Source organism: Prunus avium, chromosome 5 (assembly GCF_965620075.1).
Source record: "Prunus avium chromosome 5, drPruAviu1.hap1.1, whole genome shotgun sequence".
Classification (NCBI taxonomy): domain Eukaryota; kingdom Viridiplantae; phylum Streptophyta; class Magnoliopsida; order Rosales; family Rosaceae; genus Prunus; species Prunus avium.
This window is the reverse complement of record NC_142288.1, coordinates 13,346,053-13,418,141: the sequence shown is the minus strand read 5'-3', so window position 1 is coordinate 13,418,141 and position 72,089 is coordinate 13,346,053. Positions and strand designations below refer to the sequence as shown.

Sequence of the window (72,089 nt, the reverse complement as noted above, 5' to 3'; positions counted from 1 at the left end):
ACAGCCAGAGGGCCAAACTCAAAGCTCCTATGGTCGAGACACCGAAGGCCAAGAAGAAATGATTTCAGTTTTTATTTAATTTCAAAGTGTATGTGTGTTTTTTTTTTTCTTTAATTGGGAAATAAAAACGTTAGCTATCTCAAAGAAACGATCGACCCTAAATTTAAAGAACGACAATCAAACAAAAACACGAAGACCCAAACAAGATTTTTTTTATTTTTTATTTTTAGTTAAGTAAATACACAAATAACTGCTTCTTCTTTTAAGAGAAAAACTTAAGGATGACCAGTTAAGGGCCTCAGAAAACACAGCCAGGGGTTCCGGGAAGGTTGGAGGGGTCACAATGGTCCCGCTTAAAACCCTAACTTCTTAGACACCGAAGGTGTCGCCTTAAAGAACTCCTAGACACTGTATAGACTGCGGTTGCTCACTGGAGTTACCAAAAATTTAGCTCCTTCAAAGAATATCCTATGAGTTTTAAATTATACTACCTAATTAAATAAAAAACAAAATAAATAAATAAATAAATAAACTGAAATAAACACGCAATTCAAACAAGAATTTAAAAGAAGAGTTGGGATTCTTGCACCAGGTGTCCAAGACGCATCTTTAATTTTGTCTCTTCTTCCAACTACATTATTAAGAAACCTGTCAAACAAGAAGAAAATAATTGAAAATAAAATAAAATAAAATAAAATAAAAAAAAAACTGAAAAAGCAAAAACACAAACATCAGAAAACAGGGAGGCAAAAGTAAGTGAAAGTGTAGACATGCTCCCTTTTAAAAAAAAACGTGCTCGCAATTTGCGCCAGAAATGAAGGGATCCGAGAGAAAAGAGCACAGGATAGCACCCTCGAGATCCGAAGTGCTTTCGGCTCCCTCGTCTGTATAAGTCTATTTAAACTCATCTCGGTGAAGTAGAAGAGTACCCCGCATTTCTTCCTGCAAATTCAGAGAAAAACATCAAAAAATCCAAAAACAAAACAATGGCATCCTCATGCACTCACCTTGATGATCTCAACCTTGAATTGTCCCTTGCGCCACCGAATGCGCAGATAAGGGCTCCTCAAAACCATGTCTTCCCAAACTCCACATATCATCATGGTACGGCCTCAAACTTTGCTGAGGTAATACCGAACTTTTCTGAGGCAGTGCCGAACAGAGCAGCGCTGCTGGAAGGCATGATTGGCAGCAAGCTCACATCGACAGATCATCTGCATGTGGCAAAGAGGTCTGACAAGGCAGCAGTGGAGGAGTCCCACAATTTAACTGTGCTCCACGCGGTCTCGGCTACCAATTTGGGCATGCGTTTACTGGCGAGAACACGGGAGTGTGCCGCGATGAGCGAGGAAATAGTTTCCTTGAAGGCTATGGTGGCGGACTTGCAGAAACGGCTCTACTGTGCCAATCAGCACGTGGAAGCACTGCAAAGAAAAAATGAGGACCATGTGGAGCTGCTGCAGATTCTGCAAGTAAGAGATAATAGAGGCATGCCATGAAGATGAAGATGAAGACGAAGAAGAAGAAGAAGAAGTTGTTTTTATTTTTAATTTATTTGAATGTTCTTTTTTTTTTTTGTTTTTTTTTTTTTTTGTTTTTGTTTTTTTTTTAAAATTTTTTACTTTTTTTTTTTCTTTGTTTGTAATGCAGTGTTTGAGTGAAATAAAAATAATATGTTTTTAACACTCAGAAATAAACTAACTAACCACACCACGTAAATAAATACATAAACTAACTTAAGAAAACAAAAAAAAGAAAACAAAGAAGTTCCAAATTGATTTTTTTTTAAAATTTATTATTATTTACAACTAACTGACCACACAAAGAAAAATAAAAAAATAAAAAAAAAGAAGTTCCAAATTTCAATTTACAAGGATAAAAAAAATAAAAACTCAAATTTCAATTTTTTTAATTTTTTTTTTTTTTTTTTGGTTTGTTTTTTTTATTTTATAAAACACACAAATATACAAGCAACTCATGGATGACCAGTTAAGGGCCTCAGAAAACACAGCCAGGGGATCCGGGAAGGTTGGAGGGGTCACAAAGGTCCCACTTAAAACCCAAACTTCTTAGACACCGAAGGTGTCGCCTAAAGAACTCCTAGACACTGTATTGACGGAGACGCTCACTGGAGTTACCACGAGTCAGCTAATATAAAAAATCTTTTTAATTTTTTTTTAATAAAAGAAATAGAAAATTAAAATTACTAAAATAATAACAAAACAACTAAAGAGAAAAGATTGGAATACTCCCCCTTGAAGCGATTAGGTCGAGCATGGATGCATTTGGAGGTCGCGACTTCTCCCACTGCTCCACACTCCCCATTCTTATGATTGAGGTTGCCATCTCTCTCCATTTTTATTAAGCTATCATAAATTGCTAAAACGAACACAAAAAACTTGAAACAGAATTAAAGGATTACGAAATATAAAAAAAAACTAAAAATGAAAAGGAAAAATCAACACACGTCCAATTCCATGCTTCAAAGCAACAAGCACCAATGGGTTGTGTAAGCTGGGACTTAAACCCAGTTCTCTTGCTTGTTGGGCAATTGTCCTTTTCTGTTGGACTACAAACACAACTTGTCCATTAACGTCATTAACTTTAAAACTTGAAATTGTCCAGTTAAGAAAAAAAAATAAAGTAGGAAAGCCAAATAGAATCAAACAATGTTACCGATCCCCGGCAACGGCGCCAAAAACTTGTTGCGTAGATTTAGCTCCACCAAAATGGATTAAGCTGCATCCTCAACTTGTGATACTCGCAAGTGCACGAGCCGTTGGTAGTTTAGCGTATGTAAGTGCGAGGTCGATTCCACAGGGATTGGTGATTGAATGATCCAATTTAGTTTCCCTACACAAAACAGAAATGAAAAAGAGGAAATAAATAAAACAAGGAAGAAAGAAATAAGTAACTCAAGCAAATAAGTTCCCAAGTTCAATTAGATTAATGGATTGATTCTAGCTAAAGTATGATTAAGCCATGGTGTGTGGTCATAACCTTGTGTTCCTAATTCCCTAATTTGATCATTTGTTGTCTAACCTAAAATTAAGCATTAGGAACCCATTAAGCATAGAAGAACATTTTAAACAACCAAGCATGTATCTAATCCCTGTTGTCGAATGTCCATACATACTCTTCCTATTCATAGTTCAATTCGAATTAAAGCATGGTGTATACTCTTAATTCAAACCAAGATAGCTAACATGCAAGCCTAAATGGTGATCAATCATTCAAACTAGCATATTAACTTATAAGCATAATGAATAAGAACAAAAACCATAATTGAAACTTGGAAACTAATTCAACTTGAAAACTTAAGAAAAGAATTTACATAACAAAGAAAAATAAATTACAACTAAGAAAACATTAAGGAAACTAAGAGAACTTTGAGGAAGAAAGGAAGTGTTTGAGAACTTTGAGGAGGGAGAAGAAAGTGTTTGGGAACTTTAGAGAATTTTGGAAGAACATGTGTTTGAGAGCTTTGAGGATTTTGGAAGGGAATGTGTTTGTGAAGTGTTTGAGACATGAAGACTTTTGGAAGAGAAGGGAAGTAGAGAGATGTTTGATATTTAGTACAAAGAAAATTTAATAGAATGATCTTATTACAACAATTGAGAACTACAAAGGGAAACTAAGAGAATTTGAGGGAGAGAAGGGAAGGGAGCTCTAGAGAAGTGCTTGAGAGCTCCCCCCCTTGGGGTGTGTTTACAAGCTTAGAGAACTTCCCTATTTATAGGCCTAGGGGAAGTGAAAATCTGAATTCAAAATGGCTAATGCATACAACACTTGTTTTATAAAATCTGAAATGGTTGATGCACTTGTATTAGAAAATCTAAATTGGGTGATGCACTTGTATTAGAAAATCTTGAATTGGTTGATGCACTTCACCAATAGATCCCACCAGCAGCCCTAGCTCATCTTCATGTCACCATGACCAAGCTTCCAACCAGAAATGATAGCTCATACCTAGCTCACCATGACCAAGCATCCAACCAGCACATGCTGAGGTCAGCATGACCAGCAACTTCAAGGGCTTACAACTTGGGCTTCTCTTAATCAAATTAGGACTTTAAGCACTCTAAATTGAAGTTCAGAATGTCGTCTTTCCAGCCATATGTTATTTGGGCCAATCCAAGGTCGGAGGAAGAAGATAAGGCCGAAACAAATTGCTAACTCATTTTCCGCGCTGATAAGATCCATCCTGAGCATGGTTCTGTGTTTGCTAGGTAACGGACTCCAAATTTATCCAATGGGGCTGAAGTTTGGATATGTTATAGTACACACCAATTGGAACAACTTTCATGAAGAATGTGGCCTCATTCGAGCTATGTAGGTTGTTGAAACAATGCTTGCAATATGACCTACGGAACTGGACTGGCAGGGGGCTGTAGCCAAAATGAGTTTGTCTTTAAGCTCTTCTTCCCTTTATCCAAATCAGGCTTTAACATGCATGGATTGCATCATTTCCTATCCAAAGCCATCATTGTTCCCTAAAGCTGAAAGATAAACACAAAAAGGATTAAAAGTACAAGTTTAACTCAAAAACATAACCAAATCATAAGCTAGAAGGGTACAAAATGATATACAATTATGAACCGATCACTAACCGAGCAGCAATTCCATCTTTATTTTTTCCAGGGATCTCTAGCAATGTACCAATGATACTATCGCAAACATTCTTCTCAATGTGCATAACATCTAGGGCATGCCTCACAGGGAGGTATTTCCAATATTCGAGATCAAAGAATTTTGATTTCTTCTTCCAACAAACTCTGTCACCATCATTCTCACCAACACTTCCTCCATTTTTCGAGCCCCATATGTAATTAATATCTTCAACCATATGCAGCACTTCTTCTCCGGTTAATGGCTCGGGAGGCATGCCATATTCAGGTTTCCCATTAAAAGCTGCACATTGCCTCCTATATGCCCAATGTAACAAATTTTGTGGCCATTTTTCAATCTGTGACTAGGTGTATCATCGCCGCATATTGGACAAGCTTTATATCCTTTAACGGCACAACCAGATAAGTTTTCATAGGCAAAAAAATCATTAATTGTCCACAGTAATACACCTCTGAGTGTAAAGTATTCTCCTATGTGGGCATCATACACTCCTCTAATCCCATCCCACAGAGATTTCAAATCATCAATCAAAGGCTCTAAGTAGATGTCTATATCATTTCCGGGCTGTTTAGGACTGAAAATCAGTAAGGTCAACATCATGAACTTCCGCTTCATGCATAGCCATGGTGGGAGATTATATTTAACTAACATAACTGGCCAACAACTGTATCTGCTACTTAAAGAACTGTGGGGATTGAAATCCATCAGATGAGAGAGCCAATCTCAAGTTTCTTGGCTCATTACCAAAGTCGGGCCATTTTTCATCAACAAGTTTCCAAGATGGGGAATCCGCTGGATGAGACATATGACCGTCAACTGATTTTCTTGCAACATGCCAAGTCAAACTCTTAGCTATCTTATGTGATTGAAATATCCTTTTAAACCTTGAAATTGGAGGAAAATACCACACCACCTTCGCTGCCACACCCTCTTTCAAGAACCCATCTTTGGTTTCCTTCCACCTTGAGATACCACAAGTAGGACAATTAGTTGCATCCTCATACTCCTTCCGATACAAAATGCAGTCATTGGGACATGCGTGGATTTTCTCATAACTCATCCCTAAAGCAGACAAAGTCTTTTTTGCCTCGTACATAAAGGAAGGTAGTGTATTTCCTTCTGGAAGAAATTCTCCTTGAAGTATCAAAAATTCTGTAAAGCAAACATCACTCATCCCATGTTTTGCTTTCAAATTATATAACTTCACCAAAGCCGACAACTTCGTGTACTTACTGCAACCAGGGTACAAGGGTTCATCGCCATCCCCAATCACATTGGCAAACTCATAAGGATCAGATCCAATATTGGCAAAATCATTATCATCCATCCCTAATTCTTCAGAAACATAACTGAACCCACTTTGCTCATCTTCTTCCACATTGCTACTAGCATTGGTAGTCCATTCCCAAGGTTCTCCGTGCCATGTCCAAATCTGATAGCTTTGGTCAATTCCATTAAAGTATAAGTGTTCCCTCATAATTCCAACCCCAAACAATCGAATATTCCCACATTTAACACATGGACAACGAATCTCAATTGTATTTCTAAGATTTTCTGACGCAAAATTCAAAAATCCTTCCACTCCTAACTCATATGCCTTCGATCTTCTATCCGCATGCATCCATGAATTATCCATCTCACACTCTATAAAATTCATATATATATATATATAAAAGTGGAAAGACCAGCAATGAAACACTACCTCATTCAAATAGCAGAGAACAAAATGAAAATTAAATATAAAACATGGACAAGACGACGGTTCGAACAAAATAATCGTCGTTTAATATAAATTCAGACGACGGCATCTATAGTCACCGTCGTCATTAAGATACCCAAACCCAGAAATTTGTACGGGGTTCTGGTAGCCTAAAGACGACATTTAATGGAGAAACAGTCGTCTTTAGGCTACCAGTTGCGGCTTAAAACTCAGACGACGGGAGTAAATGAACAACCGACGTATAATAAACATTTGGACGACGGTTTGATCCGTCAACCGTCGTCGTAGTTAAAAAAAAAAAAAAAGCTTAAATCTCCCATCCCCATTCCTTTTCCAAGAACCCATGGCCAAACAAACATAAAAGAACCCAAACATAGAGTAATTATTACAAGAATGCAAACACCAAAACATAAAAGAACCCTAATATAGCTACCAACGAAAACATTTATGGATTTAAGAAGAGATTAGGGTTAAAGAGACTAGGGTTGTACTTACATGGATATTGAGAGAGAGCTGCGAGAATATAACAACTGCTTGAGAGAGAGCTTGGAGAATCTATGTACCCAATGCTTTGAGAGAGAGCTGAGAGAATATAACAAAAGCTTGAGAGAGAGCTGAGAGAATTAGGGTTAAAGGGACTAGAGTTGTACTTACATGGATATTGAGAGAGAGCTGGGAGAATATAAAAACTACTTGAGAGAGAGCGAAAACTTTCAGACAAATTTATGTTGAAGAGAGAGAATGAACTATTTGAGGGTTAAAGGGAAATTCTGAAAATTTTAGGTCGCGGTCAAAAATTTTAAAGTACCGCGTTTTTCAACAACGACGGTCAATACTTATATGGACGTCTAATTCTTACTTACAACGGCGGTTTCTACACAAGACCGACGTTGTAAACATAACGGACGTCGATATTTAATAACCGACGTTGTAGACCGAATTCAATTAGTCTTGGTTTATGTAGTTGACCAAAAACAGCGGGAGAAAACAGGCGTCGTTTCAAAAAACCCTAAACCCTAAATTTTACAATAATTTTAAAAAAATACACAAGTATGAGAAAAATGAACCAAAAATTGCTATGGACTCCTTACAACAATACCTTCTACAATAGTAGGCTAAAATATGGATTTCATAATTTTGAATTTATAGGCACCAATGGATCACCTAAACTTTAGGGTTATGTTATGTAAAGTATAAGGAGTGTTGCATTCCTAAGAGGACACAAATTAATGTGCAAACAACCAATTAAAAATACCCGCAAGTGCACGAATCTATTGAAGTATAGATTATGTAAGTACGGGGTCAATCCCACGAAGAACTTGTCGGCTTCCTATAAGTTCTAATTTGAGTACGTAAAGAACACTTAATTGACACACCACAAATGCACAAATGCAAAATGGAAACTAAAAATGAGTAAAGAAGTGTAAAAGAAATGAAACAACACAAGAAAACTAAACAAAAACACAAACAGCATTTTCTATCGCCATTTTATCACCACTTTATCACCTGTGAACAGTGCCGTGAACAGTGAACAGTGCGTGAACAGTGAACAGTGCTACCGGTCGTGAACAGTGACGACCGGTCTTTTTTGGACAGATTCATGTGCGACCGGTCGCCTAAACAGTAACGACCGGTCGTTTTTGGCAGATTCGTTTCTCTGTTTTTCAGTTTCGACCTCTGTCCAGTGTTTTGCCTATAACTTTCCAACCGTACGTCCAAAATTCACGTTCTTTATACGGTTGGATTCAGCACAGAAAATTCAAGAACACTATGCGGACCAAAGGTCCAAAACAATTACGGAAACAGATAAAATTTAGTAACAAAGACACATAACGTGTCAAACACGCAACTCACACACACATTGGGGGGGGGTTTTGATTTGTTTGAAGTGACCTATTTCTATTGCATGAAAGTAAATGGACTTTGAAATTAAATGAGAATGGCAGAGATGAATTATCAAAGAGTGGAATCAAGATGTAACAAACACTAGGGTTTTGGAATCCACCCTAAACAATTCTATCAATGTTCATGGATACTCAAGTGATGAACTCTAAACGTGTTGATGAAGATGTTCGAAATCAAGACCATGGGTCGTGGCTCAAGACGCATTGATTCTCTCTAATATACGTAAAGTGCATGGTTCGTGCTACAATACTTGTGCCCTCCCCATAACCGAACCTAGGTATGGTTCGTACTTCGATTCAATTACAAGGAGAACCCATTAAGTTCAAAGAGAATATGAACATCACAAGAATCCTAATAGCATGGTGTTTACATTAGGTATTCAAGAAACCAAATCACATGGATGATTCTTACTTCATCCATTTATTGCTTAGGATAACATGAAGATACACATAATCCCAACAATCTCAAGAAGCATGCTTTCAAAGATGGCCAACCAAGGAAAAACACACATCAAGGATAGATTAATTTGGTGAATTGGAATTCATCAACAATATCTAGAAATTCATACACTCAAGCATCAAAACAATAAGGCAATCATGTTTATGGCTTCAACCTAAGCCCTAGCTATGGAGTTTAGTTCCTCATAATCATTTCAAACACAAATTCGAAATATAACTAGAAAGAGTTTACAGATTTGGAAATGATGAAAGCTTGAAGTCTTCAATGGTGGAAGTCTTCCCCCTTCTTCCTGCGGCTGCACCTCCCTCTCCTTCCTTCCTTAGCTTTTTTTGCTCTCCCATCTGCCCCTCAATTGTGGAATGATGTAATGAATCCAATACCCCCGTTGAAAAGCCTCTCCAATATCAGATTACACTCCCTTTGCTTCCCTCTCTCCTCCTTTCCAGCTTTACTTTTAGTATTCTAATGCAAAGTCTTCACCCATTGTCTTCTTGTCCCCTTGCAAATAATGAAGCCTTGTCCTCACAAAGATGCCAAATGCTTCAGAAAATATCTCATCTACTAAGGTAAATTCTTGTTACCAAGTGTTATGGTAACAAGAATAATCAAGATGACACAATGGAGGTAAAAGCTGGCCAATTCCGGATTTCCAGAGCTGTGGTAACATGATGGATTGGTTGGATAGGCAATACTTGTCCAATGGATCTCAAATTTGGATATGTTGTAGTTAACATCCATTGGAACAAGTCTCATGAAGATCATGACCTCATCCGAGCACCAGAGCATGTTGATCCCAGGCCAAGAAGTTGACCTACGAAAATGAACAAAAACAAAATTTATAACTAATAAAGCACTTTTAGCTCATTTTCATTCCAACCAAGGTAAAATCTAAGGAAACACAAAAAGGAAGTAAAAAGCTATAAAATGTCAAGAACTAACTCAAAATAGTGGGTGAATAACATGAAAAATCATGTGTAAAAATGAACCGAACAAGGAGTACCGTGCTTTGTCTCTAAATTTGTTTGAATTTTGTTATCATTTGAACTTTGAAAACTAAAATTACATTTTTCAGGCCTTAACGGGCAAGATATTGTCTCAATCAGTGAATAGAATTTGCCGGTATATTTTTCGGATTTTGTTTTGAATATATTATTAATATTAGTAATTAAATACAATAAAAAAATATTTCAAAAATTATATTTTTTAAAGCTTTAGGATAGAGACAATATTTCAATGAGTGCTTGGTAGTTTTCAGTTTAATTTTTGGATTTAGTTTTGAATTTAATATGGAATTAAATAAAATATAAAAGTCATTAAAAATTAAATGAAAAATGACCTAGCCGACGTTGTATCCTTTTAGAATGACGTTAAACATCACAAACTGACGTCATATAATTTTTAGACGTCGAAACAAATAGAAAACGACGTCTTTTTTTGGATAACCGACGTGGATTATTGTATTACCACGTCATTTTATTGTAGATAACCGACGTTGTTTATCTATACAACGTCAAATGTTTGAGATAACCGCCTTTGTATATTATTAAGACGTCGATAAGGTTACACTAACCGACGTAGTATATCAGTACAAAATTCATCTATACAAGATGAATTAATTATAAACCGTCGTGTTTATGACTATTACATGTCGTTTTTAAGAATTGTCGTCGATGTTATATTTCCAATTACAGAAAGACGATCATTGTGTACACATATGAGACGTGTAAATTAGAATCAGACGTCGGTTTTTGGGAACTAAACAAGTTTTTTTTTTTAAATTTAATTTTTTTTATGGTTGTTCGCTTGATTACAAAAAAAATATTTATGTACATTTTAAATAAACTAAAATAAACCTAAACATTGTTCGTAAATATTTATGTACATCAATTATCCTTCGGTAATAATTTGTTCACGAATTCTGCCCATTCATGCCTAACTTCGTCAATATCCTCTTGTTTATACTGAACTTTATCTTTTTTCTTTTCAAACTGCAAAATAAACCAAAAAACCGACGTGTTATAAAGATACAAACGACGGTTTTAAACAAAAATCTGACGTAGTAAAATAAAGAAAGTATATCTAAAATTTTGCGTTTTACCTTCTTCTCGAAATTTAGGTCTGGATCATGAATTATATCTCTCATGAATCGTATCACGTAATAGCCACACTCCACACTTGTTGGTTGTTTAGGAGTGCCGTGTAGATTTTTCCAAATGGCCTGTTGTTTACGTGAATTTTTGTTTATATGAATGTTAAACATTTTAATTGACCTGTTATAAGAAAACAAAGGGTGTTAATGACAAAACAAAAAATTTAAATACAAATAGTAACCTCGTGGTAAATCAGTCAAAACGACGGAGTTTTTAAAAAAATGACGTGATATTTTGTTTCAAACGGCGGTAAAAAATTACCATCGTTGTGTAACATTATAACATCGGTAAGAGTAAAACGTCGAATAACAAAAAATTGAACAGAAAAAATTAAAACGTTCTTAAATAAAACCCAAACGACGTGGTAGTTAAATTAACACGACGTTTTTAAGACAATACTGACGTAATAAATTATTTAACAAGTCGGTAATAACTTACCGTCGTTATATTTTCATTATAACGTCAGTATTATTAAAAACCGTCGTATATTCAAATACTCTAAAGGAAAAAAAATCTTAAATAAGAAGAAATCAACTTAGGTATTCACTATACTTTTCATGTCGTCGTCAACTAAGCGTTTTGGCAGTGAATTCATGTAATAGGCAGTCTCCGTTGCTGGTCTCACAATTACCATCACCCAATGACCCCTACACATAATGATCCATATAGGTTAAATAGTACTACAAAGAAAAATATTACAAGCTTAGGAAAATACTTTAAATACTAACCCTGGATTATAAGGGACCAAGAAAAATTGATTCTCATCTGCTGTTTTCAAGCGGTTTGACAGGTTTTTTGTTCTGTCTGATAGAGATCCAGATTGAGAACTGACTAGCCCAGGGTCCACGAAGCCAACAAGGTTTACCATATTTGCCATTTTTAAATAGTCAAATAAGAACCTAAATATATGAAAGTCAAAATGAGATTTTAATTTAAAAGAAGGGGAAATGTAAAACAAAATGGGATTTCTAGAATTACCTCATGTATACTGATATCACTGTGGTTCCAATCTCAACCATGGAACCAAACTGCAAAATATCATCAGGTAAGAGGAAGGTATCATGCTCAAAGCCAAACACTTCCTTGGGCATGTGAACTGTCAGAGCCTCGTTAGTAGGCAACAACTTGGTCTGGAAATGTTGGCATAAGGCTAATAGAGGAGGTGGCATGTCTAGCTTTGAGAGATCCCGTTACAGGAAATAAATAAAGAAATATAAGTTAGTTTGTGTGTGAACTAAAATAAACGACTCTAACTAAACCCAAAAAACAGACGTGGTATATAATATAAACAATGGTTTCTAGTAAATACTGACAGAGGAAAGGTTTATACATGTCGGTAAATACATAACCGTCGTTGTGTGGAATTTATAACATCGCTATACTATAGAAAGGTCGTCTAATTAAAATGCAGTTAATGACATCATGAAATAGACGACGGTTTATAAAAGAGTTAGACGACGGCAAAAAAACACAGTCGTTATTTTTAATGTCTAATAATTTGCAAAACAAGTAAAAGCGTCGTGGTATTTAACTAAACACGACGCTTCTTGTAAGAAATAGACGTATATACCGTCGTTATTTTAAATTTTAACGTCGGATATTAAAAAGAACGACATCTATTTAAAATTTAAAAGGCAGAAATAGAAAATAGCAGAGATTTTACCGTGTCCTCTTTCTGTTTTCCAGCAGTATCAGCTTTAGGCTTTGGATCTTCTAATTCCAAAGCTAGGGGTCTGATACCAGTGGCCCCAGAGCAGCTTGCCTTATCATACATTGGATTTTTTGGGCTTTGATCTTGAGGGGGTAAAGTAATTGGAGTAATTGGAGAAATTGGGGTTTTGAGCATCTGGCTGGGATCAAAATTAGGAACTAGTTGACGGAAATATGCCAACATAGCCTCCCTCACTACTACAAAAAGGGCAAAAGACGACCAGAAAAAGACGACGGAAGAACAAAAAACCGTCGTTGTTTTTAAAAAGACGACGGTAACAAAAAACCGTCGTGGATAAGTGACTTAAACAACTAAAAAATGGAGATACTGTTGAGAATTTTTTTATAACGACGCACACAAATAAAAAAGCGTCGTCTTATTAAAAAGCTTTTCTTCATAGTTAAAATCTGACCAAAAAACAACGACAGCAGGTATGACAAGCGTCGTCTTTTAAAAATCAAGTGTCCTTTTTTTGGTAAAGACATGGTTGTTTTGAAAGAACTGCCGTCTATTATATGTAAAGACGACGGTTTTTTTATAAAAGGGTCGTCTATTATATGTAAAGACGACCCTTTTTATGAAAAGGGTCGTCTATTATATGTAAAGACGACGGTTTTTTTTATAAAAGGGTCGTCTATTATATGTAAAGACGACGGTTTTTTTTATAAAAAGGGTCGTCTATTATATGTAAAGACGACAGTTTTTTTATAATAGGGTCGTCTATTATATGTAAAGACGACAGTTTTTTTTATAAAAAGGGTCGTCTATTATTAAGTAAAGACGACGGTTTTTTTTATAAAAGGGTCGTCTATTATATGTAAAGACGACGTTTTTTTTATAAAAAGGGTCGTCTATTATATGTAAAGACGACGGTTTTTTTATAAAGGGGTCGTCTATTATATGTAAAGACGACGGTTTTTTTATAAAAAGGGTCGTCTATTATTAAGTAAAGACGACCCTTGTTATATGAAAATGATCGTCTATTATGAATTAAAGACGACCCTTTTCATATAAAAAGGGTTGTCTATTATGTAAAGACGACAGTTTTTTTATAAAAAGGGTCGTCTATTATTAAGTAAAGACGACACTTTTTATATGAAAAGGGTCGTCTATTATGAAGTAAATACGACACTTTTCATATAAAAGGGTCGTCTATTATATGTAAAGACGACGGTTTTTTATAAAAAGGGTCGTCTATTATTAAGTAAAGACGACCATTTTTATATGAAAAGGGTCGTCTATTATGAAGTAAAGATGACGGTTTTTAAAAAAAGGGTCGTCTATTATATGTAAAGATGACGGTTTGTTTTTAAAAAGGGTCATCTATTGTGAAGTAAAGATAACGGTTTTTTAAAAACAAGATTTAACGGTTATTTCAACTCTGATTTCAATCGTCAATTTAAAATATTTACACTAGTGGATACCACAAAATCTTATGTTATGTTTAATGAAAGTATAAATAAACTCTTAATTGTTAGTGAATATATTGTTTTGATGGCATACGCATTCTACGAAACTAGTTTCAACGATCCAACCGTCAAACTTGTTTGTTTACACATCGTGATCATATACGCCAAAAATCAGAAAAAAAAATAAATCAGAGATCAAGTAATGGGACAAAACATTTCGACGGTTATAAACGAAAAATCAAGATTTAACGGTTATTTTAACTCCGATTTTGATGATTTTTTACAGCTACACTCCTTGACCCTATATGAATACAATGACTCAATTTGATCTTCAATTTAAAATATTTACACTAGTGGATACCACAAAATCTTATGTTGTATTTAATGAAAGTATAAATAAAAAGGGTCGTCTATTATATGTAAAGACGACGGTTTTTTTATGAAAGGGTCGTCTATTATATGTAAAGACGACGGTTTTTTTATGAAAGGGTCGTCTATTATATGTAAAGACGACGGTTTTTTTATAAAAGAGTCGTCTATTATATGTAAAGACGACGGTTTTTTATAAAAAGGGTCGTCTATTATATGTAAAGACGACGGTTTTTTATAAAAGGGTCGTCTATTATATACAAAGACGACGGTTTTTTTATAAAAAGGGTCGTCTATTATTAAGTAAAGACGACGGTTTTTGATAAAAAGGGTCGTCTTTTAAAACACGCGACAAAATGGCCGCTTAAGTGAATTCGCGCTCGACAAATTTTCAAATTTTCACCCGTCTTTGAAAACCTTATCTCTCATTAACAAGCGTTGTCTTTTAAAACACGCTAAAAAAAGGCTACTTAAGTGAATTCGCGCTCGACAAATTTTCAGATTTTCCCCCGTCTCTGAAAACTTTATCTCTCCCTCCTTGAAACCCTCCTGCACTCTCTAAAACACCCTCATGAAACTCTCTACAAAATCATCAAAAAATCGATATCAATGAAGGAGTTGAGAGATTGAGGTCTTCGCAGATCCATAAGATGTAGAGGGAGGTTCTGTATTTGAGAATCAAAGCTGGTTGAAAGGTTTGATTTGAAAGATCTCGACCTTCACTTTCTTCAAAGAAGATCTCGCTCTCAGGCACTCAACTCGCTCATCAAACTCAGCGACTAGATCTAGAAAGACTTTGTTCATGTATTGTGCTAATTTCGTGGGATTTAAGTGAGTTTCTCATTTGGGTTTTTTATAAATATGCACAGCCGTCCCACAAGGCCTTCGTAATCAAGAAGAAGCTGACGAAGAAGATGAGGCAAAACATACCCATCCCTCACTAGATCCGTTTGTTTTTGGACCGACAACATCATCAGGTCCAAAATACTTTTTGTTTTTGTTGTTTACTTTAATTATTTTGGAATTTCATTGTTAATTTTCTGAATCTCTGATTTTTCATTTGTTATGGTGCCACCACAAGAACAGGTACTTTGCCAATTATGCCAATTGTGTTCTGTTGTCATTCTAGAGCTGCATAGATCTTTTTGCTAAGGTTAGGTTACTGCTAAACAAGTTTATGTTTAAGAGTATTGGGGTCTCTTTCGTGCAGGTCTTTCCTTTTCCGACACCAACAACTTGGAAAATGTGCAAGAAGGCAGAGCTAAGTCAACCCAAGAACAAATTGATGAAGTTAAAATCAAATTAGTAGAATTTGTGAGCTCCGTTATTTCTAATTATAGGTAGGAAGTATGTATGTAATAGAATAAAGATTGGTTGACTATGTAATAACTATTGACTCTTCAAAAAACTAAAGAAAATAAAACGATGGTTTTATTGGAAAAACCGTCATCTGTATATATTATCAATGACCTCTTTTAACACCATAACGTCTTTTTATATACAATCAACGACGGTTTTACTAAAAAATCGTTGTTTTAGAGTTAATAGACGACAATATTTCAAGAAATCGTCGTCTTCACATTTAATAGATGATGGCTTTTTAACAAAACCGACGTCTTTGGATATAATAACACATAGTTCTTTACTTAATAATAGACGACCCTTTTTATAAAAAACCGTCGTCTTTACATATAATAGACGACCCTTTTTATATGAAAAGGGTCGTCTTTAATTCATAATATACGACCATTTTCATATAAAAAGGGTCGTCTTTACATATAATAGACGACCCTTTTTATAAAAAAAACCGTCGTCTTTACATATAATAGACGACCCCTTTTATAAAAAAACCGTCGTCTTTACATATAATAGACGACCCCTTTTATAAAAAAACCGTCGTCTTTACATATAATAGACGACCCCTTTTATAAAAAAAACCGTCGTCTTTATATATTATAGACGACCCTTTTTATAAAAAAACCGTCGTCTTTATATATTATAGACGACCCTTTTTATAAAAAAAACCGTCGTCTTTACATATAATAGACGACCCTTTTTATAAAAAAACCGTCGTCTTTATATATTATAGACGACCCTTTTTATAAAAAAAAGCGTCGTCTTTACATATAATAGACGACCCTTTTTATAAAAAAAAACCGTCGTCTTTACATATAATAGACGACCCCTTTTATAAAAAAAACCGTCGTCTTTATATATTATAGACGACCATTTTTATAAAAAACCGTCATCTTTACTTAATAATAGATTACCCTTTTTATTAAAAAACCGTCGTCTTTAAAAATAATAGACGACGGGGATTTACCGTCGTGGTTTTATGCATGAAAAGACGTCGCTCGATTTTACGACGGTTGAAAAACCGAATACACGACGGTGGATTACCGTCGTCTATTTCGATTTTTGTAGTAGTGCCTCTCTGCTCTTACTGCTTCCATTATAGTTTCCCTTGACTTCGCCTCAATCCTCAAGGTCTCTTCTCTGACTACCTCCCTCACACTTTCCTTCAATTTGTCACCAAATTTCACTCTCTGCTGTTTCGGCAAATTGAAGAACTGAGTTGGGGAAACGCCATCACCAACTCCTCTAACTCTCCCACCATGCTCAGGGGTTCCCAAAGCAAGAGTCAAGACATCATTGGTCCCGGAGACAGTCAGAGTGCCTTCGGAGACTTGCTTTTGCAAATCATCCTAAAAGAGAGAAAGAGAGATTGTTAGAAACTGAGCAGGGTGTAAAACAGATAAATAAACCGACGTTGTAAATTATAAACAACGACAATTTTATTCAAACGTCGGTAGATAAAAACCCGTCGTATATTCTAAATAAAACAGATTAAAACATAAATCAAAGACCATCGTAGTATTTAAAGTAAGACGACGGACTATTGAACAAACAGACGTAGAACTTAATTTCATACGGCTGCACAAAATTACCGTCGTTGTATAAACATTCTAACGTCTAGATAAGATAAAACCGTCGTAAATTTTAATGAAGAAGTGAAAAAACTCGATTGAAATATGCATTCTTTTCCAGAAATTGTGCACCACAAATTTCAGTGAAATAGACAGAGAGAGGGAGAGTGTGTGCATGAGTAAACTTAAAACAAAAATGCAGCTCATAGAGGAATTTAAGCCGTCATATTAAGTCTATATAGACGTCTACTTTATTCAAAAACCGACGTCCTATTCATTTTTAAACGGTGGTAAATTAAACCCGTCGTGGTGTTTATTTTATAACGTCGGTTATTTAAACGTACGACGTCTATACCAAAATAAAACACTCTGTTTTTCAAATTTAGAACAGAGTTACGATTATTTTTGCCTTCTCCGTAACCTTTGGATCAGGGATGTTTCCTGTTTTATCTTCTCTTGCCTTCTTCCATAGAACAGCTCGATCGATTTCTTCAATATCGGGCATGGTTTCTACCAATTGGTCCTCCAAACCAACATACCCTTTTCTAGACAACCTATGGTTGTACTCCAATTTCTCCCTCCTCTGTTTCTGCTCAGTATGCACAGCCTCAAAATCTGGGGTTAACCTTGAAGCTACAAAGGCTTCCCATTGCGATTTCTCTATGAACTTATAACGCTCAGGAGGTTCTTTTAACTTCTCCTTGTCTTGTGCGAATGGAAGGATATACTGCATAGTTACGTTATACTTGAAATCCTTCCATTTTTGGCGGCATACGACAAGACCATGTTCTTGTACCTATCCCCAATAACATAGGACATTTGAACAGCTTCCCAAATCTGCTCCTTCACGTCCTTGGGCAATTGAGTCCATTTCTTGTCCACAAGAGGGACTCTGGTGCGTGCCAAAACACCAATGTAAGACTGCATCTCAATAGCAGCCTTGCCATATGGTCTGCCCTTTTTATTGAACTCAACCACAGGCTTAACCTTCTGAATTTTCCTCTTCACAACATGGTTCATTGTGCTGATACCGCGGCCGGATTTTGGCTCCTCAACAAATGTGGCTGTGCTCGAGTCTTTCTCGGAGGTTGAGGAAAATCTCATCCTCTTCGAGGGTTTGCTTTGAATTGATTTTTCTTCTTCCACTTGAGCCTTTGAAACTGATTTGGCTTCATCCCCTTGTGAATTTGAAACTGATTTGGCCTATGATGCTTGAGCTTCCTTGTTTTGAGATTCCGAAACCATTTTTAATTAATCTACAAGGAAAACAACGTCGGTTATTAAAAAGAAACGACGTAATAATAAAGAAACAACGTCCTAAAATACAGCCGTGATATCTCATTAGAACGAAGGTTGTAAAACAACACCGTCGTCGTAAATAGAACACCACGACGGTAACACTAAAACAGCGACGTCCTATTAAACAGTCTCTCAGACCATGTATGGAAATAAGACGACGGTTTTATATCTTTCATGACATAAATGTGTATACACTACGTCGGTTACTCATCCTAAGAACCGACGTGGTTTAAAATTTACAACATCAAACACAAAACGACTGTTCTTCTCCCACAAGACGACGGTTTTACCTTGTTTCCGACGTATTAATTCTCACACCATGACGGTTTTTAAACACCGTCGTGTTGTTTGCATTCGGTCGAATTTAACGGCCGTCGTGGTGTGTCCATTCTATCGTCGCAAACAAGATATAATTGTCATCTTTTGGCGTCGTGAAAGTATGGACTTATGAATTTAATCAAAACCAGTGAAAGATTTCCTCAATTTGACAGAATCTTGTTTCCAGACAACGACAGAATTCAAATGAAATGTAAAAAAAGGGAAGAGAGTGAGAAAAAACCTTTGGCGTGCAAAAAAAGTTTCCTTCCGACGAAGACGAAGACGAAGATGGTGATTTGGAGACGAAGACAAAGATTCAGACGATGATGCTGCTTTTGGGAAATGATAGGGAAACTGCGATATTTTATCGGTGAGAGAAAACCGTAGAACATTAGGTCAGGTGACGAAAAGTTTATATATTTTCCCAGAGCTCAATACAACGACGTTTTTATTACAAAACCGCTGTATTATTTAGTTATAACGACGGTAAATAATTCAGAACTGACGTGGTTATCACAACTGCCGAATGACTTTTGGAATTCCGATGTGGTTATGACGGCGCTTGTTTATCTAAACTGACATTGTACTTCGAAATTCAGCGACTATGTATTTTAATAAACCGACGTGGTTACTTTGGGGTTTTGAAAACGACGTCGTTCTCTTTTTAATACGCGCCAAATGACTTTTGGATTTCCGATATAGTTATGACGGCACTTGTTTATCTAAACTAACGTTGAATATTCAAATATGACGTCGCTATATATATTAGAACCGACGTGGATATTTACGATAATTTGTTTAAATATGATTTTTTCACGCGTTTTTTAACTCTCAGTTTTCAATTAGGGTTCCAACTTCTTCTTGCCCTTTGCTCTGTCTCATCAAATTCTAAAAAATTGTCTTTATGAAAGCAAATGGGTTTGCAGAATGATTCCTCACAAGACCAAGCATGGGTTTGCAGACGCACTTGCCCGTTTGAAGGCATACGAGGGTGTTCCTGATGCTCTAAAGTGAGGTTTTCACACCTTGTTGATTTTGATTGTCTGAAATTATTAGATATTGATCTGTGGCTGTGCAGGAGCTTGAGAACAAGAGGAAGGAGAGGGCCCAGCTTGCATATGAGAGGAAGAAACAGTTGAACAAGCTGAGGGTGAAGGCAGAAAAGAAACCACGATGTATTTGCCTAATTTGTGTACATATATTGTGTAAATATTGATCAATATTTAACACGAAGAGATTTGCCTTTTAATATGAAAATGTTGTTGAGGATTGAGAATTAAATTTTGTTTTGTGTTAAGAAAGATATTACCAAAATAAAAGAGAAATTAATTAATTTTAAAAAGCTATAAAAATAAGACGGCAGTTTATAGAGAAGGCAGACATATAAATAGAAAAAATACGACGGTAATTTGAACTTAGGACGTGGTAAATAAATACGACAGTAGTGTTGTAGGTACCGTCGTAGTACACTCCAAAATAATAAGTCGATAAATTAATCTCTCGCGCCATGGTATATTATTTAACACGTTGTTTTTTTTGTAATATACCGATGTGGATTACATTACATTATACGACGTGGATTCCATAAAATTATACGACGTGGATTCCATTAAAGAATAACCGACGTGTTTTTTACAATTAGACGGCGGTATGTGTATAAGGACCGCCGTGAGTTTAAAAGATTTATTGTATAAATTTGACTCTTTCTTTCAGTTTCAGTTTTCATTTAGGGTTCCAAGTTCTCTGATCTCTTTGGAGGCTCGTCTTCCTCTCTCACATACACACATACATCATCACTCTCTCTCACATCTCAAAGACAATAATTTGGATGTTAATGATGTATGCGTTTTGGTGTATCTCAAAGACACCAAGACGCACACATCATTAACTTTCAAAACATTGTCTTTCTCAAAGTTTGCAGTGGTCAGTTCAGTTCTGGTTTCTTTTTGGATTTTGTGTATTTAAAATATTGTCTTTCTCACTTTGGTGGTTCGATTATGATCAGGATCCAAAGATCTCAATGGTAAGATATCATACCTCTTGGGATCTCATTTTAATTTTCGTAGGCCACCAAAATTAAAAAATAATTAAATCTTAAAAAGAAATAAAAATTAAGACGGTGGTTTACAGAGAAGGCACCGTCGTAGTATACCACGTGGATTCCATTATATTATACGACGCGGAATAAGAACAGTTGGTCGTGTTTAGTTAGGAGTTAACACAGCAGGTTTTTTGGTGAACTGTCGTCTTTATGTTCTACGTCGGTGGATTCATACTTGCTGTCATTGTTTTTTGGTCATATTTTAACTCTGAAGAAAACCTTTTTAAAAAGACGACGCTTTTTTATTAGTGTGCGTTGTCTTTTAAAAATATTCAACAGTACCTCCATTTTTTAGTTGTTTAAGGCACTTATCCACGACCCTTTTTTTGTTACCGTCGTCTTTTTAAATACAACGACGGTTTTATGTTCTGCCGTCGTCTTTTTCTGGTCGTCTTTTTCACTTTTTGTAGTAGTGAGTGGTGAAATTGTGAAAAAATATGCAGAGCAAACAAAATCTCAAATCCATGAGCAAAAGGTATACTTTTCAGCAATTAGACAAGATAAAAGATTCAAATATCCAAGTACAACAACCTTAATTAGAACAATTCTTTCTTTCTTATTTCAGCAGGAAAAAATGAATGAACACAACATGGATGAAGACATTGCCACTGACCAGAATGAACAAGTGGTATAAAAACTCAAAAAACAAATTCAAACTACTTTCCCCCTATTTTATGAAAGAAAATAAAAGAACTATATATTTTTTTTCCTTTTAAAACGATATTGATGACCACAATTGACACCACTGTTAATGTCCAGCAAGAGAAGCATCAGCAACAACTTGAATCCCAACCCGACAGCCAAGAAAAGATGTATCAAAACATTTTTGTGGAGATGGTGGGGTCAGTACCAGAGTACTACAATGATGAAATGAAGCCTACACATGAACGCATCCATGAGCTCAAAGAAGCAATTGATTATTGGTTAGACAAAGCAGATGATCTCAAGTATAAGATGCAGGTTGCAATTCAATTGTGCATGGAAAAAAATGCATTTATTGAAAAAATCTCTAGTGAAAAGGAAGCTGCACAGAAAAAAACAAAGAAACTAAAGAAGAAGCTTGAACAACAAGAAGAACAAAACAAAAAGCTACAAGCACAACTAGAGGAAGAGAAATTGAAGAGGAGGCACCTGCAGAATAACTGTGAATTGCTTGAAGGAGAGAAAATGTCATGCATTGAGACCATGAAACAAAATGACTTTGATATTGCATCTTTAGCACTATGGGGTTTACAACATTCTTGATGCCATCTGCAAGCAAAGACTAGAAAGGATACCGAAGATTTTCACTTGATGGGTAAGAAATGTTTATGATGTTGAAACTGAAACAACAAGGCACACTAATAAACTGAAACAACATGGCACACTAATTCGCACATTGGTACATATAAAAGATAACTGTTATTACATTGATACTATGACAAAACTGTTATTACACTGACCATGTAATGTGACAACACTGCTACTGCAGGAGTGCATCATTTTGGAATGGAATTCCAAAAGAGTCATTGTACAAGGGTTGATAGGCGATACATCAATATCTAATAGCTGCCTATAAAGAGTTACTTCAAGTTGACCAACCCTGTAAAACATCAAAATGCATGTGGTGATTTTAATGGAACCCAACAATCCTATCTTTTGGAGTTTAAAGTTTTAGATCAAGAATAAGAATTTTGTCCCATTCCATTCATATATGATGTTTGTCTAGTTTTGGAATGAAACATAACTAAGGAATTTACCTAAGTTGACTGGAGTCAATTCCACTTAAGAGCCTGAATGGAAATAGAGAGGGTGGTATTTCTATGCCATAGAACTACTTGGAATGTAAAATCACTGCAAATGCCCTCTCATTAATTGGCTGTATTAAAATTAGAAAAGAAAATAACTCCAAGATAGTGAGGAAATGGAGTACATTCCTATTCCAACTATATTATTCCGGTCAAACAAACGGGGCCTAAGTTTCAAGTGGTTGATAGTGAATAGAACTAAAGTGACAGGTTTACTAAAGCAATGTCATTAAAAAAATATGTTGAAGTTTGATAATGTTCTTGATATACTTGATTTTGTTTTGGAATCAAAAGTATTACATTGTCTAATAACTAGTGTGTCCTTTACTGTCTCTCATTCCTACTCATCAACAAAGAGAAATTTGAAGGGGACTAATTACGAAGTAAATTACTTGGTTCACCTAGAACCACCTTTTTTTTTCTTTTTTTTTTTTTCAAACAGAACCTCCAGTTTTTGTCACTTTAGACACAACAAGCGGGATTAGATTAGAATAAAAGGTTCGAAAATGAGTTAAGATTATGTTAGACCCAAGTTCAACTATTTTCAGTTGTAAAGAGGAAAAAAAAAACTTGGAGAGTTTTGAAAATTTTAGTCTTGGAGATCTAGCAATATATATTCAATTCTGTCAAAACATTTGATACATATTTATCAGTTGACAGTATTAAAGTCAAAATTCAAGTGATCTCTTACTCTCTTTTCTGTATTGTTTGTGTGTGTGTATATATATAGATATATCTAAAGTCAAAGTATTTGCTAAATACAGGAAGTGTATGTCCTTTGTTGCTTAATCATGCTAGCATAAACTATACTTCCACCATTTTTATTAAAATCTGACATTGAATTTTTTTAACTTAATTTAGCATAGTATTATTTAGGGTCAAGACAACTTACTTGGATCCAATTTGAATCCATGTTGTTGGACCCTTCTTTTGGGTTATTTTTTGTCAGAAAGGCAAGGGGTATTTTCTCATACGTATTACTAAAGTGTCATTTTGGTTCGAACTTAAGATCACTGACCTGCAAAACCATTTTTTCATTGAATTAGACTCTCGTCGATGCCATTGATATATTTTTTTAATTTAATTATAACAACGATGTAAATCACAAGCAAACATCATGGGGAGCTCAATAAATTAACTAAAATGTTAGAATATTTAGCCCAAGCTTACATTTTACAAGTTGTGGTCTACCCCTGGCCAAGCCTGACCCACGTGTCCATATTATTAATAAGTCAACTGCAGCTACCAATTAATTAAATAAACTGGTTATTCCATGATTAATAATTGTTAAGTAAATTACTTATAAATGTATAGAATGTCAAGATGATAAATTATTGCAAGATATAATTTTTTAATAGGAGAATCGATCAAAACTCCAAAATTACAACTGGCTTTGTCAAAGCTTCCTTGAATTAATGCCACTTGTATTTTTGTATGATCCATCATGGATTTATGCAAAAAATTTGTTTAGTTTAATGTTTTATTCTACGCATGTACATATTACGTACGTGCATGTGTACTTCGAATAAAATGCAACCACGTGTCTACAGTGGCATGCATGGGTCCGCACGCCAATTGAAGTTCATAGGTCAAAACATGTTTATATAAAAATTAATTTGATTTAATTATATAAATATTTAAGAATAAATTATTAGAGTTGACAGTTGATGCTTTTACTCTGTTTACCATTCTGATTAATGAATTTTAATACTTAGTTTAATTGAATTGTGACAAAGAACACTTTGAAAACAGCTAGCCGCACCTTATCTGTAAAGCAGAGAATAACTTCTACAGAAAGCGATTATGTGAATTTATATTATTATAATATGAATATCTGTAAAAAAGTTTCCTGGACTGAAATCGGCTTTGCGGAGTCTCCAGCTGTTCGAACATCCATTTCCTTTTACTTTTTAGATTATGTACATGTACTCTGTTATCTAGGGTGCTTTTTTTGGTCTGGAAAATTACTCTAGGTCTAGGGTGTAGAATAGGATTTAGGGCAACAACTCAAACCCAAAAGCTAAAATCTTAAAATCGAAGTTGTAAACATTGCAAAAGACTGCATAAATGAGTTAAGCCAATTGAGTAGGGCAATGTGTCTGCCTCAAATTCAAATGCCTCTCACTTAATTTAGCATAATTTAAAATATCACTTTATAAATAAATAAATAAAATGATAAAGAATTGTTAGCGTTCAAACGACCTTGCGTGGTGCTCAAATATCAAGTGATCCAAAGAGTGATATGATATTTCATGCAAAGGGGACTATGCACAATTAGCTTCCAATAATGATCAAACTTGTCTATTTTTAAAGTTTTCCTCCAAGTATCATTCATGTGAAAAATCAGCCAAATTATACACATTTTTATTGTATTTAGTTGCACCCTTTAAATCACCTAACAATTTTATATATGCCTTATTATTATTATTTTTTTCAAGTGATGATCTTTGAGCAAAGTCATGAAATATAGGTGACCCTAAAATTTGAAATGTTGGGTAAAGATTCACCAACTCATACACAAACTCAAGAAAAACTTACATATGAGTTCAGATACATAAAACCCCCAAATTATCTCATATCCCACATAAGTAGATTTTCGATCGTGAGTTAAAGTATAGGAGTTTGTATAGGATCCTCAAATGATCGGGCACGAATTAAAAATGAACCCTAGAATATGAGTGATTTTGTGCAATTAGCCATAAAAAGGTAATTAGGAGTGGTTTCCACCCCTAAAGGTGCAAAATACCAAATGAAACATGCATGGTAGAAGAACAAGTTGTACTGTTTTTTTCTCTCATCCTATCCCATCCCATCCCATACCCTTTTGTCTCATTCAAGAATAAACAAATATGGAACAAACAGGAGAGATACATCGTAATCATTAATTAAGTTTGAATCCAGGAAATGCATAATAATATAGCAAAATTGACTTGTTTTGAGCAAGGGGGGATTATGATACTATATAGTGGATGACCGATGACCCATCCCACCCCTCAAAAAGTTGAACTTATCTCAATTCAAAACAAAAACAAATTATTTAAAGTCCATGCAAACTGGGGCTGCCCTTGTAGGTGGTTTTCTCACAAACTAGGAGTCCTCTGGTTTTGATTTGGGCCCATAGAGACTTACGACTTTTTACATACAAACATACATATACATACATACATACATATACAAACAAACGTACACCTTTGAGACACGTCATGCGTTGACATGCATTAATGATAGATCATGGGTTTGGCTCTTAAATCTCCAACATCTTCCCTGTCTTGATATATATAGAAATATTGTACATGTTCTCTGGGATACATGAAAGTTGCACATTCACGTCACATATATAGAAAGCACAAGATAAAAAATCAGTCATGATTTTTTAACTTGCGGTCTCCCTGCTCTTTCCTAGGTTCGATTAACAAGCAAGGTTCAAGATCAACTTGAAGTAGGGGTAATGACCCCACTCCAGGTTGGGGACACAATGAGTGGATGATTGTTGAAGGCCTCTTTCTTTTAAGTTGTAAACTTGTTGAGCTAAGTCTGTGTAAAATCTTGTACCACAACAGCAAAAAATTTTGAGACGTTGGTTTTGAGTGAGGTGACGCTCGGATCTTTAAAATTAATCATCAACAAAAGAAAATCTCAAGATATAATATAATTGTATACAATCGGTGATAAGAAAGTTTTTCTCAATCAACGGCATACACATCCAATAAGAGGGAGAATGTTAGCACAAAATGATTAATTCTAGTCAAATTGCTTACGAACACTTATAATTAGCTTGGCATATGGTCAATATGCACATTCCAGTCAATGATAATAGCGGTGGGAATTGATACTCAATATAACTTTTTCGGAAGCCGAAGATCGCAATCTGATCTGGTTATAGTCTTTTTGTTGATTTTTTTTTGGTGACACGAAAGTAAAAGGATATGATGATAATTGATGAGTCGTGCAATTTGGTTGAGGGGTTGTGGGGTTCACTTGCCCTTATATATATGGTTGCTAAGGCTGCTAGCTAGCAAGTAAGATTGATTAGGGAGTGATTTAGTTTGACAGAAAAAGGAAAGCTGATGTCAATCTCTTCAAAAAGATTTGAGACCTTTTTGGTATGGGGTGGATCGCAAAGTCTTGTTTCAAGGGAAGGAGAGAGAGAAAGAGAGAGAGAGAGAGAGAGGAGAATCTTGTCATTATACACAATCCCAATTTGTACAAAGTATATATATCGTGCATGTATATATAATAATATGGTAGTGTCTCGTCCTCAAGAGTAAAATCCAACAATTTTTTTTCTTTTTATTTTGGACTTGGATTGGAGCTAGACACATTATCAATTATCAAAGGTGAATGTCCACTTCAAGTGTCACATTAGTCGACCTAGTGGGCGCTCTCTATCTCTCTCATTCATATAGAAAATAATAAGAATGATAGCTGGAACCAAGCACTCTCAAGAAAAAGGAAAAGAGCCAAAAAAATCCAATTCAGATGATCCAAAATTGACTTCCCTCTTCCAACTTAAGTTTATTTTATAACTTTAAGACTCGAAAAGTGATGTGGCATACCACAACTACAGATTTTATCAAATAGGTTAAGTATAGTGCTAGTCCATGACTAGGTCAGAAAATTAACTTTATGCTGCCAAGAAATCATGGAATCTATGCTTTACCGGATCTATAAACAAGTTATATATCAGCCTTTAACCATTTGGAAAAAAAAAAAAAAAAAAAAAAAAGGTGAGAGTTAAATAAATAGAACGAACACAAGATATGATCTTTTTTTTTATTTTTATCTGATATAACCACAATATTTAGTTTACAGCTGCCTAGGTTCGATTCATCTTCCTTAGAAGGTCACTATCATGATCTCATTGTCTCTTAATTAATAAGTCTAGCTTACTTTTTCGCTTTCTATATATTGTTTTGCCTTGGATTAGGTAAAAACTTTCGTGTTACGTACCAGTGTGTTATTACGAAAGTGCTTCTAGTAAAGGGTGTTTATCAGTAGAAATGCTTCTTATAAAATTAGTCTTAAGTTTATTCATTATTTAATAACATAATTATCCAACTGATTATTTTGAATTATTTTCGAGTGACAGAAATGCAATTTCATAGTCATAAACTAATTTTTTATTTTTTTAAACTACAATAGTTAGACTACTTGACGTTTTAGAACAAAACCAAAGCTCTAATTCCTTTAAGTGTCCCTTCTGGGTGAAAATGAAAAAATATTTATTTTTGTATTGAGAAGAAAATAATAAAACTGTTTTGTACCATCTCAATTGATCATCTTCTATACAATCTCCTTAATAGAAATGGATTGAGATGCATAAGATGATCGGTTGAGATGTAACAAATAATATACAATACTCATAAGTAAATTGCTCTATTTCCAAGCAAGAGGGTTTAAACATAGCTTGGAAAGACTAAAATACCCTTCAAAATGGATGGAAAATTAGATGATGTTAAAGTCAGGTGACAAATCATGAATTTTGAAAACTTAACGTGACATTTTGCTTAAATTTTTCTTTAAGATGACAAATTGAAACTGATGTATAAGTTTAGGTGACATTTCTACAAATATCCCTAACAAAAAAGTAAAATACATAAAAAGAAAAAGTAGTATATGTGGCATGAGTTTGCTCGGGACACGTGGATGCATGAAGTAGATGGGCAGGGGATGAGTTTTCTCCTCTCTCTCTTTCTGTTTCAACGTTGCAAACTTTCTGGATGCATGAAGTAATCGGGGTCATTCTTCTACTTTTCTCTTCATTAATGTTCAAAGTTGGCATCTCACCTTGACTTTTCTCTTCCAATTCTTCTTTAATTTCCTTAGCTCACATATTTGTGGACATTTGTGCTACTGTATGGATCATGGATGGATACAATGGACAGCTGGCCAGTGGTCTTCCCCTATCGTCCAAGACTTTAATTTGCAGTGCCACATATCATTTATGTGCAGCTAACTGACCGTTACGCATGCAGGTCCATGTTTTAATGTTCTTGACTGATATCACAAACAGATAGATCAGAACTCAACTTTGGGGAATTAAAAGCCCCCATTTGACTTCGATTCACCAAGAAACAGAAACCTAGCATTCAGTTTAAAATTGATTATCAGTTGTGTTGATGTGAGTGATTTCGGCCGGCCGGCCTATGCTAGTTCTTTGCTCAAATGGAAGTGATGTAAGTCTCATACAAGAATCAATGCACAAAATTAAAATATTAATATGAGAAGTAGCCATCCTGAATAAACTATAGTAGTATGATGTTCCTCACTATTCATTATTTACATGGCTACAATTTATAAGAGCATTTTCACTTATTTGTCATGGTAAATGATAAGGGTAAGTAAAGGCAGGTTACTATTCACGTGAATATTGTGTGCCCTAGAAATATATTTTTTTTTTTCCTTTGCCACCCATTGCCATGGCAATCCAAGAGCAATTACTATTCACATGAGATTAATTTTAGGGTAAATGGATGAAATGGCCCTAAACTTGTCCCTAACTTTTAATTGACCGTCTATCCTTTGTTTTCAGAAAATTAAGGATATTAATTTTTTTATTTCGCCAATGTATCCCCAACATCAAAATTCGACACTTTCCTTCTAGTTTTCAGTCAACTTCTGTGACGTGCTTGCTTTATGAGGGTCCTTTTGTCATTTCACATCCAATTCCACCAAATCTAGATGCCCGCGATTGTCAAACCCTAAACCCTTGAATAACAGGGACATATTGTATTTTAAAAACCCAATCAGGGAAGATGAGGAGGAACTTACGTGAGGGATGACATGGTTCACAGAGGTGGAATGTGCACGTTGAGGGGCGCAGTGAGAATGATAAACGGGAAATCTCTCAGCTTCAAGACTATTTGGAAACAGAGTTTGAGATGAAGAACCTTAATAGACTCAAGTATTTTTTGGGCACTGAGGTGGCTTGATCAAAGCAAGGCATATTTCTTTCTCAAAGGAAGTATGTTTTGCACTTGTTGGCAGAAACAGGTATGCTCTATTGAAAATCGGTGGACACTCAATTTTTAAGAATACCATCTTGAAGAATATCCAAATAAAGTACCCATAAACAAACAAATATATCAAAGGTTAGTAGGGCGATTAATTCACTTATGATGTGAGTGTTGTCAGTCAGTTCATGCATTGCCCAAATGAAGATCATATGCATGCAGTTCTTCAAATCCTTAAATATATAAAGTCGCCATCTGGGAAATGACTTATGTTCTCAAGAAATGATCAATTGAATATTGATGGTTATATGAATGGAGATTGGGCAGGAAATGTTACTAACAAAATATCTACATCAAGCTACTTCACATTTGTGGGGGTTAATTTGGCTACTTGGAGAAGCAAGAAACAGAAGGTGGTTGCCTTATCCGGTGCAAAAGCTGAGTTCAGAGGTATGACCAAAGGAATTTGCGAACTCCTTTGGTTAAATGAATTGCTTATTGAGCTTGGATATGCACTTACATATGTGATGAATCTGTTTTGTGACAACAATATTGCGATATCCATTGCACATAATCCAGTTCAACATGATCGTACTAAACATGTTGAAGTGTATCGACATTTTATCAAGCAGAAGCTCGAGGCCACATAATTTGAATTTCCTTTTGGACAAGTTGGACATCGGCGATAGCTATATATGCACCAACTTGATGGGTAGTGTTGGCGCGACTTGTATACCCTTGACTTCCCTTGCACACCAAGGATTCCTATATTAATTGTAATTGATTTTCCTTTATTCCTGATTTTCTACTATAAATAGAATTAGGAATTTATTACTTTACTTGGCCTCCAAGGCTTCGTTATATTATAAATATGGCATCCTACAAGGAGATGAATATACATAAAATTCCCACAAATTAGTCTCTCATAATTTTACCAGAATCTCTCTGAAGACATGGTGTGGTGCCAAATGCAGAGTCAAGAACTTTCATAAAGTTGTGTTATTTATTTAAAGAGCTACTAGGCTAAAATAGACTAATTTTTTATGGAATGGAAATAAGATGAACTTTTTAAAATTTAGAACTAAATTTATGCTCTTAAAAATATTGCACTGGGTTGGAGTCCACTCGTGCTTGGCTTCGCCCTTAGTGGGGACGATACATGCCCACGAACATGTGGGTCCAAAGTTGGGATGAAGGAGGTCCACTTTGGTGAAGGGAAGAACCTTTGGTTGCTTGCCATACAAGCATGCTTGTACAGGCGGGGTGTGTTTCGGCGTCCTTAGATTATGTGATGCATCTCAATCACAAAATAGACTTCTTCAACTACACAATAAGCTCTTTTACAATGTGGAAGGGGCTGATTGCTTCTTCAGGTCTTGTTGGAAGCAGAAAAACTTACTTGTAATGGGGATTGTCAAACAAAGTAGGGTAAATATTCAGTTATGCTAAGATACGCTCATATTATTATTCTTCTCCAATATGGAGGTATTTATACAAGTACAAAGATGTGTTAACCCTAAATAAAATAGGAAATATATCTAAATTACAATAGGAAGTAAATCTCTATTACAATAGGACTAAATAATAATTTGTAAGTAACCAAAATTCTAATGAAATAAGGAACCAAAATCCTAACTAAGTAAGTACTCGCCAACACTCCCCCTCAAGTTGGGCAAAGATATTTCGCACGCCCAACTTGACAAGCAAGTCACAGAACACCATACTTGAGAAGCACCAATTGTAGAGAAGGTCTTTTCGTCAACCACGAGTGAAACAAGTGACAAACTAAAGCAAAGTTCGCAGCGGAAACACAAGAGCAAATCCTAAAAAATAGGGCACATAGCAGAACACAGAAACCATGTGAGCACGGCAGCAGATAAGGCAGAACACAGAAGCCCTGTGAACACGGCAAAAGCAAAGGCAACCAAACCCTAAAAATAGGGTAAGGAAAGGTAAGGCAAATAAAGGCCAAGCAAAGGCAAGGTGGTAAGGCATGGCAAAGAAAGCCCAGATAGGGTAACAAAACCCTAAAAATAGGGTAAGACACGACAAAGGTAAAGCCTTACCCTAAAAATAGGGTAAGGCAAGGCATGGCAAGGCAAAGCCAAACCCTAACAAATAGGGTAAGGCAAGGCAAAGAAAGTCAAGAGCAAAGGCAAGGTCAACAGGTATGACCACAGCGGAAACACACCAGCAAAGGCATGAGCAACAATACTGGCACCAACAAGAGCAACAAGGCAGAGACACAACAGGAATCATCAACAGCAATACAAGGCATTGGCACCAGCAATAGCAGAGACAACTTCTCTTCACTTCCCCTCTCCCCCTAAAGAGAAGGGGTCGATGGAGCCATATGATCAATGGTACTTGAGAAACATGCACTGACTAACACTGAGATGTAGCAAAATCAGCCATGGCAGATAGGTGGTTAAATTGCAGCGGAATAGATGAGCAGCGGTGTCACTCCCCCTCAAATCCGACGATGTATGAGAGTCGAGATTTGGAGAAAGGAACACCCAAATAAAGTTGCAACACTCCCCCTCAAATCCGACACTGGTAAAGGGTCGAGATTTGGAAGAAGAGAAATTGAATAATAGTAAATAGACTCAAACATGCCAGTCTCGTGGCAGAAACAAATGCAAGATGGGAAGGTGGTAGGGAGGTGGATGAATTTGTATAGATAGGGTAGGTGATGTTGACAAATGCTAGAGGTGTTGATAAAGGAAGAGACATATGGTGCAAAACAAGTCAATAAAATAAAGGATAAAAAAAAAAGAGGCAAGACATCCAGCTTGTGGGCAAGAGAAGAAAAGACAGAGAGAGCTCAAGAGATAGAGCTAATCACAAAGGGTGTTGGCGGGCAGAGAGAGAACATAGAATATTGATATAAAAAGTGAAACAAGTGGAAGACAGAGTGCATGTGGGATATGGGCAAGACAAGAAGCCAGGACAATGCCAGCAACACAAAGAGAGTAAGTAGATGTGCAAAGGGAACAACGGCAGTGTGGATTGGCCGGGATAACTTTGAATGAATTAGTTTTAGGCTGGTATGGTATGGGATTGCAGATGCCAGACGAGCCTGGAAACTTAATTGGAAGCTTGACTTGGGATGTGATACCAAGTCTGTAACACAGAGGAAGAAATCATGGCAGATATGGCTCGGCGAGCGTTGACGAGGCTCGTGGAGGAAAGCAACGGCTCGGTGAGCGGTGACGAGGCTCATGAAGTAAAGCAACGGCTCAATGAGCGGTGACGAGGCTCACGGAGGAAAGAGACTTGTTATGAAGTTTCAAAGATAGAGAAGCTGAGACATAAAGAAAGACCATCTGGCATACAAAGATGAAAAAATAAAAAATTTGGAACAGTAGCAAAGAAGCATGTGAAGGCTAGGTGCGGTGAAAACACATATGAGAGGATGAACAAAAGATGGTGACTATACAAGATGAAGACCCATTATGGGTTAGGAATGAGGAGTGCCAACGACTCTCAATTTGGCAGAGGTTATCACAGGGGAACACAACGGAGCACAGCAAATACACAAATACGATAGATGCACAAAGACAGGAATGACAGAACACAGCGACACAACACACAAACCCAGGAGGGCACACAGGGCACCGGTAGGAAAAAAATATGAGGCTAGAACACGGGTGAGCACAACACACGAGTCACCAGAAAAGTTGGCTCTGATGCCATGTCAAACAAAGTAGGGTAAATATTCAGTTATGCTAAGATACACTCATATTATTATTCTTCTCCAATATGGAGGTATTTATACAAGTACAAAGATGTGTTAACCCTAAATAAAATAGGAAATATATCTAAATTACAATAGGAAGTAAATCTCTATTACAATAGGACTAAATAATAATTGGTAAGTAACCAAAATTCTAATGAAATAAGAAACCAAAATCCTAACTAAGTAAGAACTCACCAACAGGGATATCTTTGTTTTACTATCCCAACCAATAACATAATGACACGTGAAAAAGTTATCTCACTTGTCGTTGTGTTATTGGCCAAAGATAGCAAAAAGTACTATCCTCGTTGCATGAAATTCTTTTTGTTAAAAGGCCTTTAGACATATGTTTGCTCTTCTAACTTATAATCAACATTTGTTGTGGACCAATAAGAACTTTCTTGAACTTTTGGCTCGCAGCCTTTTGTAAAGGAGTTTCTTAACCTAAATATGACTGAGATGGTGCGTCAGTCTTCCTTAGTTTCCACAAAGGTCTGAACCAAGTAAATCATAACGGAACCATATGCGAATTCATAAAAGAAAACAATAATGTGAGATCTAAGAATAGAAAAAAGTGACGAAAATGGTCAACTAAGAGCCATGGTATTCATGTAGCCCAATTTTTGAATCGATGAAAATGTAACAAAGGTTTTTTCAATCTGTCAGTTACTCGGGGAACAATATTTTTTAAAAAGGTTTCTATATATACGTGTAAGATACTACTAATTAATTAACCCATACTTTTTGCATTTATCAATGTGAACTGTGGATGAAATACAATTGCCTCACAGCAGGGAAGTGAATAGTAATAGTAATTTGCAATCACATGAAGTTGAGAAACCTCAAAGTTTTATTGATAACAAAAATAGGAATAACAACCTTAATCCCTTAGCTAATATTGATATTAATACTACCTCAAGCTCTAGAAACTCTAGTAATCCTAATTGGAAACAAATACAAAAATTCCAAAGTTACCCTTCAAATAAATCATTGTTTTGACCTAACAAATGTCCTTATTTGGCCGAAAAGCTCATATGTCACAGTACAACAATGAGTTGCACTTGCCCCGTTGTTCTCTTCAAAACAATAATCGCAAGATATTTGGTTAACTATTCTACATCATATTTAGTGATTGTGCAATTTCATACAAAGATCGCAAGATACTTGGGTAATATGTAAAGTAGAGTGAGTGTAGAAATGCAATTGCAAGAGTATAATATGTAAAAGAGAAATGGAGAAAGAGTACGCATAGAGGATGATGAGATAAAAAGGTTTGCCTTTTTGTGTTGCTCAAGAGACAATAGGTGTTTTTGCATCCTTCTAAGCTTTGGTGGGCGTTTGTTTTCTGCTACTAGAAAATATACTTATTTCGTGATTCACTAAACGGCGGTCACACTGACTGTTGTACGGTCAAACTCCTGCCAGGACCCTCGCACACTAATACACGTTCTTTATGCATTGCTTCTCTCCGACACGTGCTCTCTCTCTCTCTCTCTCTCTCACAAGAAACGAGTAAATAGAGAAATGGTAAGCGTAGGAATGAGCTGGAGGCAGATTCCGTTTGTGGGATTCGAGCTGTAATTGAAAGCGCCTTTTCTTTCCTCGCATCTTCGTCTCAAAACCCACATCATAGCCTATAAATAGTCCTCTACTTCACTTGTTTTCATCACATAACACAACACAACCAGTTTTGTTGTTTCTTTTGGTTCATCACCATTTCATTCAATTGCTCTAGTTATTGTTTGTTACTTCTACAATCAATTTAGTAGCTTCACAAAACTAGCAGCCATTAAACCTACCCAAAGTTACAAGAAGAAGCACGAGCTATATTCATATCTAGAGACATGGAAATCAGCAGTATTTTATACTCCATGCTTTGCATGTTTGCTTTTGTTGTTTTCTTCCTCTTTCTCATCCATTCCCTCATCTCCAAGCTCTTCTTCACTCCCAGTAGCCCCAAACTCCCACTTCCACCTGGTTCCTTAGGTTGGCCCTATGTTGGAGAGACCTTCCAACTCTACTCTCAAAACCCAAATGTCTTCTTTGCCTCAAAACAAAAGAGGTAACAATTCATCCATTGTTCTGGTTACCAAATGGAAAACCACATCTTGGGTTTTGCTTAATTGCCTACTTGCTACTTGATTTTACGCCCATGTGAATTAATATGTGTGCTGTGTTGATATATATTATATAGGTTTGGGTCTATCTTCAAAACCCACATCTTGGGTTGTCCCTGTGTCATGATTTCAAGCCCAGAAGCTGCAAAATTTGTGCTTGTAACTCGATCCCATCTGTTCAAGCCAACCTTCCCAGCAAGCAAAGAGAGGATGTTGGGGAAACAAGCCATCTTTTTCCACCAAGGAGATTACCATGCCAAATTGAGGAAGCTTGTCCTCCGTGCCTTCATGCCTGAAGCCATCAGGAGCATAGTCCCTGCCATTGAATCCATAGCCAAAGACTCTCTTCAGTCCTGGGAAGGCCGCTTGATCAACACCTTCCAAGAAATGAAAACGGTGAGTTAGCCAAACCAGACCAGGGCCACTCTCTCTGAACAGAACAGAACAGAGCAGAACAGAGAATATAAAATAAAACTCAAAAAACAGGGCAAACAGAAGTATAGAAATATATTTCTGGCAAGAGAACATTTCCTCTACTTGCTATAATATTCATATTTATGCAACTAGCAATCAAATATTTAAAATGGGTAGCAGCTATTTTGGGATGATATTATATTTAATTTGTGCTGATCAATCAATTATTGCTGCTGTTGCAGTTCACATTCAATGTTGCACTCCTTTCTATTTTTGGAAAGGATGAAATTCTGTACAGAGAGGATCTGAAGAGGTGTTACTACATTCTTGAGAAGGGTTACAATTCAATGCCAATTAATCTTCCAGGCACACTCTTTCACAAATCAATGAAAGCCAGGAAGGAGCTTGCTCAGATCTTGGCTAAAATTATCTCCACAAGGAGGCAGAGGAAGCAGGTGGAGGACCATAAGGACCTTCTTGGATCATTTATGGGTGACAAAGAAGGCCTCACAGACCAACAGATTGCTGACAACGTCATCGGTGTCATTTTCGCTGCTCGTGACACAACGGCCAGCGTTTTGACTTGGATTGTCAAGTACCTTGGCGAAAACCCAAGTGTTCTTCAAGCTGTCACTGTAAGATTACTAATTCAATTCAATTATGTTGTGTCATTTTTTTGTTTTTTTGTTCTTGGTGGGTTCTTATTCCTACTGGCTGTGATTTTACAGGAAGAGCAAGAGGCCATAATGAGGACAAAAGAAGAAGAGGAGGGTGATGATGAAGGGAACCAGAAGGCTCTGAGTTGGGCAGATACCAAGAAGATGCCAATGACTTCAAGGGTTATTCAGGAGACACTTAGAGTTGCTTCCATCTTATCTTTTACTTTCAGGGAAGCTGTGGAAGATGTTGAATATGAAGGTCAGTTCAAAGAATTGAAGTCAATGATGTAGTTTTTACTTGAAAGTTAAAATCTGTTCTAGCCTAATTAAAATTGAAAATTATTTTTCAGGTTATCTTATACCAAAAGGGTGGAAAGTTTTGCCACTTTTCAGAAACATTCACCACAGCCCAGAAATCTTTCCTGAACCTGAGAAGTTTGATCCCTCAAGATTTGAGGTGAATATAGTTTGATACTGTATGCATATAATTTCATATATCTGTGTTCTGTTCCTCTAAAACTGCAGAAAAATTTTCTTGTAACGGGAATAATACTATTTTACTCTCCCGACCAATAATGCAATGATGTGTGAAAAAGTTATTCCATTGCGGTATTGGTCAGAATAACAAAAAGTGCTTTTCCCATAAAAGTATCTACTGAAAACAGTACCACCACAGCATCATCATGATCACATCATTCATTGGAATTGGAATTAGATACAGTGGATACTCATCAATTAATCATGTTGTGTGACAGGTTGCTCCAAAGCCCAACACATACATGCCATTTGGCAGCGGGACCCACTCATGTCCTGGGAATGAATTAGCCAAGCTGGAGATTTTGGTCCTTTTACACCATCTAACAACAAAGTACAGGTAGGTACTTGATTCCACTTGAGTTGTTAAACCTTTTGAGTTTTGAGGGGGTGGGCTCTGGCAGAGCATCATATAGACAGAGAGCACAGTAATAAAAAGGCCATACTTTCTTAAAATAGAATGTCAATGATTTTATGATCTGTTGGAGCTGACATTGCCTTGTTTGTTGCATTATGCAGGTGGTCTATGGTTGGTGCACAAAATGGCATCCAGTATGGCCCTTTTGCTCTTCCCCAAAATGGTCTGCCCATCAGATTATGTCCTAAAACTTAAGCCCATAACACTCCAAAAAAACTCAAAGTCCCAACTTCAGATACTTCCTTTTACATTGCAATTTGCAAGAGAATTGGTTTCTTTCTAGTTTCTTAAAGAAATGAAGAAATATTGATGAGAGTTTAGACACAAACCTTTAGCATGAGGAAAGCTACTCAAAGTCCCTTTCTTTTTGGCCAAGAGAAAAGATGATACCCAAAAAGTATTAAGAAAGTTGAAGATAGGAACAAATGCTGCTGCAGCAGAGGAAGCCAAAGTGTACAGAGAACAGGCTTCATACCAAAACATGATATGCAAACCATGTCATGTTTTCTCCTTTTTTTTTCTTTTTTGGCAAGAGATCATGAAGAGGAAAACTCCTCACCGGTTGTGATATCTAAGCAGGTAAGAAGGATGAACTAATTGTATTTAACTAATTTTAATATATTTTTCTTCTTTCTTAAATAAATGTAAAGAGCCGCAAGGCAGAATGAAGATGCAATTCAATGAATGAAACTGAATTTGGTTCTGTATGAGTTCAAACGTGATGTCTTTATGTGACTTCCAACCACGTTCCAAACGGCCAGCATATTTGTTTACTTTTTTTGTTTGAAATAATAGTAGGTGTGATGCTTGCATTTATAATAAGAATCACCCTAACGAGAGAGAGAGAGAGAGAGAGAGAGATAGATGGAGCAGAAATGCCCTATTGTTTACGGCACTCTTGAAGTCTGCGATGAAATATGAAATAGCTATCGAGTAAAACTTTCATGTAACTTGTTCCACACCCTTTTTTCTTTTTCTCTCATAACATGATATTATAATAGATAAAAAAAATTGTATGAAATATAAGATAGACAAGTTTTTCTCCATATCTATTATACATGATTTTATTTTCCCAAACACAATTTTTTGACTTGGAGCAAATATCTCAATACAGAAACCATCAATCATTAAAATGTCTCACTAGATTTAGACACCTGTATAGTTGCGTAAACAACAGTATTAATCAATTATAAACAACTCAAGAACTTTGCTCCACCACAATTACCAGTAGCTAGCAGCCAGAAGCCAGGGAATGGCATGGCAGACACGATCTGCATAAAATAAGGGAAAGGTTTTGCATATCATCATCTCCTATATGGTGGATCATATAAGAAAATTCTGAGTGAATGTACCAAAAACAAGATCACGAGCCTCTGCATTTAGTATCCATGTATTTACATGTATTTAAAGGGATGTTAACCATTAGATTGATCTAATGAATTTTAACAAGTCCACATCTCAACATCTCTTTATACCTTATGTGTATCTAATACCTTTGAAATAAAATATTAAAAATACAAAATAATAGTCTCAGTCCCCAACCCAGCCCTAAACAACTCCCACCGATTGCTGCTATCCATGGCCACCACCTCTCTCTGCACCATCCATAGTCCTATCGTAGTATTTAACATGGAATTATTGTCTCAACAGCAAGCAAGTACTTCAAAATTAAACTGCAATTGAAAATCCTAGAGGTGCCTACCAACTATAGGACTTACTGAAGGTGTGTGAGAGAGAAGAAAAGAGAGTGAGAGGCAGCGGCAATTGGCGGGCAGTATAGGGGCTGAGTTGGGGAGGAAGGTTTCATTTTTCATTTTAGAGATATACATATAATAAGGTGCAAATGGTGAGTTTTGGTATAATACAATTATGATGATGTGGACTTATTAAAATTCATTAGATCAATCTAATGGTTAACATCTCTTTAAATGTGTGTAAATGCAAGAATGCTAAATGTAGAGGCTTGGGACCCCAAAAAACAAAGCATGTACAAAACTTACATTTACAACCGAGCTTTTGTTTAACATACGTACCGTGCCAAAAAAACAAATCATAATAGGTACTCTATTAGTCATTTAATGGTAATTAAATAAATAGACAACCACATTATTTTAGATAGAAGTAGTTAAATTATGGGTAGGCAAAGTTTGGATTGGATTGGTTTCACTTTAAAATTGTGATCGAACCAAATACAATATAACAGCTTGGTTCGAGTCGATATTGACAAAAATCACATAAGAAACCAAACCAAACCAAACTAAACCAATTGGTTGGTTTCGGCCTATACGCAATATTTTTCCTTGTGAGAGTTTAAAGATTGTAGTTTGCAGTTGTAATTTTGTGCGTTGAGGTGCGTTGTGGTCTATGCATGACTTTTGTAGGCTTGCGACTTTTATGTCGGAATTTCTTTGGCCCTCTATGGCTCTTTGTGGAGATGTGCGCCTGATGTTTCCTGTGGAGTACTCCGTATTTGGATTAACCCTTTGTGGTTATTGCGCTTTCGTATTTGTAATAACCTTAAGTGGTTATTTGTATTTGTGTACTGGCTGGCTCTTATGGTTGACGACCTTTGTGCCTCAATTATAAATGCAATCTATTGTCTTTATTTGAAAAATCTCAATAACTTCAAAGTTCCAACAAACTTCAAATTCAACATCCATATCTAATTCTTATCGAATGAAAGGACTTTACATGTATAATGAAATAAAAATAAATAAATATACAAGTAGGCAGCGGGTTCATTTTAAGCCGGTTTGTAAAAACTCAAAACCAAATCATTTATGGTTCGGTTTGGTTTTCAAATTGTTTAGTTTTTTTTATTTATGAAAAATCAAATCAAATCAATAATTACAGTTTGAATAAGACGGTATAATCAGTTTGACCGGATTGATGTCCACCACTATCATAAATATAAGATAAAAATATACTTAATTACACAGAACCCCATCCTTCATTATTGTACCGCATCATTCTCCCACGTTTGAGAAAAACTCAGCCCCGATTGCCAGAAATATCAAAGGCATCTAGAGCCTATAGGATCGTATTTAAACAAATATTCCACAAGAAATGTAGAAGAAATACCCACTTGAGCTCTATCCCGTTGGATATCTTACATTCTAGATCACTTATCCTACCATTCCAAAAATTCTTCATTATTGTTCACTAGAAACATTGACTTTCCTAGTTTGCTGGATTTTCTATCTCTTTTCATTCTTCCCAACTCGATTTTCTTCTCCCTTCATAAAACTATACTTACCCTCTATGATCACATCAACATCATATTGCCATGCTCTCCCGAACATAATATCACATGCATCCATATTAACCACGTGACAAATTTCTTTATCAACATAATGTTTCCAATTTGATAAAATAATAGGACCAACTTCGGTTACCACGCCTTGAAAATTTTGTGTCACTCGGTCGGTTCCGCATGTTTTGACAACCATGATCTGGAAGTGTGCTGTGAATTAAAACAAGAGCTTTAAATTCTCTGTCCTCCATGCACTCACCTATAACCTAGCTGCCACTAACCATGCATTGCTGTGCTATTTAAGACTCTACCTTTCTTCATCTGAAGAGGTCGTCGAGAGGAAATGAAAAACAAGACATGATTTCAAACCACGACAGAGTCATTTCAATAGGTCAAAACAAGACAACTTTTAATAACTTGGCACACACCAGAGAATTTGGTTAGTTTATTTTTCGAACCATAGTATGATGAAATTCTTACATACAATTGACGTACACTAACTATTCAGAATATTATTCTTACATTGTAATTCATAAATCTCTGAATCTCAGTAGTCATTATCGAATTAATTTAAAAGATCTCAAATCTTATAAAGTCATACAAATATTTTTCTCGCGTGACAAGTACATGAAAGGATGAATGGAAGAGAGGTGTTGCATGCGCACCTCACCTCATATGCAAGAAATTTTCGGAGTAGAGTAATCGAGAAATTAATGGGAAATGAACACGTTGCCTTGCCATCTTGATTGTGTGAGTTGGTCAATTACTTGAAACATCTCTCTCCGCCATCTCCCCATCTCATCAAATCTTAATTACATATTACAATAACGTATATTTGACAACTAACAACCAAAGCCTCTATTGACTTTCCCACAAGTTCAAAAATCTCACGTCATAAATATCTTTGACTTTCAATACGTTCAAAACTATGCGAAAATGTTGACTTTGAATTAATAACTAGAGGACATGTGTCCGTCGTGTCACTTTTGATGACGTGGATGACGGAACTGGGAAAATGATACGGCCGTTTTTATGGATATGAGTGTAGTCTAGTGTCCTAATTACGTCTGAATATTTGTTGTTGCAAAATTGAAAATACGTGCATGTTGGAAAATTCTAGCTGGGAAAGGAAACCGTCTTGGTTTTCGTTTCCCACTCTTCAAATTCTTGGTAATTAAGTTGATGACTTTACTTAATGAATATTTGCTTTCGCTCTATGTCCTTCTCTCTAGAGCGCCGAAGTAGAAAAACAAATGGATACAAGACCGCGAACTGTTCAACTTTGGAAGGCTAGGTTTTTCGTGAGTTTGAATTTAGGGGAAGAGATTAAGAAAAGAAGATAGAGATTTTGGAGTGAGGAAAATGGGAACTGTGGAAATGAGCATTCATTGAATATAGGTGATTCTGAATCTGACGAATAAGATGGAGACAAGGAGACAATGAAACCTCTTAAAATCTACTTCAGAGAAATTAAATGAGTAGCGTCACTATTGAGGCACTAATGCTAAGCGGTGACGTATTTAGATTAAAGGAATGCAAATATGAGATAATTGAGTTTGTATCAAAATACAATTTTTCATTAAGTTTATTTTAGAATACAAATATTTGATATTGCGTAGTCATTTATTCAATGTGAGATAATTTAGTAGACAGTTTATACAGTACCTAAGAAGATGATCATAGGAAGAGCCACCATGAAGTACACCATAAAATGGATCGAAACTCATCCAAACTTAGCTTTAGACAATCAACTAAGCGACAGTGAGGTACTATCAAACAATTTTTGTTTTGCTACCAACATCTTTAAAGTAACTTATTTTATCTGTATCGTTCTAATTTTATCAGATGTTTAAATATGCTTCAAATTTTATTTTATTTTATTAAATTCAAAATAATGATCCTAAAGGACAGGGGAAAACAAAGGTGACCTACTCTCAATCATGATTGATGCCAACTATTGATTTATAGTTGTTTAGGCTTTTTAGTTGGGAGAATGGTGAATGCGTGTACAGAAAACATATACTGGTTTTCCTTTGGCATGCTCATTTTTAAATGTTTGAGAGGAATATTGCATGAACTTGGCCTCTTTTTCTGAGCTCAAAGTCAGTTATGGGCACATACTAGATTAAAAAACCAATCCACATTCAAAAGTTGCTCTGATAGCAAACCTGCAAGAGGGTAAGGCAATACCTAGTTAAAGACCAAAAAATAATACAGTTGACATTGCCTAGTACCCTACTCAATGATCAACAAAGCCTTTCCAGGCCATAGAGGAATTGTTTTTTTTTTCTTTTGAGTAAGAAAAAAATAGTATAGCTTCTAAAATATTTAGCTCTTTGCAAAGGACTCAAGCGATTAAGATCAGTTACCCCTGCAATTAAGGTCCTGGATTCGGCCTCTAGGTATAGGATATAGGTTTTTTCTTTTCTTTCCCTTTTTTCTTTTTGTACTTTTGGTTACTAAGGAGGTAGGAAGGGAAAGGGAGCCTGGTGTTATAAATGCTCTCCACCATTTAAACTAAACCCCCCATTAAATATTAGAATTTAATCAAATAGTTTCCAAATGACCCCTTTTTCCCCTTTTTTAACCTTTTTCATCTTATATATTTTGCTCCATTTGTGCACATTGCTTAGACATGCACAAGGCTTGGGCTTGGATAAGGTTTTGAGAATGCTTGCAGACAGCCCAAAAGGCATATTTGCTTTAGGACCAGGCAAGATGGAGTAAAATTGTACACCAATATTAACTCTAAAATAAAACAAAAAAGCATTGTAAGATGGTATGTCATTCACCCAAATCTTAAAGCCATCTTATTTTAGTTGAACCTAGCTTGTTTAGTTGTTATTTTTGGATGTGGTAACAATTTATTTCTTATAATCAAAGGGACGTGCAGACAATTGTCTAAACTACAAAAATGGGGATTTCACACACACACACACAACCTCTGATATGTAAGTGAAAGGTCAAATCCCTTTTTCATTGGGCTAGACCCTGTTGGCAACATTGTTCTATCTTAATTTTGTTGCTTGTGGGCACATTTCATCGTTGCCAACTTTCACTTGATCTGTTTGTGGAGTGTTCGATGTTTGCATCTTGCTTTCTACTTTGTAATTTCTTTCCATGCTCTGAGCAAATATGCCTGTGTTCCAGTCAGTTCAAGGAATGAAAGTTGTGTATCATGAGCTGGCACAGTCGACCGATGATCCGGAACGCAGTTCTAGAGATGAGTTAGTGAGGGATGCAGATAGAGTTGTTTCTCGCTTAGCATATAAGGTAGCCAAGACTTTTGAGTTCAGTTTGACAGGAGCTTCATCTAGGTCTTGTAAATATGTCCTGAACACTCTTATGCAGACATTTCAAAATAATTACTAACAATAACATAAAAACAATAGGGCATATTTAACAGCAATTCACTTTGCAGAAAAAGAACAGAAAATATTGATCCAATTTCAAAAACCTTGACAGCTACAATAGCTTCTATACACATACTTGAGACCTATATTACAAGTAGCACCTGAGGATTCTGATTACGCGACGAGTACAAGCCAAATCAAGATTCAATCCTCAAGCGAAAAAGACATGGAATCAATAGGATTAACCCAACAGAGGAATTTACCTCAAAATACTAACCGCTGTCATGGATCATGGATTTTGGAGGCCATTGCTGTTGTACATTCCATACCTTACACTCACACTCCTCAACTGCAAAAGATTTTATACCATTTAGACAGCTGCAAGATTGTTATGGACATAGTAAAACGCCTGACACATCTGGCCTTTCTTTCTTTAAAAGTTCTACACATCTAACCTTCACTGTAGACCTGGATAATTGGTCATAGTTATGGACATAGTAAAATGCCTCACTACATGGAAATTCATTGCTAATTTGCTATCAAAACCAAAAAATTTAATAACTCATATTCATATTTACCTTTACAATAGTGTTGTATCATTCACACTTTGTAGTAACATTGTACCAGCTGCTTATAGCAAGGAGCGCTTCTGAAGTTTCTAAGATTTTCTTACAGAAAGCAGGACATTTTATCTAAGATTTTCTAAGATATCTTTGGTACAAATTGTGTGCAAATCGTTGAAATGAATTTTATTTTTTAAACACTTCTAATATAAATATTATGCAACTTGGAGTTAGTGAACTTATGCATCAAAATGTTCTTAAATCAACCGCCTCGTTTTAGCCTCTTTATTCTCTCAAGGGCACCAAGGTGGCTGTCACTGTCCTTGGTCGCAGCAGCAACATCTCCACGCTCATCTTTTTCAGCCTCCTTTCTCTTGTTAGCCAACTCTCCAAAAACAGCAGATGGGACCTCCTTTAGTGCAATTTCAACCATTTCTTCATCTTCTGAATCACTTTCTTCCAGTAGCTCAATTTCTTCATGAATTGCAGTAACTTTGATCTCTTTGTCCATCTGTGATTCTACTCCAGCACTCACAAAGCCCACTTTTCTGTTACTATCTTTGGTGGTAGTGTCTTTAGCCACAGGTGCCAACTGCCTCTCTAAAGCAGCCATTTCATCTTCAGGGACTCCAGCTTGTTTCAACTTGTGTTTTGCCTCGTCAATGTTCAACCTCTGATCCTTTTGCATCATATACTCGGGTAGAATAAAGTGTGTCTGGCTAGAGCTTGCAGAAACACTTCGCTTAATTCGAAGCATCTCTCGGAAGGTATCTTCATTTCCATGTTGCACCTCAAATTCATGCCATTTGTTCCAGAAATCTACATCAGATCGTGGATCCGAAAACTGTGATGCAAATACATATACTCCCCGAGCACGATCAATTTCTCCCAAGCTCTTCTCAACCTCAGCATACTTCAAACACATTGTCTTCACATCTTTGTCTGGAAGACCGGATTTTATTGCTTGCTCATATATTTCCCTTGTTTTGGGGATGCCAAATATCTCCGCAGCACGGGCAATGTAGATTTCATACATGCTCAATTTCTCATGGTTTGGAACAGCCTTAGTTGCTTCATCATAGATCTTCATAGAGCGCTTTGCTAGACCATAATCCTCCTCCAGATTTGCAAATTGAAGATACAAAGGTTTCTTTGCATCAGCAGGCGCCGCTTGAACAGCATCCTCAAATAGCTGTCTTGCACGTTCCAGTTCTTTCTTCTCATATCTCTTTACAAATTTAGAGAGATATGTAACCCAAATGTCTTTGACATGTGGGTACTTAAATATTTTGGTACCTTTTTCATACACCTTGAACGCATCTTTAAAGTACTTATGCTTCTCCAGAAGCAATGCATAATTGATTATGAGTTGTGGGGTGGCTATCTTCAAATCCATTATCCTCTCATAAACAGCCCTGGTGGACTCCAATTTACCAAGGCTCTCCTCTAAATCCACATAAAAAGTCCACATTCTCAAGGACTTGTGCAGCTTCATCTGAACCGTTTCGTTCCCATCAGCCGCCACTCTGCGTTTCACCTCAACGGATGGCTCTGCGGTGGCCAGCCTCATTAGTTCCAGTGCTCCTTTCAAATTCTTATGCCTCAATTCCATTTCTGCCCACTCACACCAAAGACTAGCCAAATTATCCACTGTCTTGTAGTTCACCTGAACTGCTTTATCAAAAATCACTCTTGCATTTGCAATATCTTTGTGATTCTCGTACAACTTAGCAAACGCAACCCACAACATATGAGGCTTTCCCACTGCTTTCATTGGATCAACTGTCCTCACAGCCTCTGTGTAAGTAAGTATCTGCTTTGTGGGATTGCCCTCAAAGAGCTTCACTCTTTGGCGCCACTGCTCTACATTATGGGGATTTTGTCGTAAAAGAACACCATTAGCCAGTATAGGACTTCTATCCATAAGATGCTCCAATCGAGCCAACCTCAAATCTACATCCTTATCATCATGTAACCAAAACCCATTAAGCATTTCCTTCTCAAGCTCAGCCACAGACAAGTTAACATCCAATCGAAGATCAACTTCCTCCTCATTTCCATCCTCTTCTACCCCATTTTCTTCTTCCTCCTCTTCATCACTCAAATCCGCAGTCTCCATCTTATGGACAAGCATACTATCTTCAAACCCAACATACGAATCAAAAATTACACTAAAATCTCTTACCGTTACCACAGTAGTCATACCCTCCTCAAATATATCCCTAGCTTTCTCGTGCAAATTTCTCCTAATGTAATAGTCAGCAAGTGAGGTCCACAACCGTCCCACCTCGTCTGTAAATTTCCTAATCCCACCTCTAATAATAGCATCTACATTGAGGCCTGACACCTCCTTAGCGTGCTTAGCAAGCAAATCACACAATTCCAACCACAGCCTATGTTTCGTTTTCCCCTTTATCGAATAGAACTGGTCATCATTCAACACTGAAGCCAGCCTCTCGGCGGCCTCTTCCCAAAGACTAGAATTTATCAAGAACTCAATGAATTTTTCAATATGGGTAGGGTCATAGTTCAAATACCTGCGATAAAGATGAAGCGAGGTCTCAATTGGGATACCCTTTTGGCTCACGAACTCCAGGTACGGGTCCCAAATGCCGTCGTGCTGCGTCACCGGAAGAGCACACAGAGCTCTGTCGAAGGTCCGGCGAGTCCGAGTGACCAACTTCTGCTCCGTCAAAGTTTGCAAGTACAGAATCCAAATTTTGGGCATTTTGTGCATAGTAACCAGGGCTCTTTCAAAAGTGTTGTTGAGGGTTTCATACTGGAAGTGAGTGATGGGTAAATTGCGAACGAGCTCGAGGCGTTCGTGAAGGTAAGCGGACCAAAGCTTGTAGCTCCCAGGAAGGGCCTTGAGTGCTCGCTCGTAGATTATAAAACGCTTCTTGAATGGAGATTCGGATCGAGCGATTAGGTAACGCCACCATAGCTTCAGGCTAAAGGGATTTCGGAGAAGCTCTTCTTCGTAAAGAAGGTCGTCTTGGGATGGGTAAAGCTCTTGAGAGATCGACATATGAAGTTGAATAATCGGGAATATATACGAGGGTGATAAAAATATGGGATAGTAAAATGTGGGAATTTTCTATGTATTCGGAGGCAATATATATAATACACTCCTAGAGTCCTAGGCCAAGTCAAAATAGAATTTCTAATTCTATTCAGAGTAGGAAATCAAAAATAGATGGAATAAATTACAATCAATTTGGGAAAGTAGGGTCAACTCACGCCAAATTCCCCTTTCAAGTTGGTGCATAGATGTCCTAATGGCTCATCCTAACCCGTAAAGTTAGGGAATAAGCAAGTTCGGATGTGAATTTATTTATTTATTTATTCAAATAATTGGTAATTTTTAGTCAATTTGAAATATACATATATGTAATTTTTTTTAAAAATTTGAACTAAGGTGAAACTTGTACATTAACCCAGCCATGAGCATAGCTCTTGAGGCTGTATTTTTTTTATCTACCAATTTTAAAGATATGATTTCAACCATATAGAGTCTAATTTTCAATATAGGGTGCACAATGACAGTTAAAACAATTTATACATATAATCTCAGTACCCAAGAAGATGATCTAACAGTTTATACATATAATATCAGTACCCAAGAAGATGATCATAGGAAGAGCCACCTTGAAGTACATCATCAAATGGATCAAATCTCATCCAAACAATCGACTAGGTACTAGCAGAGAAGTTTTGTTTTTGCTACCAGCATCTTCAATGTAAATTATTTGTTTGTATAGTTCTAATTTTATCGGATGCTTAAAGATGCTTCCAATTTTTATTTTTTTTTAAGAAATTTAAAATATGATGATCCTAAAGGACAGGGAAAAAAAACTAAGGTGACTTACTCTCTGTAATGACCTCAAAAATAATATTTGGTTTTATTATTTTTGTGGAAAATCTTATTAAGTCGTGTGATTATTTTGGGTGTTGTATGAATTTGGTTTGATGTGAAAATATTGGAATTAAGTGAGTTTAATCAAATTGGGACAAAAATACCCTTATGATTAAGTTTATGATTTTTCAAAGGAAGCACAAGAAATTGAAGTGAGAAAATTATGATTTTTGAATTGGAAAATCGAGATTGATCTCACGAACGCGTAGGCGCAAACGGTTCATGAATCGGAGTTGAAACGAAGAAGTTATGCTCGTTTGAAGTTTCAGGGACTTAATTGCAAACTTAAACAGTGACAGATTTTTGGTTTATAAATTGTGGAGGGTTACTGTGCAAATCAGATTTCTCATTTTGGTCCCCGGAGGTTTGAGAGCTCGTCGGAGAGGCGATTTCCGGCGGCTTCTGCGGCAGTGTACGGTGGAGGTGATAGACACCACCAACCCAGATAGGAAGCCTGCTATCTTGTGAACATAACCCAAGAAGAATCGGAGCCATCGGAGGTGCGGTGAAGGCACGGTGGCGCCGTGAAGTTGGTTCGTCAACAGTGAAATCAGCAACTTCAACCGGCGGTTTGAGCCACTTACACTTCGAATTGGACCTCGAGGTAAGAATTAAAGTTGTTCTACTCAGTATTACGAACATTTTGGCATAGGTCTTGACCGGCGATTCTAGGTTTGGTCCGTCGCCGGAATAGTACCCGGACCACCACCGGCGGTGGCGGCGCAGGGTGGTGATTCTGAGTTAGGGCTTTAGAGACAGAATGTAGTCCTGGAGTTACTGAACATGATAGTATGTTTAAATTGTTGAGATTCCGTCGTTTAATCGACGATCGGAGCCTCACAAATCTGGACCATTGGTTGGAGATGATCGGACCGTTGGATCGTGTCCAATTTTAATTATGTTGTAGCTGGTGTTGTGAGGAGTCTGTAGGTTCAGACGGATTGATGATCGGACTTCCCGATCTTAAGTTATCATGTTTCAAAGTTAAGGCGAGCGATCGCCATTTGATCGTGTAATGTAGAATTATCTGACCGTTGGATTGAGCCCAAATTGTTGCAGGGTGATGTCGGGACTATTTAGAGTCCATTGGTGAGATCGGATTTGGAATCCGAGGTTGTGGGCCAACGGCGGATTTTTGGAGTGTCGGTTAGACATGTGGGACCCACGGACCCAAATAGTGACCTTTTGGACAATGGGTGTCATTGGTCATGATTCGACGTCGACAGCACGTACGTCACAGTTTTGGAGTTGGTTGGAGGAGATTTGATCACTTTGGATCCCCGGTTGGTCCAAAGGGCAATTTCGTCAATAGATGCGAAATCTTGGATTTTGGAGTTTTGTGCTAAGTTGAGCTATGTACTTTGCTTAGGTACTGTTAGAGTTTGAGTTGCTTGTTGAGGTTTGAGATTGAGGATTCGCTAAGTTGTTGAAGACGCAGCTTGGACGAGAGGTGAGTGAAACCATCATGGTCGTGAGTAAAATCACGAATTATTATATTTATTATAATGTGACCAAACTATCACGCCCCGAATTTCCAACAACAATTAATCTGCGAATTTAAACAGAACAACCAACAATCCGGGACGCAAAGCTCGGAACCTTCAACAACAGTACCTAGAAATTTAAACTTTTCTTTCTTGATACAACACCACTGTTCCGAACCACAATGTCAAAAATGACTCAACTCTTCTGAGTCAAATATTACATTACAAACTCACATAATAAATGAACAATCATTATATTACAAAATCTGCTCCTCAGAGTTCATTTCACACAGCGGAAGTCTAACACTCACCAACACTCTCACACCACACTTTACACTCTGTGGAACCACCAACGAGCCTCCTGCTCCTCACCTTAAATCTCCTGCTCACGGTCTCTACCACCTGCAGGATTTTCCCCTACACCATTGAATAGTGCACCGGGTTCACCACAGAACAACCCGGTAAGCTTTCTAAAGCTCGTATGAGTAAACCACGTCCAGAGTACAATATGTCAATTACACATAATATACAAACACATGCACTTTCATTAACACACCACAATCCTTGTATAACCAAGGTAATCATAATCATCAATATCATCACAATCACAATTCTTTTATTTTATTTAAAGAACTGTTTCGATCACCACCTGTGACCACACCAAAACTCTTTATTTCAAAGTAGTTTTAACACGTCATTTATTTGATAGATAGAAGAGAGAATACTATGAACCTCTAATCTATAACACTACAAAACACCAAAGTAGTGTTCACTCATGATTACACTCCAGTCATGAGTACTAGATGGCGCCAGACTAGAGCTCTAACTGTTCTTGGGTCTTACTCCCTAGGGTAATTTATCCCTCATTATTTGCCACGAGAATGCCCACCTAACAAACTCAGAAGGGATTCAAGGTATTCTCACCTAAATCCATCAACACCAAAACACCAACACCAAAATAATATAAAATGTAGTTTCACATTAAACATTGTTTTATAGCCAAATACACCAATCACAGCAATATATATTTATTATATATATTTATGTGGTTATTCACGAATGAATTTCCACCATACATCCACAACATATGTTATATGGTTAAACACCAAAATCTCTAATAAAAAGTATTAATTCAAAACAAAATAGGTTTCACTTACCTCATGAACCGTTGATGAACAAGTTCATGTGTTTTAAATCAATTAAAACACTTTATAAAATCACAACCAACATGTTAATTATAGCCATTAACATTATCCAAGGTCACGTTATAATAAATATAATAATTCGTGACTTTACTCACGATTAGGATGGTTATACTCACCTCTCGTCCAAGCTGCGTCTTCAACAACTTAGCGAATCCTCAATCTCAAACCTCAACGAGCAACTCAAACTCCAACAGTACCTAAGCAATGTACAAAACTCAACTTAGCACAAAACTCCAAAATCCAAGATTTCGCATCTAATGACGAAATTGCCCTTTGGACCAACCGGGAATCCAAAGTGATCAAATCTCATCCAACCAACTCCAAAACTGTGACGTACGTGCTGTCGACGTCGAATCATGACCAATGACACCCATTGTCCAAAAGGTCACTATTTGGGTCCCGTGGGTCCCACATGTCTAACTGACACCCCAAAAATTCGCCTTGGGCCCACAACTTCGGATTCCAAATCCGATCGCACCAATGGACTCTAAATAGTCCCGATATTACCCTGCAACAATTTGGACCCAATCCAACGGTCGGATTATTCTACATTACACGATCGAATGGCGATCGCTCGCCTTAACTTTGACATTTAATAACTTAAGATCGGGACGTCCGATCATCAATCTGTCTGAACCTACAGACTCCTCACAACACCAGCTACAACATAATTAAAATTGGACACGATCCAACGGTCCGATCATCTCCGATCAATGGTCCAAATTTGTGAGGCTCCGATCGTCGACTAAACGACGAAATCTCAACAATTTAAACATACTATCAAGTTCAGTAACTCCAGGACTACATTCTGTCTCTAAAGCCCTAACTCAGAATCGCCACCATGCGCCGCCACCGCCAGTGGTGGTTCGGGTTACTATTTCGGCGACAGACCAACCCTAGAATCGCCGGTCAAGACCTACACCAAAATGTTCGTAATACTGAATAGAACAACTTTAATTCTTACCTCGAGGTCCAATTCGAAGTGTAAGTGGCTCAAACCGCCGGTTGAAGTTTCTGATTTCACTATTGACGAACCAACTTCGCGGCGTCGCCTTGCCTTCACCACACCTCCGATGGCTCTGATTCTTCTTGGGTTATGTTCACAAGATAGCAGGCTTCCTATCTAGGTTGGAGGTGTCGATCCCCTCCACCGTACACTGCCGCAGAAGTAGCCGGAAATCGCCTCTCCGATGAGCTCTCAAACCTCCGGGGACCAAAATGAGAAATCTGATTTGCACAGTAACCCTCCACAATTTATAAACCAAAAATCTGTCACTGTTTAAGTTTGCAATTAAGTCCCTGAAACTTCAAACGAGCATAACTTCTTCGTTTCAACTCCGATTCACGAACCGTTTGCGCCTACGCGTTCGTGAGATCAATCTCGATTTTCACGTGTCAATGTTAAGGAGGTATGTTAAGGATGCTTCACACGTAATTGATTATGGTACTGTTGAAGTCAATGGAGATGCAACTTATATAGAGGCACCTGTACGCATCTTGGACAGGATGACCAAACAGCTTAGGACAACTCAAGTGGATTTGGTCAAGGTGTTGTGGAGTCACCATGACGAGGGTGATGCTTCTTGGGAATTGGAGTCTGAAATGAGGAAGAAGTATCCTCATCTTTTTTAGGACGAGGCGGGTTGAATTTCGGGACGAAATTCCTTTAAGGAGGGTAGAATGTAATGACCTCAAAAATAATATTTGGTTTTATTATTTTTGTGGAAAATCTTATTAAGTCGTGTGATTATTTTGGGTGTTGTATGAATTTGGTTTGATGTGAAAATATTGGAATTAAGTGAGTTTAATCAAATTGGGACAAAAATACCCTTATGATTAAGTTTATGATTTTTCAAAGAAAGCACAAGAAATTGAAGTGAGAAAATTATGATTTTTGAATTGGAAAATCGAGATTGATCTCACGAATGCGTAGGCGCAAACGGTTCGTGAATCGGAGTTGAAACGAAGAAGTTATGCTCGTTTGAAGTTTTAGGGACTTAATTGCAAACTTAAACAGTGACAGATTTTTGGTTTATAAATTGTGGAGGGTTACTGTGCAAATCAGATTTCTCATTTTGGTCCCCGGAGGTTTGAGAGCTCGTCGGAGAGGCGATTTCCGTGGCTTCTGCGGCAGTGTACGGTGGAGGTGATCGACACCACCAACCTAGATAGGAAGCCTGCTATCTTGTGAACATAACCCAAGAAGAATCGGAGCCATCGGAGGTGTGGTGAAGGCAGGACGACGCCGCGAAGTTGGTTCGTCCATAGTGAAATCAGCAACTTCAACCGGCGGTTTGAGCCACTTACACTTCGAATTGGACCTCGAGGTAAGAATTAAAGTTGTTCTATTCAGTATTACGAACATTTTGGTGTACGTCTTGACCGGCGATTCTAGGGTTGGTCCGTTGCCGGAATAGTAACCCGAACCACCACTGGCGGTGGCGGCGCGTGGTGGCGATTCTGAGTTAGGGCTATAGAGACAGAATGTAGTCCTGGAGTTACTGAACTTGATAGTATGTTTAAATTGTTGAGATTCCGTCGTTTAGTCGACGATCGGAGCCTCACAAATTTGGACCATTGATCGGAGATGATCGGACCGTTGGATCGTGTCCAATTTTAATTATGTTGTAGCTGGTGTTGTGAGGAGTCTGTAGGTTCAGACAGATTGATGATCGGACTTCCCGATCTTAAGTTATTAAATTTCAAAGTTAAGGCGAGCGATCGCCATTCGATCGTGTAATGTAGAATAATCCGATCGTTGGATTGGGTCCAAATTGTTGCAGGGTAATATCGGGACTATTTAGAGTCCATTGGTACGATCGGATTTGGAATCCGAAGTTGTGGGCCCAAGGCGGATTTTTGGGGTGTTGGTTAGACATGTGGGACCCACGGGACCCAAATAGTGACCTTTTGGACAATGGGTGTCATTGGTCATGATTCGACGTCGACAGCACGTACGTAACAGTTTTGGAGTTGGTTGGAGGAGATTTGATCACTTTGGATCCCCGGTTGGTCCAAAGGGCAATTTCGTCATTTGATGCGAAATCTTGGATTTTGGAGTTTTGTGCTAAGTTGAGCTATGTACTTTGCTTAGGTACTGTTGGAGTTTGAGTTGCTCGTTGAGGTTTGAGATTGAGGATTCGTTAAGTTGTTGAAGACGCAGCTTGGACGAGAGGTGAGTAAAACCATCCTAATCGTGAGTAAAGTCACGAATTATTATATTTATTATAATGTGACCTTGGATAATGTTAATGGCTATAATTAGCATGTTGGTTGTGATTTTATAAAGTGGTTTAATTTATTTAAAACACATGAACTTGTTCATCAACGGTTCATGAGGTAAGTGAAACCTATTTTGTTTTGAATTAATACTTTTTATTAGAGACTTTGGTGTTTAACCATATAACATATGTTGTGGATGTATGGTGGAAATTCATTCGTGAATAACCACATAAATATATATAATAAATATATATTGCTGTGATTGGTGTATTTGGCTATAAAACAATGTTTAATGTGAAACTACATTTTATATTGTTTTGGTGTTGGTGTTTTGGTGTTGATGGATTTAGGTGAGAATACCTTGAATCCCTTCTGAGTTTGTCAGGTGGGCATTCTCGTGGCAAATAATGAGGGATAAATTACCCTAGGGAGCAAGACCCAAGAACAGTTAGAGCTCTAGTCTGGCGCCATCTAGTACTCATGACTGGAGTGTAATCATGAGTGAACACTACTTTGGAGTTTTGTAGTGTTATAGATTAGAGGTTCATAGTGTTCTCTCTTCTATCTGTCAAATAAATGACGTGTGAAAACTACTTTGAAATAAAGAGTTTTGGTGTGGTCACAGGTGGTGATCGAAACAGTTATTTAAATAAAATAAAAGAATTGTGATTGTGATGATATTGATGATTATGATTACCTTGGTTATATAAGGATTGTGGTGTGTTAATAAAAGTGCATGTGTTTGTATATTATGTGTAATTGACATATTGTACTCTGGACGTGGTTTACTCATATGAGCTTTAGAAAGCTTACCGGGTTGTTCTGTGGTGAACTCGGTGCACTATTCAATGGTGTAGGGGAAAATCTTGCAGGTGGTAGAGACCGTGAGCAGGAGATTTAAGGTGAGGAGCAGGAGGCTCGTTGGTGGTTCCACAGAGTGTAAAGTGTGGTGTGAGAGTGTTGGTGAGTGTTAGACTTCCGCTGTGTGAAATGAACTCTGAGGAGCAGATTTTGTAATATAATGATTGTTCATTTATTATGTGAGTTTGTAATGTAATATTTGACTTAGAAGAGTTGAGTCATTATTGACATTGTGGTTCGGAACAGTGGTGTTGTATCAAGAAAGAAAAGTTTAAATTTCTAGGTACTTTTGTTGAAGGTTCCGAGCTTCGCGTCCCGGATTGTTGGTTGTTCTGTTTAAATTTGCAGATTATTTGTTGTTGAAAATTCGGGGCGTGACAGTTTGGTGTTGGTGTTTTGGTGTTGATGGATTTAGGTGAGAATACCTTGAATCCCTTCTGAGTTTGTCAGGTGGGCATTCTCGTGGCAAATAATCAGGGATAAATTACCCTATGGAGCAAGACCCAAGAACAGTTAGAGCTCTAGTCTGGCGCTATCTAGTACTCATGACTGGAATATAATCATGAGTGAACACTACTTTGGTGTTTTGTAGTGTTATAGATTAGAGGTTCATAGCAAAAAAGCCTATCAAGAATTTGGCGCCGTTGCCGGGTTGAGGCCACGAGCCTTAGCAAGAATATGTAGTTTCTATCCAATTTTCTTATGATTATATGCATGCAGGTTTTCGAATTATTCATCACTGGGAGTCAAACAATATGGTAGAATATTTTCAGATCTATTTCATTCTCCGAAAGGAGGTATTTATAATACAGGTTACAAACCCTAGTAGGGTTTAATTAGGAAATAAGTGGAATCTTAATTACATAATATCTACACAAAGGAAAAAATAAATAAAACCCAAATAGAATAGGACTCGCCAACACTCCCCCTCAAGTTGGAGCAAAGACGTCACGCATGCCCAACTTGTCAAGCGAGTTGAGAAAGATACTTGTAGAAACAGCTTTCGTAAGAACATCAGCTAACTGATACTCTGAACGGATGAAGGGGAAGGACACAATCTCCGCATCCAACTTTTCCTTAATAAAATTTCGATCAACCTCCACATGCTTTGTACGGTCATGTTGTACAGGATTATGAGCAATTGCAATCGCAGCCGTATTGTCACAATATAACACCATGGGTTTATTAGGCCCAAACCCAAGGTCTTTCAACAATCTTCTCAACCATAGTAACTCAGATACACCATGGGCCATTCCCCGATACTCGGCCTCAGCACTAGATCTAGACACCACCTTTTGTTTCTTGCTCCTCCACGTAACAAGATTGCCACCCACAAACATAAAATACCCAGATGTCGAACGCCTATCTGTGGCTGAACCTGCCCAATCAGCATCTGTATACCCTTCTACATTTGTATGGCCATACTTGGAGAAAATTAACCCCTTACCAGGAGTTACTTTCAGATACCTTAAAATACGAGTCACAGCCCCCATATGATCTACACTAGGAGAGTGCATAAACTGACTCACTATATTTACAGCATACGCAATATCTGGACGAGTATGAGCCAAATAAATCAACTTCCCCACAAGTCATTGATAACATTCTTTGTCAGTTGGAACTTGATCGGGATATATCCCCAACTTATGATTCTGCTCACTAGGGGTATCAATCGGTTTACAATCCAACATTCCAGTTTCTGCAAGTAAATCCAAAACATACTTTCTTTGGGATAGAAAAATACCATGTTTAGATCTGGCAACTTCAATCCCAAGAAAATACTTTAAATCACCCAATGATTTCATATCGAACTCAGAAGCCAGATACTTCTGAAGTCTCTGTATCTCTACATGATCATCTCCAGTCACAATCATATCATCAACATAAATAATTAAAGCAGTCAATTTACCTTTATGACGCTTCAGAAACAAAGTATGATCAGAGTTACTTTGCACATATCCAAACTTCTTCATAGATGCAGCAAATCTTCCAAACCACGCTCTTGGAGACTGCTTTAATCCATACAAGGATTTCCGTAGCTTGCACACCACACCCTCCTTAGAAGTCACAGGGATACCTGGCGGAGGATCCATATATATTTCTTCCTTGAGATCACCATGGAGGAATGCATTTTTGACATCAAATTGTAGCAGCGGCCAGTCACGGTTAGCAGCTAAGGATAAAAGTACGCGTACAGTGTTGAGCTTAGCTACCGGAGCAAAAGTCTCTGTGTAATCCACTCCATTTGGTCTGGCGACCGGTTGTCGCTTTCCTCGCGACCGGTCGCTTCCCTCGTATCGTTACTGTTATCGCTCGTCGACGCGGGCGACCGGTCGCTTCCAAGCAGATTCATTAGCGACCGGTCGCCCACTTCTACACGACCGGTCATATCCAGACAGATTCGTTCGCGACCGGTCGTTTTCTCACTGCGACCGGTCACTTCCCTCGTATCGTTACTGTAGTCCCAGCTCGACGCGAGCGACCGGTCGCTTCCTATGGGCGACTGGTCGTTTTCATCCTGTTCTGGAAAAATTTCCTTATTTTTCACTCCGAAACTCTTCAATTCACTCCCCCTCTCCCCCTGAGTTGAAGAGGAGGGAGACACATAATAGGGTACTTCTTCATGAAATGTGACATCCAAAGTGACATGTACCTTCTGAGTAGGCGGGTGATAACACTTATAACCTTTCTGAGTCGTAGAATAACCAATGAAGACACAGCGGAGAGCACAAGGATCAAGTTTACTCCTTTGATGAGAGTAAACATGAACATACGCAACACACCCAAATACCTTCGAAGGTAACTTAGAGACCGAAACCGGAGGAGTAAGAGCACATAACACATCAAGTGGAGTCTTGAAATCAAGAACCCGACTAGGAGTACGATTAATCAAGTAGGCGGCAGTTAAGACACCATGTCCCCAAAGGTGATGGGGAACAGACATATCCAACATCAGAGAGCGAGCAACTTCAAGTAACTGGAAATTCTTCCTTTCAGACACACCATTCTGTTGAGGTGTAAAAGGAGTGGTAGTTTGGTGAATGATACCTTGATCACGAAAGAATTGGGCCAAGGTATGATTCACATATTCACCGCCATTATCAGTGCGAAATACTTTAACACGAGCATGGAACTGAGTAGACACCATGGCACAAAAGTCAGGAAGAATAGAGACAACATCATGTTTAGTCTTCATCAAATACACCCATGTTAAACGAGTGCAGTCATCAATAAAAGTCACAAACCAACGGAAACCATGAGAAGTCACACGAGCAGGACCCCAGACATCAGAATGTACTAACTCAAAAGGCAAAGCAGCTTTATTATTACTTAAGGGAAAAACAGTACGGTGGCTCTTGGCCATTACACAAGTCTCACATTTGAAACTAGACTCATCACATGAACTAAATAATGAAGGAAACAAATGTCTAAGATAACCAAAAGACGGATGTCCTAAGCGACGATGCCATAACCAAAGTTGGTGCTTGTCCTTGACACTGCCACTCAGAGCTTTATTAGCGACACAATCACGAACTGCTGCAGCCGGCAACTGTAAGTAATATAACCCCCCTATCCGTTTACCATGCCCAATCCTCTCGTGAGTCCTGAGATCCTGGAAAAAACAATGGGTAGAATAGAAGGTAGCAGAAGCGTTAAGTGTATCAAGTAAACGCCCAATAGATAATAAATTGCAATAAATATTGGGAACCAAGAGTGCATGAGATAGGGGTAAAGAAGGAGTAAGATGGATGGTACCTTCACCGGTAACTGGGGAAGGTAAACCATTAGCACTAGTAATATATGGGTCACGAGGGTTATGCAACAACTCATCAAACAGTTTATCATTATAAGTCATATGATCAAAAGCACCAGTGTCAATTATCCAAGTATTAGAACCCATACCTGGCATAGTATCAGAAGCACACAGATTTGCAGATGGAGTTGGAGGACGGGCCTCATCAGGAGTCACAGTGTAAGTGGCCTTGGGACCATACATACGAGCTTTGTAGTCAGCAAACCAATCGGGGTATCCATGCTCCTTAAAGTACTTTTCAGAGTAATGATCCCCATTACAATGGCGGCACTTAGGCGGACCTTCAAGAGAGGTGGAGGCAGAAGGACGAAACCCAGCAGAAGATCCAAACTTTTTTTGCGGCGGGCGACCGGTCGCTACTTGCGGGGCGACCGGTCGCTACTTGCGGGGCGACCGGTCGGTGACGTGCTGGATCCACCTTAAGAGCCAGCGATCCTCCTCCAAGCATAGCGGACTGACGGGTATCTTCCTCCATGACCATGGCATAGGCTTCGAGAGGGGGTGGAACAGGGCTAAGAGCAAGAATACGACTACGAACACCATTATACGGTGGATCTAGCCCACCAAGAAAATCATAAACTCGATCGGCTTCAATTTCTTTCAGACGATGAGCCCCATCAGTAGAACAAGTAAACTCATGCGGACGCAGACAATCAATCTCTTGCCAGATAGCATGAAGTTTTTCATAGAACACTTTCACAGATTCACCATTCTGACCTATAAGTATAGATTGCCGTCGGAGTTGAAACAAACGAGAACTATTCTGAGTCACAGTATAGGTCTTCCGAGCAGCCTCCCATATATCAAAAGCAGTATCACCACGTTCGAACAAGGCACGAACTGGTTTAGTCATGGAATTTAGAAGCCATGACTGCACCAGCCAATTATCTTCTTCCCATTCGGTATAGTCAGCAGAGTCCTGAGACGGAGCAGGCTTCTTCCCATTGATCCAACTTGCCATACGACGACTAGTAATCGTAATACGCGCACCACGAGACCATGAGGCATAATTGGAGCCATCCAATTTGTCAGATGTAATGAGGGTAGAGTAATCACGCGAGGGACGTGCCTCCTTCGGTGTAGAGGCACTAGTACCAGTCACAACTATGGAATCATCACCCATGATAGATAGCAGCGGAAACAAACACAACACAAAGCAGATACGATAAACACAGCACAGGCACGGGCACAAGAACCCTAAAAAAAATAGGGCACAGAGTAGAACACGGCACAAGAACCCTAAAAAAGAAATTAGGGCACAGAGTAGAACACGGGTGGGCACAACACACACAGGTCACCAGAAACTAGGCTCTGATACCAAGTCAAACAATATGGTAGAATATTTTCAGATCTATTTCATTCTCCGAAAGGAGGTATTTATAATACAGGTTACAAACCCTAGTAGGGTTTAATTAGGAAATAAGTGGAATCCTAATTACATAATATCTACACAAAGGAAAAAATAAATAAAACCCAAATAGAATAGGACACGCCAACAAGTATTCTCTCTTCTATCTGTCAAATAAATGACGTGTTAAAACTACTTTGAAATAAAGAGTTTTGGTGTGGTCACAGGTGGTGATCGAAACAGTTCTTTAAATAAAATAAAAGAATTGTGATTGTGATGATATTGATGATTATGATTACCTTGGTTATACAAGGATTGTGGTGTGTTAATGAAAGTGCATGTGTTTGTATATTATGTGTAATTGACATATTGTACTCTGGACGTGGTTTACTCATACGAGCTTTAGAAAGCTTACCGGGTTGTTCTGTGGTGAACCCGGTGCACTATTCAATGGTGTAGGGGAAAATCCTGCAGGTGGTAGAGACCGTGAGCAGGAGATTTAAGGTGAGGAGCAGGAGGCTCGTTGGTGGTTCCACAAAGTGTAAAGTGTGGTGTGAGAGTGTTGGTGAGTGTTAGACTTCCGCTGTGTGAAATGAACTCTGAGGAGCAGATTTTGTAATATAATGATTGTTCATTTATTATGTGAGTTTGTAATGTAATATTTGACTCAGAAGAGTTGAGTCATTATTGACATTGTGGTTCGGAACAGTGGTGTTGTATCAAGAAAGAAAAATTTAAATTTCTAGGTACTTTTGTTGAAGGTTCCGAGCTTCGCGTCCCGGATTGTTGGTTGTTCTGTTTAAATTTGCAGATTATTTGTTGTTGAAAATTCGGGGCGTGACACTCTCAATCATGATTGATGTCAACTATTGGTTTATTCTGTTTAGTGTTTTTGGTTGGGAGAATGGTGAATTCATGCACATAAAACATAAACTAGTTTTCCTTCGGCATACTCATTTTCAAATGTATGTGAGGAATGTTGCATGAACTTGGCCTCTTTTTCTAAGCTCAAAGTTAGTTATGGGCAAATAATAGATTTAAAAACCAATCCACATTCAAAAGTGCAGAGTAAAATTTAGAGTTGCCATTGCCTATCTACTAATAGGTAGAAAGGATATTAGGTTTTCTTTTTTCTTTTTCTTTTGGTTACTAATGAGGTAGGAAGGGAAAGGGAGCCTGGTGGTATATAATATATATATGCTCTCTACCATTTAAAACCTCCAGAAAATATTAGAATTTAATTCAATAGTTTCTAATTACCTCTTTTTTTAACCTTTTTTCCTTGTTCATTTTTTCATATTTTGCTCTATTTATGAACATTGCTTAGAGATGCAGAAGGCTTTGGTTTGATTAAGGTTCCCAGAATGCTTGCAGGCATCCCAAAAGGCGTGTTTTCTTTAGGACCAGGTAAGATCGATTACAATTGATCACAACTAGTATAACTATATTAAAAAACAGTCAGATGGTATGTCAATCACCCAAATCTTAAAGCCATCTTATGAAAATAGTTAGTATAACAATACCATAAAAAACAATAGGGCATATTTAACAGCAATTCATTTTGCATAAAAAGCACAGAAGACATTGATCCAATTTCAAAACTTTGAGAGATACAATCGCTTCTATACACACACTTGAGACCTACATTACAAGTAGCACCTGAGGATTCTGATTACGCGACGAGTACAAGCCAAATGAAGATTCAATCCTCAAGCCAAAAACACATGGAATCAATAGGCTTAATCCACCAGAGGAATTTACCTCAATACACTAACCGCTGTCATGGATTATGGAGGCTGTTGCTGTTGTACATTCCATACATTACACTCCCACTTCTCAACTGCAAAAGATTTTATACCATTCAAACAGCTGCAAGATTGTTATTGAGGGTGGAGGTTGGCAAAAAGAGATGATGAAGAAATAAAAAGTGTACCCGCTCAACAGCATTTGCCATGCCTGACACATCTAGCCTTTCTTTCTTTAAAAGCTCTACACGATCCCGAAGACACTGATTCTGTTCTTCAGCCTACACTTAGGGAGGAAAAAAAAAATTTAAAAAAAAGGAAGCAAACACTCGTATTATGTTATGATTAAATAGATGTTCCTTTTAAAATGTGAGAGAATAAATTCAATGAGTTAATGCATGTTTTGGAAGTGAAGGAATTTGTCTGGAGAAGATTTCACATCAACAAGAAACCAGATGTGTGTGCGCAGTTGTGAGAGAGAGAGATGTTCAAATTTGATTAACCATCAACCCCATAAAAAGTTTCTGGACAGCCAAACGAGTAGAAACTAGGAAAAGTTACTATACTACAAGCTAAGGGGAAAACATCAGTGAATCAATGCTCTTCAATTAAAAACCCATGCATTTTAATTGCTGTTAAACTATCCTTACTTTTTCCCAGTAAGAATTCCTTCCATGCGTATCCCAGCTACATACTTGTTTTATGCACAAATGATAGGGTGAAAACCCTTGACTAGTAAAAGTGCTTGGTAACAGTTCCACAGGGCATATCCTATTACCTGGGATTTAATCTCGCCTTTATAGGATTTGGGGTTTTACTCTTTGTGTAGGCTGATAGGCCCAGTGGAACTCCAATTGATCTCAATGAACCAGACAGATGTGAGACCCTAGTACTCTTGAATTCTAGAACACAATATATATACTCCGTGTGTGTATAAATGTAGACAATTCCCTAAAAACTAGATGATATCATCTCTACCAAGCAGCTTCTAATTGGAGTTTAAGTTTGAATATATCTACCGTTTCCAGCATCTTTGTCAAGTACTGGATTTGATCCTTCTTCATTGTGGACAGATCATGAGCAACATCCATTACATTAGTCCTGCATGAATCAGTACATGTTTAAACAATGCAGTTTACACTAATAGGCACTGTAAGAGATAATATGAAATGTAACTATATAGATTAAGATGGATACTATCAAGATAAGGCTCCCTGTCCGCCATAGTACCAAAAGAAAAGTGGATAAGACCACCTCTTGGATGGTTTTCATGCACTGTTAGAGTAGTGGGGGCAATTGGGGAGGTGGGGGGGATGTATGTACAGAACCTCTACAACTTCAACAATGGAAGTCAACACAAGGGCCTTTATTATACACTCTTGTAAGCTTCATTAGTTACCAAAGCAACTGAACACTAGCCTAAACAAAAGGGCCTTTATTATACACTCTTGTCTTCCCCCTTGCATTCATATGTTCTGCATGAACATATGTATCTTGTACTTACCATTCTATTGAAACATGATGGCATGTGTTGCATTACATTTAGGATGAGTTATGAATCTAGAAAGCAAAATGGAAAAAAGCACGAATACGCATACAATTCTTGGCAATTTTAACAGTCAACCAACACTCAGTTTCTTTTTCTTTTATATATTTTTTTTTGGTCCAGGGAAAGGAGTTACTAAAAGGCCATATATTCATTTTGTCAAGAAATCAAGAAAATACTTACTTATCTGAAAACAAACGATCCAGAGCTTGTTCTTCCACAAGTTGTTCAACAGTATCAAGAGCAGTTCCCACCTGCAAGCAGAGAGAGAGTATACATAACAAGAATTGAATGCAAAGAATAAAGAAAACTATGATGTATAATATATAACGTATATTAGAAGTTAGAACCAAGAGGATCTTGAACTAATAGTTAGGTCAAAAAAAAAAAAAAACATCAGAGCAGGGTTAGTTTGCTTATTAATTCTATTTGTAAACTGTATACAAGCATGTTAGGCACATCATACAGCCATAAATGCTATTGTTTTCACTCAACAGTAATCATCTGAAGATTCCATCTGTTAGACATGTGATTCCTTTAGGATTATAATAATGTCTAAATTAGTAAGAACCAGAGATACTTCTTGTTGCCTGCATAAAACAGAAATGAGTTGGGTCCTAGGAATCATCATTAGCCACCACTAGTTCCCTCTCGTCATGGAACCTCTCATTGAATCAACTATTACCCCATTTTCGGAAATTACTTAAAAACATAAATGATCAAAAAAATGTCATCATTTCACTGGACATGGGTATGAGCTTATTTATACACGAGGCTTCAAATTACACAACACAAGGGCCCAGCATATGCATGTTGACACAAATTACTAAATGTTTCTTTGAAAACTAATAAAATTCTAAAACTTATCCCATGTTTTTCCTAATCATGGTAGATCCAACTTCTATCCTTTCAGTCCTTGGTATTCCTCTTTTTACTAAAATTTTCATCTGCAGTGCCTTCTGGTATCAGAATTTGCCCGAATTTTAATGACTTGCTCTAAAACCAGTTCATCGTCTTTTTTCCTTTGTTTTAAGCCATAATAGTTTTGTATAAATATATCAAGAATATCACAGGTCAGCTAGGTGTCTAAGCATGTCTTAATGTATTCATTTCCAAAATAGGTCTAACTAAACGACCATCTAATGCATAACCATATTTTCTTTGCTAAAATAGCATTAATTGGTGGCAGTAAGTGAGCCAGTGGAATGAACATTTCTTGTTAAGTAACTCTACAACAAAGCTGCAATTACATTAACACAAACTCCATGTAAAAGAAATTCATTACTAAGGTATAAATTAACACTCAAATAAAGCAACTATCAGACCCAACTAGAACTCTTTTATAACAACCAGAAGGCTATTTACACGAGAAAATATGCTTCGTGCATTAAAGTGACCTCCCTCACTTAAAACTCACTCTCTCTAATTTCAGAAATAACTTGTAAGCTAATTACACAGAAGAATCTACATAAGTTGTTAAATGGAATAACTGTGCATTAATGTCATCACAAAATATTGATATGTATACCTGTGTTTCAAGGCATACTGACTGAAACTCATCCTGTAAAATTAAAAAGGACAAATTCTTCAGAATTCAGCAAAAAGCATTATAAAATACATTATCACGTATAAATACACAAATAAATACTCCTGATGAGATCCCCAAATGCACACCACCATTCAACATATCATTAAATACTCTGATAAGAACATTTAAGAAATCAAGAGAAGAAATGCATTGTTAATATTGGCAATTGGTATGAAATGAATTACCTCTACATTTCCATGCAAAGACGTGATGACCTGAAAATTTGTATACGACAGCAATGAAATGAGCATTTGTTCTGAATTTGAACTCAAAAAAGAGAAAAGCTCTTCTTGAATAATATGGGAAACCCTCTATCCAAATCTCTGCTTATAAAGTGCAGAGAAATAAACAAAAAGTCTACGTCGATTATTAAATGACATATCTGTACCTGAATAAACATCCTATGAAGACGCTCTTGCTCGGCAGTTGTAAAATTGGGAAATGCTTGGCAAAATTCCTTTTGTGTTCATCATAAAACAAAGTCAGTCAATTGAATCTGGAGGAAGAAATACATAAATTCGAAAGAATAAAATAAAATTTCCAGACACAATGAAATGGGTATCTTTCGACTTTGAAATGGCAACTGAGCAAACCCATTTCTAAAGAAGATGAAATCGTAAGTAAAGAAACCTGCTTAGAACAGGGAGTGAGCAGAGAACGAATGCAGAACTTGAAGGATTTCTTCATCTCCATATGCCTCGTCCCCATCGCAGACACAAAATATTCTGATTTTTTTATAGAGATAGTACAGAACGATTTAGATCCACACAAGACCAGAGTGATTCAACACAACATTCAGAACTAAGTAAACAGTGCATCATGAAATTAGGGTTTACTAGACTAAAGAAAATAAAGAGGGAAATTGTACACCGGCAGAAATTGAAGTGCCTTCGGTATCTTCTTCTTGTAGATGCAGATGTCGTGGTCCGGCTCGTGAAGAATCCAAAGATTGTGAGTGAAATTTGAGAACAAACAAAAGGAAAATAGAAAGAGAGGGAAATTTGAATGCTAGCTTAAGATATGAGGTTAAGGCAACGATAAGTATTAAATATTGAATTATATATTGAAATAAGTGGATCTTTAATCACCAAGCGCATCTGGTGTAGTGGTAGTATCCATAGTATGAAATATCGATAATATTTCGGTTATTTCGAATCACGGATATTTTGGAACATATTCATGTACATATCTATAAATATCGATAATATCGACGATAATACCGGAAAATATCGATGTCGATAATTTCACTCACACTTCAGCAATATTTTGTCAAAATATCAGTGTAATATCGCTAAAATATCGAAAATATTGAAAATATCGATGTAAAGGAAAAAAAAAGAAAAAAAAAGAAAAAAAAAGGGAGAAAAAAACACACAAAGGGGATTTGAACCACTCCTATTTTACTCCTCCAACACCTTAACCATCATATCACTTATGTTTTTGTGATAATATGCTAAAATATTTATATTTATATGGGTGGCATGTTAACAATTACATGCAAAACTATTTGTGGGGATTTATCATTTGATGACTACTCTTCACAATACACTTACTCTACACATAGAGATGATGAAGATAGTGAAAAATTTGAACCTCATAGGAACTCTATGTGGTACTAAGTCACTCATGTATCTTACCATGTAATGTATAAAATGTAAAATATTATAGTAAATCATTATATATAAATGATTATGGTGTGTTTAATCTTTTTTCATTAATTACTACATATTTTTTACACTCAGTGTTTGCTAGCTCACTGTATAATCAACTTAAATCTGTTAAATCCATCATGCAATGTATTTCCTTCTTTTTTTTTTGTGATAAACTAATAGATAATTGATTAAATAAACATTCTCCAAAGTTTCAATAAAAATTTCCAAGTTTTTCTTACAATTTCCGTGGTTTTTATTCAATTTTTATCGATATCGATAATATCCCGATATTTCCACCGAAATTTCCGTGTTTTTGGACTACCGATATTTCCGATATCATCAATATTTTAGACCTTGGTAGTATTAGGGGTGGTTGCGGTTCGGTAACTGCGACTTTTTGCCCAAACCGCAAACCGACCGACTATTTGCGGTATGGTGATTTTTGAAACCGCGAACCGACCGCGTTTTGCGGTTTACCGCATTGCGGTAAACCGCAAAAAGCGGTCGGTTACCGTGAATTAGCGGTTTAAAACCGCAAGTTCTTTTTGTGTCATAAAAATCCAACTTCTCAAGCATCACAACCTAAAGAAAATTAAAGTTCAATTCCAAGCATTCCAATTAAAGTTAAACTTCTCAAGCATTCCAATTCCAAATTCTTTAAAGTTACAAACGAAAAGGAAAATACAATGCAAAATGAATTAAAGTTTACAACCCAAAAGAAAATCCAATTTAAAGTTAATTAAAGTTACAAACTAAAAGGAAAATGCAATGCACCAATATTACAAACTAAAGTTACCAACTCAAGTGTTGGTGGTGGTAAGTGGATTTGAAGAACCCCATTGTGTTGATTGAGCACCAATGCTATCTACAAATAAAACAACATAAGTTTAGTACATTTTATTATAAGAAGAAGCATAAATAACATGAGCAAAAATAAACTAATTACTTACAAGTTGTCATATATTCCATTTCCTTGTAGAATTCAACCTCATCATCCGTTGGTTCCTTGTAAAAGGAAAATTCGTCCGCTCTAAGCCAATCACTAGTACACACTAATGCCTCTACCATTTTAGGATGCAAAGAACTTCTAAAAGGATCCACAATCCTCTTGCCTAAGCTAAAAGCATTTTCACTAGCAACCGTAGAACTTGGAATTGCAAAGATATCCTTGGCAACTTGTGAAAGAATAGGATATCTTGTTTGATTCTCTTTCCACCAATTCAAGAGATTGAATTGTTTGCTCAATGGGCTCTCAAAAGGATCCGTCAAGTATTTATCCACTTCATTGGATATCTCAACGGATTGCTCATCCTTCCTCTTTTGCATTGATGTGAGAGAGAAGCCGATTTTGAGAGTTGAGAGAGAGAGAGAGACACGAATGAGAATCAGAGAGTTGAGATGAGAGAGTGAGATCGCATAAGGAGAGAAGAGAGGCTTAGGTCTGATCGCATCTAACGGCTACGATTAATGGGTGTGAATACAAAATAAATATTGTATGAAATATACTTGTTTACGTACAATATATTGAATATAACTTATATTAGTCACAGAGCCAAAAGCCAAAATCCTTCATTATATAAGTATATTTATATTATATTCAATATAATATATTTTAGATAATATTATTTAAAATATATTTGCGGTTTGCGGTAACCGCAAGTTTTGAAAATCAAATACCGCAACCGCAACCGCAAATGCGGTTCGGTTTTAAATACCGCAAATGCGGTTCGGTTTACCGCGATTGCGGTTTCATTGCGGTAAATTATCGGTCGGTTTTTGCGGTTTTTCGGTTTTTCGGTAAAAAATGCCACCCCTAGGTAGTATCATAGTATGCTCCCACGGTACTGACCAGGGTTCGATTCCCTGGATGCTTATTCAACTTTTTTAGCATTTTTCAATTTTATGATTTAAGTCCCACTCTCTATTGAATGGAATATCAATGAACCAAAAGATGTCGGTTGAATCATACAAAGGACAAGCTACCAAAATTGCTACGTAAAAATTGTGGTGGTATCAAATCCCATATAAAGCGTGAGAATGGGCCCTTTTGATAATCATTTCAATTTTAGTTTTTAGTTTTTTATAAATATTATTTGGTGTTAGAGTATAGAGAAAAATGAGAGTGAGAATGGGAGTAAGGATGAGATTGAAAGATAGGATGAGAATGGGGGATGAGAGGGAGGCGTAACAAAAGGAGGTAACGATGAAGTTTTTCCTAATCTTGATTTGATAGGTAAATGCACACCAACGTGCAAGAAGGATCAAGAGTTGCAGATTTTTGTTGCATCCTTTCTACTCTGTTATGACCACCATATAAAGTACTTATTTGCTTTTTTCTTTTGAAGGCATTCATCGCCCGTTGATATGTGGCACCGGCATTCTTGAGACCGAATGGCATCACCACATACTCAAAGGTTCCAATAGAACCGGGACATCTAAAGGCTGTTTTGTGGACATCCTTCTCGACTATGCAAATTTGATTATAGCCGAAGTGTCCTTCCATGAAGGATAAGATTTCATGCTTAGCTGCCCCATCAATCAAGAGGTCGGCCACAGACATGGGGTATTCATATTTAGGAGTTGCAAGATTGAGATTACGAAAATCAACACAAATTCTTATTGCTCCAATCTTTTTCTTTACATGTACAATATTTGAAAGTCATTCTACATACCTAGCTGGCCTAATAAACTTGGCTTTAACAAGCCTTACAATTTCTTCCTTAACCTGTAATTCTACTTCTGTCGGCATTCGGCGAGGTGACTGCTTGAAGGGCTTGAAATCCTCCGTTGTTGGTAAGCGATGCTCGACTAAGTCACGACTCAATCCAGGCATCTCAGTGTAATCTCAAGCAAAGCAATCCTTGAATTCTCTCAAAAGCTCCTCCATCTTGATCCGAAGCTCTGGCTCCATTAGGCCACTAATGTAGATTGGCCAATGGTTGTCTTCCGTTGCTAGGTTGATCTCCAATAGCGGATCTTGGGCTTATGCCTTTGAATCATCCATCTCAGTTAGCGCCAACTCAACTTCCTCAAGTTCGAGTGCATCATCTTCCGGACCTTCGTGGAGGAATTCCACCAAATGAGCGGTGGACCCATGTTCGGCCGCTCTCTTGGCCTAATGCACTAAAATGAGGAATTCCAACAATGCACTAAAATGAGCCATTGTTTCTACCACGAAGAAGGCTGTCATCCTGACATTTCCTCCTACTCTGACTTGGAGTGGGATGATCCCCTTTGATCTTGTGGTGTCTCCCACAAAGCCACTGACCGTTGTCTCGGTCAGGATTAGTTCATCTGAATTCTTCTTCAATTTCTTCATCACCGAGGATGGGAGGATGTTCACTGTGGCACCTGCGTCAACTAGAACCTTGCTCACCGGAACCCCATCAAAATGAGCACTCACGTACAAAGGTTTAAGGTGGGAAGCCATCCTCTTGGTGGGCATTTCATAGCACACCTTCTCCGTCATTTTCTTCTCTAAGCTTGGCACCACGATTTGAGGCTGAGCTACCTCCGCCTTAGGGATTTCCCGAGTCACATTGATTTCCTTTGGTTCTCCCATCTGAGCCATAAATTCGACTTCGTCGAAAACATCACCTTCCATGGAGTTTGGTTGACCCGGCTGAGCTTCGAAAAATAACGAAAGTGTGACCACCATGGCCTCAACTTCATCGAAGTCCCCAAACTTCACCTTGGTCTTCCCACCTTCAACTCATTATCTAGCTTCACCATCTCTTCCTTATGTTCCTTAGCTAGCTGCTCCATAACTTCTTTTGTAAGTTCTTCGAAATACTCGTCATCACCATACTCTTCATCTTCCCCATAAAGCTCTTTATCAGCAGCCAAAGTGCCTTCTGGGTTTTCTGAGGCTTCTTTGGCCTCAACATCGGCCGTAGGCTCAGCCTTTTCTTCCGTCTCGGGTGTTTGAACATCGACTATAACTTGGTCCTCTTCCACCTTTGGCTTATCTTTTCTTGTATGGGGCTTACCCCTAACATTTTCGACCATTTCATGGTCATTCCCTTCTTTCTCATCAACCTCAGAGGGTGATACCACCTTAGTGGCTACTTGACTCTTGAGAATCGGAGGCTTGGCCTTCAATTGAACCCTCCTAGATTTCTCAACTTTTGATGACCCATCATTCAGCCCCTTCATTGGCCCACTCAGCCCCTTTATTGGCCCACTGGATTCGGCCTTGGAATTGTTTGCTTCGAAAGCTCCACTCAAATGAGCCTCCAACTCCAATATTGGCTCATTTAAGGCTGTCACCACAACTTGGTCATTTGCCCATTGTCGGCGGATTTTCATTTCTACTGCCGCTGCTGCCTCCAGCGAAGCCACGGCATCGGCTTTGGCCAACTCCAACTCTTCCAGCCGAAGTTTTTCTCGAAGCTTAAGTAATCGGTTAAGTTGGGCTTGCCTCTCGTCGGCTCAATTAAACTCCGCATTACATGAGGCAGCATATTGTCTTTGAGCTCTTCTTGTTTGAGTCTTGCTTAAAGGTACCGGAGGAAGCTTTGAACCTCTACTCATATACCACTGACTTGCCTTGGTGTTTGGCATCTTGAATGTTGAAACGCCACTACCATCTGCTAGGCAAGGTCTCAATACATAATCCATATCTTGATTCTTTCCTTCTTCCACCGAAATCCACATGCTTCTATTTTCGTTTCGGCTTGGGTTCAGCGGATCAACATCCCCATACCTTAGTGGCATCTGCTGACTTCTTCTCTTAGGCTGATATCGTGGCCTCTCGTACCTATCTTGGTACTCAACACAATGAAGGACAAAGGAAGAATTAATTTACCTGATAAATTAGAACGAGCAAGACGAATGTTTAAATTAGTTGCCCCCTTTGTAAATTGTTGAACACCCAGTAAGTCCTCAGCCCATATCAAACAGCCAATTCCTTGCACAAATG

General features: G+C 37.3%; 2 protein-coding genes, 2 long non-coding RNA genes and 1 pseudogene across 12 annotated transcripts; 2 read left to right on the top strand and 3 right to left on the bottom strand.

The window, feature by feature from the left end:
• The first annotated feature begins 35,134 nt into the window (after positions 1-35,134).
• On the top strand, positions 35,135-38,321 carry LOC110768049 (abscisic acid 8'-hydroxylase CYP707A2). The gene is made up of 7 exons (XM_021971728.2): positions 35,135-35,538; positions 35,671-35,989; positions 36,250-36,642; positions 36,736-36,925; positions 37,017-37,123; positions 37,422-37,540; positions 37,720-38,321. The coding sequence occupies exons 1-7, from the start codon at positions 35,321-35,323 to the stop codon at positions 37,811-37,813; spliced, it is 1,440 nt and encodes a 479-aa protein (XP_021827420.1). The 5' UTR covers positions 35,135-35,320; the 3' UTR covers positions 37,814-38,321.
• Positions 38,322-43,700: 5,379 nt separating this feature from the next.
• On the bottom strand, positions 43,701-47,882 carry LOC110768048 (uncharacterized; annotated as a pseudogene). 5 transcript variants are annotated; one of them, XR_015836045.1, is made up of 3 exons: positions 44,803-47,882; positions 44,488-44,573; positions 43,701-44,213 (listed from the first exon to the last, which is right to left on the bottom strand). The product of XR_015836045.1 is annotated as an uncharacterized LOC110768048, transcript variant X2 (transcript). The 5 variants fall into 5 exon arrangements; XR_015836046.1 differs by having other exon boundaries at positions 43,701-44,204; XR_015836047.1 differs by having other exon boundaries at positions 43,701-44,204; positions 44,502-44,573.
• Positions 47,883-50,345: 2,463 nt separating this feature from the next.
• On the bottom strand, positions 50,346-52,470 carry LOC110768046 (uncharacterized). Its single transcript, XR_015836035.1, has 3 exons — positions 52,357-52,470; positions 51,509-51,589; positions 50,346-50,604 (listed from the first exon to the last, which is right to left on the bottom strand). It is a non-coding gene; the product is annotated as an uncharacterized LOC110768046 (long non-coding RNA).
• A 1,048-nt stretch (positions 52,471-53,518) lies between these two features.
• On the top strand, positions 53,519-61,362 carry LOC110768045 (uncharacterized). The gene is made up of 3 exons (XR_015836042.1): positions 53,519-53,719; positions 54,487-54,567; positions 61,097-61,362. It is a non-coding gene; the product is annotated as an uncharacterized LOC110768045 (long non-coding RNA).
• Positions 61,363-62,162: 800 nt separating this feature from the next.
• Positions 62,163-66,561, bottom strand: EMB3006 (embryo defective 3006). Of its 4 annotated transcripts, none has more exons than XM_088252934.1 (9): positions 66,353-66,561; positions 66,147-66,241; positions 65,905-65,973; positions 65,702-65,731; positions 65,457-65,489; positions 64,112-64,182; positions 63,402-63,483; positions 62,571-62,663; positions 62,163-62,477 (listed from the first exon to the last, which is right to left on the bottom strand). In XM_088252934.1, the coding sequence occupies exons 2-9, from the start codon at positions 66,222-66,224 to the stop codon at positions 62,418-62,420; spliced, it is 516 nt and encodes a 171-aa protein (XP_088109060.1). In that variant the 5' UTR covers positions 66,225-66,241; positions 66,353-66,561; the 3' UTR covers positions 62,163-62,417. The 4 variants fall into 4 exon arrangements, with proteins under 4 accessions (XP_088109060.1, XP_088109061.1, XP_021827416.1 ...); XM_088252935.1 differs by having other exon boundaries at positions 66,391-66,561; XM_021971724.2 differs by having other exon boundaries at positions 66,385-66,559.
• Positions 66,562-72,089: the final 5,528 nt, after the last annotated feature.

What these genes read in the sequence shown, in the direction of transcription:
- EMB3006 (XM_088252934.1), bottom strand. Translation starts at nt 66,224, where the DNA reads ATGGGGACGAGGCATATGGAGATGAAGAAATCCTTCAAGTTCTGCATT. An exon ending in TCACTCCCTGTTCTAAGCAG is followed by an intron (nt 65,974 to 66,146) that starts GTTTCTTTACTT and finishes TGAACACAAAAG; the next exon opens with GAATTTTGCCAAGCATTTCC. An exon ending in TTCATAGGATGTTTATTCAG is followed by an intron (nt 65,732 to 65,904) that starts GTACAGATATGT and finishes ACAAATTTTCAG; the next exon opens with GTCATCACGTCTTTGCATGG.
- LOC110768049 (XM_021971728.2), top strand. Translation starts at nt 35,321, where the DNA reads ATGGAAATCAGCAGTATTTTATACTCCATGCTTTGCATGTTTGCTTTT. An exon ending in TTTGCCTCAAAACAAAAGAG is followed by an intron (nt 35,539 to 35,670) that starts GTAACAATTCAT and finishes TATATTATATAG; the next exon opens with GTTTGGGTCTATCTTCAAAA. An exon ending in GTGTTCTTCAAGCTGTCACT is followed by an intron (nt 36,643 to 36,735) that starts GTAAGATTACTA and finishes GTGATTTTACAG; the next exon opens with GAAGAGCAAGAGGCCATAAT.